This window comes from Amblyomma maculatum, chromosome 1 (assembly GCF_055883805.1).
Source record: "Amblyomma maculatum isolate TAMU_Amacu chromosome 1, ASM5588380v1, whole genome shotgun sequence".
NCBI lineage: Eukaryota > Metazoa > Arthropoda > Arachnida > Ixodida > Ixodidae > Amblyomma > Amblyomma maculatum.
Window position 1 is genome coordinate 436,742,458 of NC_139344.1, and position 60,948 is coordinate 436,803,405.

Here is a 60,948-nt window from a genome sequence, read left to right on the forward strand (position 1 = left end):
ACTGTCGACACACAGCACTGCCTCGCGTATACTATGCTGATCCACAGCAAAGACCGCTAGGTCCGCCGCGTAAGCGAGCAATTTGACTTCAGCTGCCTGCAACTTAAAACCTTTAACTGCCTCGTTTTGGATAATGTTCACACATAGTGTCTCTATGTAAATGGCAAACAAAAGTGGGCCGAGGGGGCAGCCCTGGCGTACCGAGCGTTGCACCTGAATGGGGGCCCCCAGACTCTTGTTAATGATTAATCTAGTAGTGCATCCACGGTACGCCATGGCCACGCCCTCTCTGATTACTGAACCTAGGTTCACGGAATCCAGAATACACAACAATATTTCGTGGGCCACACAGTCGAAAGCCTTTTCGAGGTCCAATTGGAGGATGGCTACACATTTATCCATTAGTTCACTACACTCGAGCACCGATCTTGCCGTGTGTATATTTGTCATAATTGACCTCCCCTTTATGCCACACGTTTGGTGAGGACCAACAATATTTGTAATAACTGACTGCAATCTTCTAGCTAACACTTTCATCAATATTTTGTAATCTACGTTTGTCAAAGCAATTGGCCTATATGCTGTGACTTGCTTCAGCTTTTCCTCGTCATTTGTCTTGGGAATAATAATAGTATGATATAGTCCGAAAGATTGCGGGAATCTATTTATTGCATAGGCTTCATGGAAGACCGCTGTCAATATTGGAACTACTTCGTTCTTAAATTCTTTATAAAAAGCCGCACTTAGGCCGTCTGGCCAAGGCGACTTTCCCATATTTAAACCATCGATCGCTTTTTCTACCTCGATTTCTGTGATCGGCATCTCCAATCTTTCCTTCTTATCCTCGTCTAGTCGCGGGATAGCTGCAAAAAAACTTTTGTTTGAAAGCTTTCATGTCGACCACATTTTTGCTGAATTGTTCCTGATAATACTGGAAGAAACCATGCCTGATATGATCGTCTTCCGACGATAGCACGCCGGCCCATTCGATCTTATCAATGCGGTTTTTCTCGGCATGTGCCGTTTCAATTCCCAGTGCCCTTTTCGATGGCGTCTCGCCCATGGCCCAATTTTCCGCTCTTGCACCCACTAACGCTCCTTGGTATCTGTCTTCTTCTATCAGGTTAATCTGTTCATTTATTTTTCGAATATCCTCTATCCATCTGCCGGGTGCCTTACATTCCTGTTCGTGTAGTTTTGCGAGCAAAGCCTTCAGCTGGGTTTCTGTAATTTTCTTCTCGTACAGCAGGCAACTGGATCTCTCAATGGCTTTAATTTTAATCTGTTCCTTGCACAACTCCCACTGTTTCGAGATTTCGAGCAAAGTCCCTGGCCTCACTTTAATCAATTCATTCAATAACACGCGTCTAGAGGCATCATCCTTAAGCAATTTATTGTTCAATTTCCATAACTCCCAGCTAAAAGCATTGCTTCGTTTTTTGGTGCCGAATAAGCACTGCGCGAAACAGTGATCCGTGAATGTCATAGGCACAACTCGGTATTCTTTGCATGAAGGAATCAAATCCAGCGACGCGTAAATTCTGTCCAGACGCGCGTGGCTAGAGCCTTGGAAGTGCGTGTACTGAACGGCACGCGGTCCTTCCAAGCTATCAGCCACATCCTCCATATTCCATTCGCTTGTTAACTGGCATAACATTTCCGTGCTCTTGTCTCTGAATCCGCGTGTGCTGGTTTTGTCTCGAGCATTCAGCACACAGTTAAAATCGCCCAGCAATACTACCTGCCTTTCCGTACTTAACTGCTGCATAACATTCTCGAAAAACACTGTTCTTTCCTCCACACAGTTAGGAGCGTACACACAAATAATACGCCACTCAACAGCGCTGTATCCACAATCAGCCACTACACACCGTCCAGAAGAGCATGAGGAGCAGCCCTTTACAACCAGACCAGGCAGCTTTTTGACAAACAATACACACCCGGCCGATGTCCCAACTGCGTGCTAACAATGGCGTAAAATCTAGCCGTGAAACGTCGCACCATGCTCCCGGTCTCTTCATCCCCATCAACCTTAGTTTCTTGCACGGCAAGCACGTCACTATCGTGATCAGTTAAGAGTCGGTGCACCTGGCTCTGCTTCTTTCTGCCTGCCAATCCCCTGACATTTAACGTGGCTGCTCTTAAGGTGGTTTCAGGAGCCATTTTCATCAAGGGTGAAGAGACCGAAAGCATGGTGCTTACCTTTCCCGTTATGATTACGTACGTACGCTCCCGTCAGGGCCGCGACGCGACGGTGTACGACGGCGAGACAGCTATGCAGCGGAGGACCGAGGCCATGCTGTACCTGGACAAGGCTGGCGCAGTCCCAGTGCCCCGCAGCACAAGAAAGCGCCGCAGAGAACCTGTGCTCGACCTCGGCGCCAAGCGCGCTCAAAAATATGCTCTCGACGCCGAAGGGAGAAACAGTACGACACAGTTTCGCGCCGAGGAGACAAACCAAGGAGGCCAGCAAGGCAAGCATGACCGCGGCCAAGCCTCTGGCGCCTCCTTAACGACTACTACCAAGAGTGACACCAATGGCAGAGGGACATACGTGGCAAGCACTGACCTATCGGTTGGAGCCGCAGGAACGAGGGCTAGAAAAACTCCTTGCAGCACTGAAGCACAGCATATACGGAAGTCAAGTCACGCGGACTATTCGAAGGCAGACAAAGTTAAACAAGGAGTATAAAGTGAATAAATTCAATAAGACTAGACTGCGGCCTGTACATGAGTCTTCAGTTCTTCAAACTAAATCTGCTCTTCACTGACAATTGAGATTTGTTTTTGAACTGACGAAAAACAGGTGGTATTCTTCGTATTATAAAACCATTTTCTGGCTTCTGGTTTAGCCTCTAAACACAAAGTTGTGGCCATCGAAAGGATTTTCAACTTTCGTCCAGTAATACTGAGGATTTTAGAATCAGCAGTGTAGTGTGGAAATAGGTACTGTTCTCGGTGCAGCGTTTGTACAAGTTTCCACTTTTCGTAATAGTGAAAGTGCACAAAAGAGAAAACCTGCTATGTTCTTCAGGGAACCCCATAGGGTTTATTTGTCTTTACATGAGAAGCAGTACTATCTGCAATTTCAGATTCTAAATCGGCGGCTCTGTGCCTGTTTCTAGCAATCAGTAAAAAAACGAAATCAAAATTTTAGAGGCTCAACTACCCTTTACTGAGTTTCACGAGCGTGTGCCATCGCCCACAGCCGCAGTTATTCCTCGTACTTCGACACTCGGGGTCGCTTCCGCGCTTTGTAAGATTCTCAGCAATGTGCAATCCTGGCTACCCGCTGCTGATCTCGGAAGTCTGTCTGACAGCGTTACAGTCTCTTTTCAAGGAAAGCTCCGCTATGCTAGGTAGAGCCGCCCGTCGCCTGACACTAAAAGACCGTCAAGTGACCGTGATTCAACTGACCTAACAAGGTGTGGGTGTCCACGACTTCGTGATGTCCACCTAAATGTATACTGCGCCTCCTTTTCCCAAAACCTAACTTAAACGCAGAGGAAGCGCTAGTGTACAAATAGCGCTGCGTAGTTAATTGTAGGCACATGTACCCTAGGACATGTTGTTGTTGTGGCTGTAGGAAGAAGGAAAAGAAAATGAACGGGCCTACTACTGGCTCTGTAGCTGAGCCACCTCCGCTGCCTCGTGCAGACAGAAGAGAAAATAGAGCAGAAAGAAAAGGAAGAGGGAAAGAAAGACGCTCGCCGCAACAACAGCCGTCGTCCACCACCGAAGTGGTGGCGGGTGCAATGACGGCCTGCAACAAATAAAAATTTGGTGGCAGGCTAGCCCCCGCCGCAAGCGATGGAGACCTACCTGTCCCAACCAGGACCTCTTTTACTCTTTCTGCTGTCACTCTAACTTTCCTTTCCTCAAGTCTGACAGATACTATGCCTTTCCTTTCTTATAATATACAATCCACCAGAAAACATGAATACATTGCCTTGATCTGGTTAGGTGTAGTTTCGCCATTCCGTGATAGTCATTCAAAAGTACAAGATGCTTGTCTTTCCTCAAAACCTAATTGTGGTAAGACACCCAGCCACTGTGCCGGAGTACTCGGGTTCGAACTCGACCGCGGCGGCTCTGTTTTGATGGAGACAAAACGGAGAGTCATCTCTGCTATGTCAGTGCACGTTAAAGATCCCCAGGTCGTTCAAATTACTCCATAGCCCTCCACTACGGCTCCTCTTTCTCTCTTCACACTATCTCTCCACAGCACAAGGTGTGCGTTGTTGTTGTTGTGGCTATAGGAACAAGGAGGAGGAGGGAAAACTTTATTTAGCCCTATATTATTTGGCGGTTTTTGGACGTCTTCAGAGATGTCTGCTTGTTGTATCCACAAGTCTTCTCCGTCGACTTCGTCCACTTTTTCACAATGGTCGGTTGCCCTCAGTCCAGGGCTCCGCTGTCCGCTGCCGCCCGTTGGGCTCGCTGTACCAGACCTTGATGGTCTTCGCAGCGGTCGCTGGACAGCAGAGTCTCCCATTGCTCCGCACTCGGGTTTCGAATTTTGGGGACCACATCTATGTTTTGACATGCCCATGTGATGTGATATAGTGTTGGTTTTTCATCGCACCACGGACATCTGTCAGCATATATGGTAGGGTGCATTTTTTTTAGTGTGTGTAGGTTTGGGTATGAACCCGTCTGTAATTGTCTCCATATGGCAGTTTCCTCTCTGGTGAGAGAACTGTGCGGTGGGGATATCGCATTCTTCTTCCTCTATAGTTTTCTAGTATGGCCGAGTATGCCTTGGGTGCTGGCAAACGTTCCGCGGACCCGTCGGATGCTCGGAAAGTAGTGTATGCTCGAACTATCCTGTCAGCCTCTTGGTTCCCTGCCACCCCCATGTGCCCCGGCACCCATATAATTGTGTGTCTGGTCTTGTTTTCTTCGTGGTTTTTAATTCTTTCTGTCGCTCGCTTTGAGGAGTATACGGAGCGCGTGACGACCAATCCGACCATTCATGAAATTTCGACAGGCTGTTTGAGAGTCCGTGATTATCGTTAGCGACCGCCCAGCTCTATAGCCCTCCGCCACCGCTAGAGAAATGGCTACTTCCTCGGCCTCTGCTACTGTGCAGTGTCGGATAGAGGCGCTGGTCACTTCGCGTAGAGACGAATTGACCACCGTGGCCACTGCAATTTTGTTGTGTCCTCCTCTCGAGGACGCGTGTGCATACACAGTCGTGTCTTGAGGAGCGTATGTTTTTTGAATAAAATCGGCCCTTGCTTCTCTTCTACCTTGGTGGAGGTTAGGGTCCATGTTTCTCGGGATTGGAGCTACCTTGAGGGACTTGCGAAGTTCGTCGGGGATCGTTACCGTCCTCGCTATTTCTCGCATCTGCTCACAGTATCCGAATCTCTGTAAGAGCGCTCTTCCATGCGTTGTCTGCAGCAGCCTGAGTTTTTGCGACTCAAGCTGCGCCTCGCGTAGTTCTTCGAATGCGTTTTGCAATCCAAGCGCCATGAGGTTTTCTGTGGACGTGTTGCGAAGGTAATCGGAGCGCCGTCTTATACGCTTTGCGTAGCAGGGCATCCGCTTGTATTTCACTCTTGTTGAGGCACTGGTAGGGCAGGCTGTACATAATTCGGCTCACTACCAGGTTTCTAACTAGTTTTAGTGTGTCCTCTTCGCGCATGCCATGCCGCCTGTTGGTGACGCGGGTGATCATGCGTGTCACTTGTAGCGTTGTTGTTTTGAGCATGGTAAAAGTGTGACTACTGCGTTGGTTCGATTGAACCCACATACCTAATATTCTTATTGTTGTCTTTTCAGGGATGGGCTTTCCTTCCAGGTAGATGTTGAGTTTCAGGTTCTCACTGGTTGGGACGGTCCGGTTTTGTTTGCCTCTCCACACTCGAAGCAGTTCCGATTTCTCGGTCGAGCATGCGAGTCCTCTTTCTCCGAGATATTTCTGTACACAGGAGGCCGCTTCCTGTAGTTATTCTTCCTTCTCCCCGAGGGAACCGGTGTTCGTCCAGACTGTTATGTCGTCTGCATACTAGGCGTGCCTGATGCCTTCGATCTTCTCTTGTTTTTGTGCGAGACCTATTATAGCTATATTGAAGAGGATAGGTCAGATGACTGATCCTTGTGGTGTTCCTTTGTTTGGAGCGTGAATTTTGTTCGATCGAAGGTCTCCCATGCCGATGGTGGCAGTTCTATCTGACAGGAAGGCTTTGACGTACCCGTGGATTCTGCGTCCGCAGTCCAGGTCGTCTAGGCCTCTAAGGATCACTTCGTGACTGACGTTATCAAATGCTCCCTTGATGTCAAGGGCCATTATGACATTTTCACCTGTTCCTGGTACATTGCGGAGCACATCTTCTTGTACTTGAAGCAGCACGTCCTGCGTCGAGACTTTTGCTCTGAAGCCGAACATGGTAGGGGGTACATGTTCATTATCTTCAATGAAATTTTGCAGTCTGAGCATCCCCACCCGCTCGTAAATCTTGCCGAGGCGCGACGTAAGCGAGATGGGCCTGAGATTTTCAATTTGGAGCTGTTTGCCAGGTTTAGGTATCATAATTCGGCGTGTTTCCAGTCTTTGGGAAAAGTCTCCGCCTCCCAGTGCTTGTTTAGAAAGCTTACGAGCTCTTGTATGAGGTCGTCACTCAGGTTTCGGATCAAGGCATTGTCGATTCTGTCGGCTCCTGCTGCCGTGTTTCTGGTCGTATTCCTTATGGCAGCATAAACTTCTTCCACAATTATTGGGCGGTAGAGTCTCTCGATTTCGGCTCCGCGATAGGTTCCTTGGTATCGTGAAGGGTTGCGATCTCCGAAACATTTTTTTCGTGCCTTCTCTAAAAGGTCGGTGTCCGAACCCTCGAAGGAGTGGATGAATCTGTGGATGCTTTTATTGTTTTCTGATTTTGGTTTGGTCGGATCGATTAGTGCTCTTAGGAGATTCCAGGCTCTGGCCGTACCTAAGGTTCCCTTAAGCTAGTCGCTGAATTGTTCCCAATTTTGTCTCGCGAGTTGCGCTGCGTATTCTTCAGCTTTTGCTGTAACATCTCCTATCTTTAGTTTTAGTTTCCTGTTGTGTTTTTGCTTCCGCCATATGTTGGTGAGACTGCATCTGGCTTCCCATAGTCGCAGATGGTGCCCGTCTATTTCGGGCGTTGTTGTTGTTCGTCTTACACTTTTTGTGCATTTGTCTCGAGTTTCTGTCAACATGCCGCTCCAGTCTTCTAGTGATTGAATGCCGCCTTGAGATTTTTTGCAAGCCGCGCGGAACGCGTTCCAGTCCGTGAGGTTTGCTTGTCCGATCCGGCATCTTACCCTTTCCGATGCTATTCGCGTCAAGAGGATAAAGTGATCGCTACCTAGGTTTTACATCATGTTTTCCCACTGTGATTCCTTGCTCTTCCTTACGAACGTGAGGTCCGAGCAAGTGTCCGTGCTCACACTATTACCGATTCTAGTGGGGGTCGCGGGATCTGTGATTAGCTTACAGCCAAAATATTCGGCTACGTCCGCTAATGTTCTTCCCTTGATATCCTGTTCCCGGTATCCCCTACTCGTGTCCATGGCGTTGAAATCTCCCACGATAATGAGAGCATTTTCTTTGGCCAGCTTGTGCGCTCCGTGGAAGAGTTCGAAAAATTTGGCTTTTCTTTGTCTTGGCGGGCTGTACACGTTCAGTACGAATGTGCTCCTTCCCTTTCTCTTTTTCGGAATGATCTCGACAAGCGCGTGCTCGATGTCCGTGTCGGCGATGGTATCGTGCCTGATTGCGGTGATGGCTTTGATGACTGGAACGGCTGCTTTACCTCCGTTTTGGCTCTCGTAAACGTCGTACCCCTGTAAAGAGGGCCTGGTTCCAGTCTCTTGGAGCGCAATCACATCGGGGGGTGTAAGCTGTGTGTTTGTGTATTGTTTTAGTAGGGCCTGTTTTTTGCGGTAGCCTCTGCAGTTCCATTGTCAAATTTGTAAGTTTTCTTGGTCTTGCTGACGCGTCTTGGTCATGTTTACGTGTTAGTGCTATTCCCTTGTTCGACAGCGAACGCCGTTAACGCTGGACGGTTGTACGCTCTTTCTCTAATGTTTTCGTTATGTCTTTGTTTTCGAAAAGCACTTTTGATTTCTGAGATCTGCCCCTGAAATTGTGCTTACATCTGTTGCATTTGAGATTCGATTTTCCGAATCATATCCTGCATCATCTGCTGCATCATCTGTTGCATTCGTGTTTCAAGTTCTCCATTGTTGGATGCTTGTGGCAGTTTTGGAAAGGCTCTAGTGATTTCAAGCTCCCACTGTTGTGCCTTTAGTGTTTTTGTTATTTCCTCGGCCTTGCGTTCGAGCTCATATTGTTTGAATGAATGAATGAAAAACTTTATTTAGACAAAGGGAATTCTCCCGGCGTTGGTGGGGCCCTCAGTCCAGGGCCCCAGTGGCCTTTGCCGTCTTGCGCGCTCTGTCAACCAGCTTGAGCTGGTCGTCAGGCGTCGAGCAGGACAGCGCAGCCTCCCACTGCTCCGGTGTTGGTGTGGTGTTTATTGGTGCTGTGTTTTTTGACAGGCCCATGTAACATGGTAGAGTGTAGGGGTTTCTCCGCATAGTGGGCATTTATTTTCATATGTAGTGGGGTGAATTTTACTGAGTAGACTCAGATTGGGGTATGTGTTAGTCTGTAGCTGTCTCCAGGCAACCGACTGCTCTCTATTGAGGTCTTTTGGGGAGGTGGATAGATCCTCTTTAAGGCTCTTTGATGTTCAAGCATGGCTCCATAGCGTCTAGTGACTGCGTCCGGTTCCCCGTCGTTGTGCGCCCCCCGGTTGGCGTATGCTCGGGCATTGGCGTCGGCACGTTGGTTACCTTTGACAGTCTCATGGCCTGGTGTCCACGTTATGAAGCATCTCGAAAAGCTGATTTTTCTTGCCTTGAGTGTGCTGATGGCCAAAGTGGATATGTGTCCGCTGCTATACCTTCTGCATGCTTCTTGCGAGTCCGTAATTTTTTTTTGTGGCAGCCTCCTCACCCTGGTGGGCGATAGCGAGAGCGATTGCCGCTTCCTCACCCTCGAGAATGTTGTTGCTCTTGATCGAGGCGCAGTTGACTTCTTTAAGCTGGTGATCAACCACACTGGCTACCGCTCCGTGTTGTTCTTTGTATGTGGTCGCGTCGACGTACAATATGTTTTTTTCCCTGCGAGGCTTCTTTCGTGTGCCTCGGATCTTGCCTCTCTTCTGGCGTTGTGTATTTTCGGATGCATGTTTTTCGGAATCGGGTTGACCTTAATGTTCTCTCTTATTTCTTTCGGCATGCTGCCCGTGCTGTTTATTTCTCTGCAAGCATCTCTCATGCCCAGTATATTTAGCGTGTTCCTTCCCGTTTGCGTCTGCATGAATCTTATTTTCTGCGCGAGAAGTTGGGCCTCGATGTGCTCTTGCACTGTGTTGTTTATGCCCAGTTTATTGCATTTTTCGGTCGAGGTGTTGACCGGTAGTACAAGAGCGCATTTGTAGGCTTTCCTCAGGATTACCTCCAGTTGATCTTTTTCCTGTTCGAGCGGAATTTGGTAGGGGACGCCATATATAATTCAGCTTACAACGAGGGCCTGTACTAGCCTACATGTGTCCTCCTCGGACATGCCTCGTCTTCTGTTGGAGATTCTTGCTATCATTCGCGTGATCTGCGCGGTGGTACTTGCTAGCTGCCTGATTATTTGATCTAAACGGCAATTGCTTTGTATCCGCATGCCTAAGATTTTTATTTGCGATACTTCCGGGATCTTTTCCCCTATGTAGATGTGTATGGAGTTGTGCAGATCGTACCCTCTTCTGTGGACTCTGAGGACCTCAGATTTCTCCGGAGAACATTCAAGGCCGCAATGTCGAGCGTATGCGTTGACAGCGTCTGCTGCTCTCTGCAGACAGTCTTGCTTTTCTCCTAAGGATCTCCTGGTCACCCAGATCGTGATGTCATCAGCATAGATAGCATGTCTTGCTCCTTCAATTTCTTCGAGTTTTTTTGCTAAGCCGATCATAACAATGTTAAAGAGCATAGGGGATAGCACTGAGCCTTGCGGTGTTCCCTTTTTGGGGGTCGGGAAGGTGTCTGTCCTGATGCCGACTATTCCAATGGTGGCGGTTCTGTTACTCAGGAAGGCTTTCATGTAGCTGTGTATTCTCTGCCCGCAATCTAAGTTGCAGAGCCCGTCTAGCACTGCCCTGTGACTGACATTGTCGAATCCCGCTTTGACGTCGAGCGCGAGCAAGATGTTTTCTCCGTATTTCGGGACCGTATTAAGCACCTCCTCCTTGATCTGCAGGAGGATGTCCTGTGTTGATAGATGTTTTCGGAATCCGAAAATAGTGTGCGGCATGAGGTCATTGTCCTCCAGGTGGCTCTGCAACCTCTGAAGCACAATTCTTTGGTATACCTTTCCCAAACATGACGTCAATGAAATGGGTCGTAGATTTTCTAGGCTGGGAGTTTTTCCGGATTTAGGAATCATTACAATTTCCGCATGAGACCAGTCTTTCGGGATGGCCCCTGCTCCCAGTGTGTTTTGATGAAATCAGTAAATCTAGCTGTGGATTGAATTCTCGTCCAAGTTCCTAATCATGGCGTTGGTAATGCCATCCTTGCCTGGGGTGGTGTTTTTGTGGCAGACATAACAGCGTGTCTGACTTCTTCTATAGTAATGGGTTCGTCAAGAGTGGGATTTGCTTCTCCCGTGTATGGCGAGCTGTAGTCGGCGCCCGTTTCGTCACCGATGTATCGCTGCTTGATGTTCTCTAGCAGTTCCCGGTCTGTACCTTGGAATTGGTGCGCGATCCTTTGGATTGTCTTATGGTTTTCACATTTTGTCTTAGTTGGGTCTATGAGAGCCCTTAGCAATGTCCAAATCTTGGCCAAACCTAGAGTTCCCTGTAGATCGTTGCATTTCTGGTTCCAGTCCCGTTTCGAGAGCTCCATCGCATATTCTTCGGCTTGTTTTGTGACCTCGGCGATCTTTAGCATGAGCTTTCTGTTGTGCTTCTGCCTTTTCCATCTCTTTAGCAACCCCCGTCTAGCATCCCAGAGGTATAAGAGATGTTTATTCACGTTGGGCGTTTTGTTGGTGAGAGTGACCTTCTTAGTGACTTTTTCCCAGTCGGATTTGATACCCTCTACCCAATCCTTAATGTCCTTGATCTCTGTATCCTCGGACTCCGCCCTGGTCTTTCTATAGGCTTCCCACTGTGTGAGTCTAGCTTGGCCATAATTTTTCCTGATCGGAAGAGTTTTTATCTGGATGCGCAAGATGCGGTGGTCCCTGCCTAGCGTCTCCCCGTCGTTTTCCCATCTTGCCTGCCTTATTCCTTTAACGAAACCTAAGTCTGGGCACGAATCGCGGTTGATGCTATTTCCCACTCGCGTTGGCTGGGTGTGACTTGTGATTAGGCTGAGGCTTCTGCGATCAGCTTCTCTGGCTAGATCCTTGCCTTTCGGAGTTTCTCTGACATAGCCCCAGCTTTTATGCCAGGCATTAAAGTCCCTAAGGATGAGAAGATCCCTCTTGCCTGCTGCCTGTTCTGCCTTGCCCAGCACGTAGCTGAAGCTAGCGTTCTTTTAGCTGGACGGGCTGTATACGTTAAGCAGGAAGATGCTTTTTTGGCTTCTCTTTTGGGTAATGACTTCGATAAGAACGTGGTCAATGTCCGTTCCGTCGATGTTGTGTCTGATTGCGGTGATAGTTTTTGCAACCAGCGTGGCGACCTTGCTTTCCCCCTGCCCCTCATATGCTGAGTAACCCGGGAGAGTAGGTGAGCAGCCGGTTTCCTGTAGTGCGATTATGTCTGGCGGTACTATACAATGTGTGATATGTTGTTTAAGAAGACCCCGCTTTTTGCTGATCCCGCGGCAGTTCCATTGCCATATTTCAAGGGTTTCCAACTTGACCGAGCTCTTACGGTGCCTCGCCATGCTCGGTCAATGGCCTATCATAGGGTTTGCCTCAGGATTTCATGCTCGTGAATTGTACTAGGCGTTCTCTATCTCTTTGCGCCTCTGCCTGGATGTTAGAACTGAGATTACTAAGATTAGCTAGTGAGTTGTTCATGGCTGCCATGGCAATTGCGAATTCTTGCTGCCCTATGGTGGCTGGCTGAGTTTCATCTGTTCGCGCGTTCGTGTCGGTCTGCCCTGTTCTCTGGGCTTTGAGCTCTTCTATAAGGTCGTTTAGTTTCTGTCTCAGTTCAGCATTTTCCGCCCTGAGGGTCTGAATGGTTTGTCTTAGTTCTTGCACGTTGTTAAGGCGCCCACAAGTGTTTTTACTGAATTGTGCCTGCGCGTTCGTGTTCTTTGGAATAGTGGGAGAAGTAGAGAAGCTGCGCTGGCCAGCTCAACTTACTCTGTTCCTCCTTTTTTATCTTCTTCTGCTGCTGCCCCTTTTTTGTTTCTGGTGGCTCCCTGGTCCTTCATCTCGAGCGCGACGCCGACCTGGACCTGGAGCGCGAAACCAACCTGGACCTGGAAGGCGAAGTAGCATCTGAGCTGAACCAGCGTTTCCGAGCCCGGTCGCGTCCGCCCGTGCCGCCATCGCACTTTGCTGCGCTGTCGGTTTCCACTTTCGTTCTGGTCCATGGACTCCTCGGTTTTCTTAGGCGTTGCTTGCACTCCTTTGCCCCTGTGGGATGCGCTTCCTTGCACAGCGCCATGACTGATAGTGATTATTACTATCACTGCTGCATTGCTGACACTGCTATTGTTACTACTGCTATAATGGAAAGAAATTTGTCTTTTTTTGTTGTTTTACTTTGCCTGATCATACTGCGATCTCGCTTTTCTTTTCTTTGTTACCGACTCTCTGTTTCATGTGCAATAAGGTGCTGGTTCTTGTCAATTTTTTTTTATGTGCTATCATTGAACGCGATGTCTCGTCGAATGTAATTCTATTTATTTTTAAGTTACTGTTTTTTGTGGACGTTACACTGCTCTGCCTATGTATTTTTTACTTTGTATTTTCTTCGGGGGGGGGGGGGGGGGGGGAGCTCGTCAAGCCGATTGCTCGGCTTTTTCTCCCTGCCTCCCCCATCACCTTGATGGAAAATAAGGGTATTATTAACCCATTCATTCTAATCTATCTCTGCAGTTCACTTCAACACTATTGAAGGTGAGATAAGTGCATAGGCAACGTTCTGACGCTGCTGGGTGCAGTGACAGTACAAAGTGATCATGCGAGTATAAAAGACAACGTGCATTAAAGTACGCATTGTGGAAATCCGATTTCAAGTCGAGCCCTACCGTACGCTTGCGTTACGTGCGCGATTTCTCGAGCTTTGCGTTCCTGATTCCTGCATACAATAAAATCGTGTTTCCAAAATGATGGCGCGTTTCGAAGTAGGACGACTAGCTTCTGAGGGGAACTGGGGATTTGACTACGTCTATTAGTAAATTGAGTATCGACCATTCGCTTCGCCTCAGCTGCAGCAAAATGAGCTGCGATTGCAAAATATCTTTTATTTTTCATTCTGTGTGATGGTTCCCTTACCTCTATGTCCAAATAGTAAAGTTGGTTAGTTGATTCAGTCCGAAAATCCTATTGGCGCCACTAGGCTGAAATTGTCGCCTCGGCTTCTTACACACACTAAACGGAAATCGCAGACGTCACAAACAGCATTCCTCACGCAAGTTACTGTTTCAAAACTTCCCAACTTTCTTTCGAAGGTTTGATGCGCATCACCGTCAATTTCCGCTTTTTTGCAAGCACATCTACATGTGTGACAACAATACCATGTGCCAACAAGGTTCTGCGGAGGAACTCATTTAATGCACTTTCGAGGTTGGCTGAAGATATCACGTAGCTTCCATAGGACTGAAAGCTAGTTATAGATAGAGTATATAGTCTTCCTTACACGCGTCAACGCAAACATCTTTCATGGCTTATGTGTTGCGTGCCCGCCTAGCGCATAGAGGCATGGGTTCGAAGCCTCGGGCCGACTAATTCATTTTAATAGCTTCTACTTTGCGGCCACCTCACTCACCGCCATTTCATTAGCACCGTCTTGTATGGAGAACGCCGTATGAATTTTCGTGCCATCGGACTAGTAGCACTTTTCCATATAAATAATGTTTAAGGCAGCAGTACAGGCTTGGTGACGAAATAGCACAATCTTGCAGGTTTTGCCAGGTCAAATCTCGAAGTGGTAAATTGACAGGCTACAGTAAATGCGCAGTTCCTCAAACGATGCATTTTGAGACTTCAGCTTCCAGAATGCAACCTGTCTAACCACCCGCGTTATCTGGCAATTTCTTCGCGCTCTAATATGTACGCTGTTTATATGTAGTTTTGGAGGTGTGGAGTATGAAATTGCTTAGTTCTTGCGTTTCACTCTGGGTCTATCATCTTCATGACCACCACCACCACTATCTTCTTGTTCCATTTTTTAACTTCTTGAAATTGATGCGTAAGGAAGCCAATGTATTGATGCGTAGGTGCTGTGCGGATGTCTTCGCAAACGAAGATAGATATTGTATAATTTGCCACAATATTTATGCAATCAAGTGCCACCGAACCACCTTCACAAAATGTTTTTCTCATGTCCACGAATAGGCCTAATATATATTTTGGACCGAAACCTCCACTTGACTAGGAGCTAATCTCAAATGTGATTTCTGCATTGTTTGTTATAAAAAGATTCTACTGGTACAGTGCAGGGTTGCTGTGCCCTCTCTGTGTAACCTGTGCAACAGTACCGGCATCCGGGAGTGATTTTTCACATCTAGTATGTCGGAGGCACCGCCAAATTTTCTTTATCTAGCACACCTGGGTGTTGACTGCCTGGGAATCTTGGCGCTCTCTCGTTTCTCGCTCTGCTGCCTTTTGGTCGGCAGATGTTGATTTACGCTTTCTACCCTGGGACGTCAACTGCTGACCAATATTATTCACAATATCTCTGACTTTCGCTCTACATTCTCTGATCTGATCGGCGTCTTGTAGTTTTCGATTATATCTTTAGGTTTAAGCAACACCGAAACGCTCACAGGTATTTACCACATTATAGAAAAACTTGTGGCCTCCGAAAATGTTTCCGAAAAGAATTGATCATGGGAATATTTAGTAATTTAGTAATTATGTTTCAGAGCGTCTAACTGAAGCGCGGTTAGCACATTTGCACATACTACATACGGCGCATACTGCTTCAACATGGGGACAACACATGCAGTTCTTGGTTTATTTGGGCACGTTAAGCCAGCTCAGAATACCTCCTCCACGACTGCTAAATGAATCTTTCTTGAGGACTTGCCTAGCCCGCAAAGGTGCAAGAATGCTGTACTCAAAGGCTTGTTTCTTCTTCCAGGTTCTAGCATTGTGCTCAGCAATACTGGCATTTCTCAAGGGAATTTACGTGCTGGAAGGAAAGTGGTCACTCGAGTTCCTCAACACTTCGACTCTGCGATTAGCTACGTCCGCCTTCGCCATGGCAACGACGTTTGTGAGTACCTTTCGTTCGGATCGCTGCAAAGAAACAACAGCATAGAAATGAAACATTTGGGTGAGCCTATCTCACAAAAATTTTCTTTCTCACCCAGTCACTCCTAGAGTGAAATGGTAATTGTGGCAAATAATGCTTGGTGATGTGACGAGACAAGGTAAACAAATTGTGGCTGTTATTTTTCTTTCATTTTGTCCTGTTAATATTATTCATAAGTGAATACAGATAGGCAAGGATATCGGCATAATTGATCTTTTCGCGTGCACTTCGAAATTTTTATAACTTCGACGTTTATATTGTGTCTATAGAAGACATTATCACCCATATTAGTGGTCTATTTATTGGCTCTCTTCAAATTTCTTTTCTCGCACTTCGTAATCTTTAGTATTTCGCGCTTAAAGAAACCGGACCCTGCTTTTCGTCACTTCGTTTCTCATGTGAGATGTTGAGAAGTTTATCTGGAAAGGTGTAACTACAGCCTAACATAAAAGGACGCACAAGAGAGACAACAGGACACTAGGCTAGCCACGTTACCTTTGTCTCTCTTGTGCATTTTTTATGTGTGTCTGAAGTTCCACCTTTATTATGCACCAACTAGCTCAGATTCAGATCGTCCTGCTCTATCTGGAAAGCTTTTAGCCTCGTACACATGACTCTATATTGTTGGAATTTGAAGTAGATAAATTTTGGCGCTCTATATATAATGTTTAAAGAGAGCTTTCAACTGAGAGTCGCCAAAAGCGGCGGACATTTCGCAGGACTGCGTGCATATTTGCTGCTATATATGCCGCATGATTCGTTCCTCGGGGATGCAAGTAAGCTTAAACGAGCCTCTTGTAAAAGCCTTCTACTGCCTTCCTCTCTACCAGACTGCCATTTCGAAGACGTGAGATGTTAACGCTTTCTTTTGCTAAAGGTGGGCCTCGCGTGAATTGTTTTACGTGAAAATCGATGTACTGCTTGTCGCAGGTAAAAGCGGCGCCATCATAAATGTCAGCAGCCTATGCATCGTGCGCGGCACAAAAAACAACAACGAGGAAACCTAAAGAACACAGAACAGCTCCGGGAAGGATCTTAATTGTGCCAGAATTAGTGAAGATATTCCTGTAGCATAGACGAACAGAATGTCGACAAATAGATTTGTTTTTATTTAGAGACCCTGGGGGTAGAGATGAGACACCTTAGTTGCGGGACAAACACGTCCCACTTAGGGTAAGAAGGCGGGATCACTCAAGCGTCTTGGAAGGCAACCAAGAAAATACAATGTTGTCTTTGTCTTACTGGCATGTGTTAGAGGCATATAATGTTGGTAAGTATAACAAAAAGTAGGGTAATTTAAGGTTTTTAATTTCGCACAAGGCAACATCGTCATCGAAAGATAATGACGTTGGCAATAAAACGGAAAGAAATAAATTGGATATCGACCACAGTAATCGCTCAATCGGAAAATAAGCAACTGGTAGTGAACGTCGAAAGGAAGAGGCAACACCAAGGTTCATTAAAGCCGTCGCTTTCCACAATCAAGTCCGGAGCAGCATCTGAGCTTTTTAATATTTAAGTAATGTCTTTGACCTCGGCCTGCTTAGAACGAGCCAGAAATATGGAACGTGCAATATATCTTTATTTTACTAACTTCAGGACGATACAAAAAACCTTTCTCCAGAAAATTCGGTGTTTAACTCTGTGCGACAAATCGCAGAAATGGCTCAGACCGGTGATACTTGGCGGTTTATATTGCTGAGCATATGAGCAGCCGTGAGGCAGTGAACAAAGTGCGTTTATTCACAAAAACGGGGCTTCTTTTATAAGGGTTGACATAAACAAGGGCATACACGCTGAGTACTACAAGGAAATGTGATAACATCTCAGTGAGTCTGCATACTTCTTCCTTTTGATGAAGAAAACAAAAACAAATGTACGGATAATGGACATCTCGTTTTACCGGCATGGATTAACACTGTGGTTGTCCACGCCAACGGTTGCTTTCACGAAGGCTGTCCTAAGGCTGTTGATCAGTCATCCAGTAACGCTGGTAATTGTTTTAAATTTTTATTTTTTTCGTTTGCCTTGCCACATGTAGTGCTGTTGATTTTTTTTATTATCTTCCACATGCACACAACGTTTCGGCACTGTGCGATTTACGTCGCATTAGAATACGAACCATTCCAGTACAGTTAGCTAGACATAGCGTAGAATATATGTTGCTTGTATTTTTTCTTTGCGCTGAAATATGTTATGCGCTGCTACACCGATGGCCAAAGTCGTTCAGTCTTTATCTGTCTATTGCTGAAGCCCACAGCAGAGCGCTAAAGTGTACAGGTATAAGATGCAAACTTGTGTTTAGTAGTTATTAGAACCCGAAGGCCTTGAAAGCAGCCCAACATATCTGTCTATAAGAACAGCTAGTACTGAGGCGTGGTATTATAGTCGGTGCTGATGCTGAATGCTGGAAACAGCTAGCGTAATGGCGAATCATGCAGTGAGTGTTTGATTGGCTAGCGCGATCGATCTCTCCCACCTCTGTTATCGCTTGAACATATGTAGGGTTTCTCCCTATTGCGTAAAACAGGGCGGAAATAATGATGCTACGCGTGCGTGTTTCCAATCATGGACAAACGTTTACAGGATGTGGATTCACCGGATATATCCGATCGTTTCTACGTTTACTATCCAAACGTAGCCACTGGTGTTTGTTCAAGCGACTCACACGTACTGTTGCGTTCTTTGCATTTGAGTATACCTTGCGTTTCTTGACTGCGCAGGTGGTTTTTCGCAGACACGCATCTATTAAACGCTTGCTTGTCAGATGTGTGCTCGAGCGCGCGCGTATGCTTGTGCACTCGTATGCGTATATATAGGCCCATGGAACAAAATCCCATGCTCGAGAGTTGTTGTCGAGATGTGTTCAGGATCTGTGCACTGATGCGTCTATCACTTTCAATCATCCTGGTTTGACGAGATCAGAGAAACAAATCGTCTCCACCGGGAATCGGACTCCTAGCCTAGCTAGCGCTTTAACCAACTGCGCTAAACCCTGGTTCGCGAAACTAGCACCATACGTAATTCTCCTTGTCTACCGTGATGATAGCGACGAGAATGACGCTGCAATTAGTCATAATGACAATGATGACAGTATCAATGGTAATGACGCTGCGTTTAGTTGATAACGACAATGATACGTGATGCACCGTCTACAGCAGCATTATTCTCGCCTTCGCAATTTGCTGCAGTGTAGATTCCACGTGCTGTCAGAATTTCTTCAACACTTGGCTAAAGTTTGGAACACTATCTGTGTCAGCTACGTCCACGCGTGATCGACATCCGGCCCTCGAGTCTGCTGGAATTGTCTCGAATATATTATATGCAGAATTTTACATAACAATTAATCGTCCTTAAAATCGTAAATAAGAGTACTCTACCAAAATTGTCAAATATAATCGCAGGCCATCCGCAGCAATTAGTGAATAAAGGAAATGATATTCAGAAAAATATATTCTACTTTTTCCGTGATGGGCGCTTCTGTGCATTTTGTGTGGTCAGCTCAGTCAAACAATTTTAAGACAATCTGTACATTAATCCCAAAAACCATTATATATATGGTGGCCCAAATTACGTATGGCGTATGAATATCTACAGTTGAACGTAAACTGATGTCCGGGCAAGCGAAAAATTTAGTTGGGACGGAATTAGTCCAGAACAGTTATATTGGGATATATGCACATTGAAAAATGTCTGTGTCGGTCAGAGCTGCTTCTACTGCCTTTTTAGCGCCGCCGCAGCTTGAGATGTGCAATGGTGACCAGCCATCAAAGCTCATTAGACAATATTGACTACTAGAAACCACGATATATACAATATTGGAATGCCACCAAATCTGATGGGACAATATTGACCAATCTATGTCAAGATATATTTCATGTTGACAAGCCATCCATATTGGCAGAGCATTATTGCCCAACCTATGCCATTAGGATGCAATGCTGGCTAGCCATCACAGTCCATCGAACAATATTGAACAACATAATGCAATATGTATACATTGTTGGCAGGCCGCCACGACAGGCGGGTCACTATTGACCAATATATGCCAAGATTTTATTATAGCTGACAAGACAACCTTAATGACCGGACAATATTAACCAATGTATGTCATTATATGTGCGATGCTGGCCAGCCATCAAAGCTCATTACACAATATTGACCACTATAACCCAAGATATATGCAATGTTGGGATGCCACCAAAGCTGGTGGGGCAATATTGACCAATGCATGCCAAGATATATTCAATGTTAACAAGACAACCATAATGGCTGGACAATATTAACCAAGCTGTGCCATGATATGTCCAATGCTAGTTAGCCATCACAGTCCATCAAACAATATTGACCACTAAAACCGATCTGTACACATTGTTGGCATGCCAGCATGACTGTCAGAACAATATTGACCAATTCATGCCAATATATATTCAATGTTGAAAAGACAGCCATATTGGCAGACCATTATTGCCCAACCTATGCCATGATATGTGCAATGCTGGCCAGCCATCAAGGCTCATTAGACAATATCGACCCGTAGAAACCAAGATATTACATTATTAGGAAGCCGCCAAAGTTGGTTGGACATTATTGACCACTGTATGCCTAGATAAATTCAATATTGAGAAGTCGTTGTTATTTACCGGACAATATTTACCAGGTTATACCATGGTGTGGAAGATATTGGCAAACCAGTGTAGCTGGTTGGCCAATAATGACCAGGTTGTCTCATTGTGTATACAATAATGGCAAGCTGTTCAATATGCATGGGCATTATTTACCACGTTTAGCCTTTTGAATGCCAATAACGGATATGCGTGAAGTTCACTGCGCCAATAATGATTATGTTATAGCACGGCTGCACATTATTGGTAGCTCATTGGCAACCATTGGGCCACTTGTGGGCCAGTAATCCCCAATCAATCCCCAATATTGGGCCGATGGCTCGTGCTGCCTGGGGCAGGGCGACAGTATGCAGCCTTGACTCACTCCTTTCTCAATGGGAAACCAATCAGTAAGACCATGCCCACTTCTGACTGTGGACTCTTGTCCTTCTTACAGGTTCCTGAGGAGACAAATGAGGTGAATTGGAACTCCCATCTCTTGGAGAGCTTGCCACAATCTGCTGTGATCTACGCAGTCAAACGCTTTCGCATAATCAATAAAGCAGAAGTAGATGGGTTTCTGGAACTCTCTTGCTTTGTCCATGATCCAGCGAAGGTTGGCAATTTGGTCTCTAGTCCCTCTGCCCTTGCGAAACCTATCTTGCACGTCCGGAAGCTCCCGATCCACATACTGCTGCAGCCTTCCTTGGAGGATTTTCAACATCACCTTGCTAGCATGCGAAATAAGCACGATCGTCCGATAGTTGGAACAATCTTTGGCACTGCCTTTCTTTGGAATGGGGATGTAAACTGACCTCCTCCAATCCTGTGGCCACTGCAGGGTTGTCCAAATCTTCTGACATAATGTATGCAGAATGTTAACAGCGTCATGGTTGAGGTTTTGCAGCAACTCAGCTGGAATGCCATCAATTCCGCTAGCTTTGTTCTTAGCAAGGCTGGCTAAGGCCCATTCAACTTCACTCTTCAGGATGCCCAGCTCGAGATCAGTAATCACAACCGTCTTATGTTGGGTCTGCACATTCGGGTGCTTCTTGTACAGTTCTTCTGTGTATTCCTGCCACCTCTTCTTTATCTCTGAGGCTTCAGTGAGGTCCTTGCCTCATTTGTCCTTTATCACGCCCAGCTTAGCACAGAAGCTTCCTTTGATATCTTTGATTGTCTTATACAGAACTCTTGTGTTCCTTAATTGGCTGTTGTCCTCAACTGCTTCGCAGTGTATGTTCAGGAAGGCATTCTTATCTCTCCTTGCTATTTTATGAAAATCTGCATTGAGAACCTTGTATCTTTCTCTTTCCCCCATAACTTTTGCCCTCCTCCTTTCCTTAGCTATTTGCAAAGCCTCTTCAGATAACCAGTTTGCTTTCTTGCATTTCTTTTGCTTTGAAACTACCTTAGTAGCAACTTCTTGTATTATATCACGAACATCAGACCACAGCACCCTTAATCAAACCCTGTACATTACTCATCCGATCACCACATATCAAAGCAGTCAAGGCAAAAAGCTCAGCTGGTTGATGTGTCATCATTAATAAAAAGACTGGCGCATATAACACAGACACAGATATAGGAGAAGACAGGACGAGTGCTAATATCTCACTATATTGCACGTCTGTTTCAAATTGCCCAGCCCCTATCTCGCATTGCAAATTTTATAGGTTCTTTTTTTCGCCACAGCAGTCAACCCTAATGATTTACCACACCAAAGTCGCCGCTATACCTTCCTCATCTTCATTGTCGTCTGCTGTAACAAATTTTATCTTAAAATAATATTACGTATATATTATTGTTGTACATATTAGCCTACACCTTATGTATTGCCACCCCCCGGGCATCTTGAATATAATGTAAAGTGAAGCGAAGAGAAGAGTGTCGTTGATGCTTATTCCGCTTGCTGCTATTACGGAAGAAAACCGCCAACGCTGTTATAAGATTTAGGGAATTATAATTCAATGAAGTGCAGCGATACGGGTGCAGGGCACATTTACACATATTTGTAAGACACTTCGTGGCTTAAACATGATATTGGGCAGGAACTCAAAACTGAGACCACAGCCATACCAAAGCACAAGTTGTACCAACATAGGTGAAATAGCGTGTGATACATTTGCGGCGAATCTGTCAACAATTCCCATTTCAAATGGCGTGGATATTGTATTTAGCTGAATTTCCCCAAGTTGAGGGGATTTGTGCTAGAGGAGTTATTAATCATCAAAATACACCGAAGCGTCCCATGCGGCCACAGAGGAAAGGTGGTGCCCATCTGCTAATACAGTTCCACTTCTGCTGATGTCTCTACCTCATACTAATACGTGCGACGTTAGTGGTTAGTTTACTTAGTGGAGCGACTGTCCCTGTATGGTGGTGGCCCCGGTTTATAATACCGGTGGAAAACAATTCTCGGGGATAAAAAGTCTAAATGGCTACCGATTTTCCCTAGGCCGTACAGCTTTCATCTTTGGATATGAAACTTTACTTCAACAAATGGGAATAGTAATCACTCCCTTATTACAAATATTTTACACATTATATCATTTTCCAAGGCGTTAGCCCAACTGATGTTTTCATTTCGTGTTTTGCCCAGCTTTCCATAAGGGCTATTCAGTTAACTTGATATATTAGCGGTAGTTTGCTGGCACATTTGATTTTATGGTAACATGCTTTTACGCAGCGTATTTTCTAGGTATGCATGTTCACAGTGACAGAGCACAATATGCTGCAGCTTGTTATCGAGATTGCTTGTATTCAGCAAAAACTATACCATATATCTGGCACTGTCAAATCGCAATGAAATAGAGGGACTTCACAGAATGGGAGTAGGATTGCAAAAAGGGAGTTAGTACTCTCTAGCACCTACCTAATTTTTATCTCTCTGTTGAAAGCAAGTCGCTTTATGTCGTGCCTTTTTACAGAATCCTGGTCATGGAGGAGGGCAAGATTCGAGAGTTTGGAGCGGTGTCGACGCTGCTAGAAGACCCAGGATCCGCTTTCTACGCTATGGCCACAACGCAGGCGTCGTGTCTGGCAATGAGGCTACCACAAATACAACTACACTGTGAATATAAAGTCACTTATATTCGCAGTGAACAGCAGCTGTAGCCTCTTTAATAAAAATAGCTTTGTATGCGTTGTAATTTAAATTTCTCTTTTTTAATTTTTGACACTGCCTCATAATTAACACCAGTGCCCATTTCCTGCCAAACAAAGACCATTGATCACGGCTTCTACATATTCATCAAAATGCGCTCGTAAGAATTGACGGGCCAAACATCAAAACACTAAGACTCGCCACGCTGTGTACATGATATGCCTGGGTAGGTATATTTGCCTCACAGTAGTCGGAGCAATAAAGATATTGTTACTTAGCGGTATTCGTTGATCGTGCTGAGGGTAAAGAAGTGCGACAGACTCCCAGAAAAAGACGACGCCGACGGGTGCTGAGATCTGCGTTGTGATCGTCGTTAGTGGTGCGGACAGCTGTCGGACTAAAAATCTTCACCGCAACATCTTTTGGTGGAGGTGGATCCTTCGGTCCCCTCTGAGGAGCTGTATCTCCGAAGTGGCTGCCACGAGGGTACCTCCACAATGACTACAGACGCCGCACCTGTTGTCATCCTCGGAGATCCCCGTGACTCTATGTTACATTGTGTCGTAGTTACTCTATGTTAGTTGCTCTATGTCGTACTTGCTATGCCACCGCTGCTGCCATGGAGATGGGTAGATGTAGAGCAACGAACCGAGTGCACAAAGGTTTCTTCAGTTACAGCCTTCTTTGGTCATTTGCGTATACACTGGATCACAACTTTGAACAGCCCGCTTGCATTCCAGTATAATTAATGTATCTGCGTACACGGAGGCAGCAAGCACTCCCTTCTAAAAAAAGATTGAGCATTCAGTAGCAGAAACCTTTCACGCTTTCATTAACTTTAATATCGATAACAGAGCAGAGTATGACTCCACTGTACAAACACTTCACATTTAGCTATAAGGAGAGTGAACATACCACTGTGAGCCGGTAACCCATGGTTGGCAACGTCGTCAATTTTTTTTTTTTATCAAAGTTCGCCATAAGATTGTTTTTTTTCCTTCTAGTCACTGCTTCCCCACAAAATGCAGTGAGACATCCAGCTTGCAGTTTTTGTCAAAATAAGGAACTAAGAGAGTGTTTAGCAGGCGAACAACACAGACAAAACAAAAGTGACTATACAAAAGCTTCGTAGCTAATCGACGAAGAAGAAACTGACCGGCGCTCCTGGTTCGGCCAGGTCAATACACTTCAGAGGTTCAAGATTACGTTGGTTAGCTGATCTCTAAGTCCATTTGCAAGCGCCGTATTAGGGCACCGCTACGAGCAGAAGGCGTGAATCGGCTAAGTATTGGGCGGCTAGTCCTCTTTTTTCTGTTTTCCCCTGCGCATTTGCGCTTTTCACCGTGTTGATAACGCTCGCAGAGAGATTGTAACTGTAAAGTGATGTCTACGCAGTCTCCCGGCCAGGGGCGCTCCCCCTGGTCGGCTTTCATTACTCCTCACGATCTACCACTGGAAACGTTCCAACGATCTGGCGTTCCAAACATTCCTGTGGCGCTGGTGCCCAAGGATGGCGGATTTATTAAAATGAATAACCCTGGGACTGGTCGAGCTGCTCTCCAGGCAGCCTCTACCCTGTATGACTCGATCACAGAAGTGAGGCAGTTTGGGCGTGGCGGGATACTGTGCCGATCTCCAGACCTCAATTGCGTGAAGGATCTGCTTAAATGCAATTCATTTGGATCACTTCAGGTGAGCAGCTTTATCCCTACTCATCTTGCATGCACAAAGGGATTAGTCCGAGGAGTAGACTCTTCTTTAACTCCAGCTGAGACCCTCGACCTTCTTCGGCGGCTGGTGTGGTAGCGGTGTACCGTTGCAGCCGGGAGGTTAATAATACGCGGGTACAACAGAGTCGGTGATTGCCACATTTGCGGGAACTTCATGCCCGTCAGAGATAAAAGCATGGCCATTGATCTTCCGTGTGGATCCTCTTGATTCTAAGCCACTGCAGTGCACTAATTGCTGGCGATATGGTCACAGTGCTCGTGGTTGTAAGTCCTCCGTGCGGTGTTCCAAATGTGGCGATGGTCATCATTCGTCATCATGTTCACAACAACACGACAAATGCTGCCTTTGCGGTGGAGCCCACGCTGCAAACTCCTTGGAGTGTCCACCTCGAAAACAGGAGCTGCAAATTCTAGAGGTAATAGATAGAAAACGCTGTTCGCGTCGTGACGCTGTAATAGAAGTTAAGGACCGATTACACGGTTATGCAGGTGTGTCAGCCCGATAAGGTGTGCCTCTGGATGCATCAATCTCAAAGGCGATAATGACTGCAGTGGAAGCATCAATGAATAAAATGGTCGACCGAATAGTTGCTACTGTCACAGAGTGTTTTTCTAACGTTCTGGCAGTTCAGCTAACGCAAGTCCTGCAATCAGGAACAGCCCCTTTCATAGCAAATATGCCCTCTGAAAGCTCTCAACTGCTTGAAAACACTACTGTTGCTTCGCCTAACAGGGCTGCTCTCCCAGATGACGATGAAAACATTGATGACGCAGAGATGGTAGAATCAGATGTAAGAATTCTAAAACGGTGTGGGTCTCCCATGTCCAATCATTCGTCTCCGCGGTCCCAACCAAAATCAAAGAAACATCAGCATACATTAAAGCCAAAGGATAATATTTTGGGGCAGGCAGTTGCGGCTGCCAAGATTTCACAATCATAGGGGCACTAAGAGTTATCCAGTGGAACAGTCGTTCAATTCTAACAGCTTCAACAGATTTAGTTTACATTTCTTCTCAATATAATCCACACATAATTATTTTGCAAGAAACTTGGCTAACAGCCGAATATTTACAAAATTATCATTCATTCCGACAAGATCGTCAATCAAAAGGAGGAGGTTTAATTATATTTGTCTGTACAAACTTCTGTCACAGGGCTGATTTCTTTCCAGTTATCTTCTATAGATTGTGAGTTATTGGCCCTAGACTTTGAAATTCCAGGGCACTGTCCGTTTTCCTTAGTGAATGCTTTTTTCCCTAGCGGTGTACAAGATACAAAACCTCTAGATCTGCTATTAGTTAATTGTCGAAACTCAGTTCTTCTGGCTGGTGATTTTAATTCGCATCATGTGTCATGGGGCTACAAGACAGATAGTTGTGGCAAGCGTCTTTGGGATTGGATAACAAATAATAACTTTTCCTGTAGAAATTCGGGTTCGGCCACATTTATAAGAAAACACAGTCAATCTGTGTTAGATTTAACTTTTACCTCTCCCAGTCTCTTCGTTAATAATTGGTCGACACTTGATTGTGGCACCTCTAGTGACCACATACCGATTGCGTTTGAGGTTAATCACCCTGTAACTCCAGCGACTTCTCAGTTGAAGTCATTTATCAACTATAATAACTTTCAGTCAACGTTACGCTCTAATCTTGAGTCATTGACTAACACGGATGAAGAAGAAAAATCAAAACGCTTATGCTCGGTGATTGAGGATTGCCGTAAGAAGTTTGAGATCTTGGTACGGAGCTCAAAGGGGAATACTTCAGCTGTTTGGTGGAATGCTGATTGTTCCCGAGATTACAGACGTAGAAAGGCGGCATGGAAAAAGCTTCTCCACAACCAGTGCCCGAAAAACTGGCAGGATTACAAGTTCATTGCAGCTACTTTTAAACGTACAGTTGCAAAAGCGAAGGACGAGTATGATGCTAAGCATTTTGATTTCCTCTCTAAATCTAGAAATCTAACTGCTCTTTTTGGTTTTTTACGCTCGCGGAAAAAGATTCCGCAAGCACAAAATCTACATTCCTTTATTTTGACTCCACATGAAGCAATAGACACAATTGAAACAATTGCCAAAGGACTGGAGAAGCGTTTCTCGTCTGCACTTCCTTCGGGCTCGATACCTGTAATGCCAATGGAACCAGTTAATTATGATCCCCAAATTTCCGTTTCTGAGCTTTCTCCTATAGTTATGAGATTACCAGCCGCTGCTCCCGGTCCTGATAAAGTAACTTCAAAAATGTTAAAATTTCTTTTTGACGAGTCACCTCAGACGTTATTAGAGCTAGTAAATTATTCCATCAAACATGCTTGGATACACCCAGAATAGAAACTTGCCAAAATAATCCCTTTACTTAAGAATAAAGGCGGTGCCTTGTCCATTGATAATATTAGACCAATTGCATTAACATCAAACATTGTAAAATTAATTGAAAGAGTCATACTTATACGTGTTTCGGAATTCATGAATAAAGAAAATATCCTCAGCCCTTGCCAAATTGGTTTCCGTCAAAAGTGTTCCATCTGGAATGCGCATGCTGATCTCGAAAGTCGAGTTCTTTTAGCGCGGCGCCAAAAAATGTACGCTGCCTTGATAACGCTAGATATAGCCAAGGCCTATGATAGCGTTGAGCATAGCATTCTATTGCAAAAATTGAAATCTCTTCAGTTTCCACAATATTTAGTAGCCTGGATATCTGAATTCCTCCAAAACCGAGAGTTTTACTGTGCACTAAATGGCGTCCATTCTGGCAGATATAAGCAAGCCAGGGGAGTGCCGCAAGGAGCAGTCCTTTCACCAGTCCTTTTCAACATACTACTCAGCTCAATACCAGTTAATCATGACGCTCGCACTTACGTATATGCGGATGATATTGCGTTTTTTGCAACTGCATCGGATATTCAATCCCTTTATCTCCACTTGCAAACGTACCTAAACTCTATTGAGAATTGGTTGTGTGGCTTGCGTCTCACATTAAATGTCAACAAAAGCGCAGTCCTCGTATTTAACATAAAAGATTCTGTAAGTCTGTCTGTAATGTATCAGCAGCAAATAATACCACAGGTTAAATCATTAAAGTATTTAGGGGTCACTTATGATGATAATCTTTCATGGCAGCCCCACATTAACCATATTGCTACGAAAGGGGCTCGGGCCGTGGGCATGTTGCGCCGAATTAGTCGTCCCAGGTCTGGAATGCGGAGAGATGTCCTTTTAATGATTTATATTATGTATGTGCGTCCAATTTTAGAGTTTGGTTCAGTCTTGTTTTCTGGATCAGCAACTTATAAAATTCGACTGCTTGTTCTGTTGGAGCGAGAAGCACTTCGGTTGTGTCTGGGACTTCCAAAATTTGTTGCCAACAATGTGCTCTACCTTGAAGCCCGGATTCCACCCTTGATATATAGATTACAAATTCTAACCGTTCAGACGTACTTAAGGATATATGAGTCAGAGTTTCACCGATATATGTCTATTTTTTGCTGTCAACCGACCTCCTTTTTCGGTGTCCATTGGTCTAAATTTCACACCCCGCAGGTTGTTATGGTCAAAAATTTGCTGGACCCTTTAAATGTTTCCCTTCCTAGTATTCTACCCATACAAACCATCGGTTCATCTATTAAAATTGTCTTTGACGACATATTCCCGAATAATGCTAAAAACTTATCATCTGTTTTTCTAAACGGATTATTAGAAGACCATTTAAGAAGTCTTTCTGCTAGTTTAGTTGTATCTACTGACGCATCTCAAAGTAATGAAAAGGCGGGTGTGGGTATATATTGTCCACATTTAGACTGGTCTTTTTCTGTCCGGCTTCCGGACTTCACCACAATTTTTGAGGCAGAGTTTCTGGCGGTGGTACTCGCTTTACGAAAATTAGACTCCTCTTTTTCTAAAGTGGCAGTAATTTCCGACTCTCTACCCTTGTGTTCATCTCTCTCTTCGTCGGTGGATTCTGCAATAGTAAAAACCTTTGTCTCCCTGATCCCTAGACATTTGAAAATTGTGCATATGGTATGGGTTCCAGGCCACAGCAATGTGACTTTAAATGAATATGCTGACAATTTGGCAAAAGAGTCCCTTAATGGCCCCGTATTATCTATCCTTCCGGCGACCGCGTACATCACCGCAGTGAGGTTTCGAAGAAACGTCCTATTAAATACGAAAAATGGACATCTTTTAAGATCTGATGACTACCTGCATCTAAATAATTCTTGGAATAGAAAATTATGTCATTCACGGCAACTTGAGATTTCACTAACAAGGCTGCGATGCCGTATCCCACCTTTAAATTTCTATCTTTACAGGTCTGGTTTGGCACTGTCTCCCGTCTGCGCATTTTTCGGTGAACAAGAAACATTAGATCACTTTTTATTGTTTTGCCGCCGCTTTACTACTCTGAGAAAGCAGTTGATGGAAAGGCCATTGCAACAGCTTGGCCTTAGTTTAAGCAGCCCGACATTGTTATCATTTGGCGCCACAATCCTTGGGCACAGTCACAGGTCTGTGTTTACCACCATGCAAAATTTTTTACTGGACTCAAATCGTTTGCCTTGCTAAATATTTAAACATCACTTGTACTAAAATTGTAGTGTAAATCTCCCGTGAGTGTTACCACTTTTCATTTTATATTTCACTTATTTCCCGTTTTGTTTCCTTTGCTCTACCCCTCAAATCTTTTTTTTTTTTATGCAAGTATATTAAAAAAAAATTCTTTGCTACCCAATTCTTGGCCGATCCCCCTCTGTGGGTAAGTGCCATAAGTTATTTGAACAACAACAACAACAACAACAACAACAACAACACGTCAACACCAAACAGCTCGGCTTTCCGTAGTTCAGTCCCCGCGATGGCGTCGCGCGGCCAGCTGCTTCCCTTACACCCGCGAAGTCCCAGGTTTGCGTGGCCTGCCTGGCGATTACCGGCACCGCGAGTGGTTCTGTCTCCTTGGCGCCATCGCTTCAGCATGGACGAGCGCTGGCTGTCGCTCATGTCAGGCATTAACACCAGAGGAATGGGAAGGAACAGGGCGCGTCGAAGCCTGACCATGCTCTTGCTTTTGGCCGCCATCTTCCTGTGCACCGGGTGCTCATTCGCCGTTATGATTACGTACGTACGCTCCCGTCAGGGCCGCGACGCGACGGTGTACGACGGCGAGACAGCCATGCAGCGGAGGACCAAGGCCATGCTGCACGTGGACAAGGCTGGCGCGGTCCCAGTGCCCCGCAGCACAAGAAAGCGCCGCAGAGAACCTGTGTTCGACCTCGGCGCCAAGCGCGCTCAAAAATATGCTCTCGACGCCGAAGGGAGAAACAGTACGGCACAGTTTCGCGCCGAGGAGACAAACCAAGGAGGCCAGCAAGGCAAGCATGACCGCGGCCAAGCCTCTGGCGCCTCCTTAACGACTACGACCAAGAGTGACACCAATGGCAGAGGGACATACGTGGCAAGCACTGACCTATCGGTTGGAGCCGCAGGAACGAGGGCTAGAAAAACTCCTTGCAGCACTGAAGCACAGCATATACGGAAGTCAAGTCACGCGGACTATTCGAAGGCAGACAAAGTTAAACAAGGAGTATAAAGTGAATAAATTCAATAAGACTAGACTGCGGCCTGTACATGAGTCTTCAGTTCTTCAAACTAAATCTGCTCTTCACTGACAATTGAGATTTGTTTTTGAACTGACGGAAAACAGGTGGTATTCTTCGTATTATAAAACCATTTTCTGGCTTCTGGTTTAGCCTCTAAACACAAATTTGTGGCCATCGAAAGGATTTTCAACTTTCGTCCAGTAACACTGAGGATTTTAGAATCAGCAGTGTAGTGTGGAAATTGGTACTGTTCTCGGTGCAGCGTTTGTACAAGTTTCTACTTTTCGTATTAGTGAAAGTGCACAAAAGAGAAAACCTGCTATGTTCTTCAGGGAACCCCATAGGGTTTATTTTGTCTTTACATGAGAGGCAGTACTATCTGTAATTTCAGATTCTAGATCGGTGGCTCTGTGCCTGTTTCTAGCAATCAGTAAAAAAACGAAATCAAAATTTTAGAGGCTCAACTACCCTTTACTGAGTTTCACGAGCGTGTGCATATCACCCTCAGCCGCAGTTATTCTTCCTACCTCGACACTCGGGGTCGCTTCCGCGCTTTGTAAGAATCTCAGCAATGTGCAATCCTGGCTACCCGCTGTTGATCTCGGAAGTCTGTCTGGCAACATTACAGTCTCTTTTCAAGGAAAGCTCCGCTATGCTAGGTAGAGCCGCCCGTCGCCTGACACTAAAAGACCGTCAAGTGACCGTGATTCAACTGACCTAACAAGGTGTGGGTGTCCACGACTTCGTGATGTCCACCTAAATGTACACCGCGCCTCCTTTTCCCAAAACCTAACTTAAACGCAGAGGAAGCGCTAGTGTACAAATAGCGCTGCGTAGTTAATTGTAGGCACATGTACCCTAGGACATGTTGTTGTTGTGGCTGTAGGAAGAAGGAAAAGAAACTGCACGGGCCTACTACTGGCTCTGTAGCTGAGCCACCTCCGCTGCCTCGTGCAGACAGAAGAGAAAATAGAGCAGAAAGAAAAGGAAGAGGGAAAGAAAGACGCTCGCCGCAACAACAGCCGTCGTCCACCACCGAAGTGGTGGCGGGTACAATGACGGCCTACAACAAATAAAAATTTGGTGGCAGGCTAGCCCCCGCCGCAAGCGATGGAGACCTACCTGTCCCAACCGGGACCTCTTTTACTCTTTCTGCTGTCACTCTAACCTTCCTTTCCTCAAGTCTGACAGATACTATGCCTTTCCTTTCTTATAACATACAATCCACCAGAAAACATGAAAACATTGCCTTGATCTGGTTAGGTGTAGTTCCACCATTCCGTGATAGTCATTCAAAAGTACAAGATGCCTGTCTTTCCACAAAACCTAATTGTGGTAAGACACCCAGCTACTGTGCCGGAGTACTCGGGTTCGAACTCGACCGCGGCGGCTCTGTTTTGATGGAGACAAAACGGAGAGTCATCTCTGCTATGTCAGTGCACGTTAAAGATCCCCAGGTGGTTCAAATTACTCCATAGCCCTCCACTACGGCTCCTCTTTCTCTCTTCACACTATCTCTCAACAGCACAAGGTGTGCGTTGTTGTTGTTGTGGCTATAGGAACAAGGAGGAGGAGGAGGAGGGAAAACTTTATTTAGCCCTATATTATTTGGCGTTTTTTGGACGTCTTCAGAGATGTCTGCTTGTTGTATCCACAAGAGTCTTCTCCGTCGACTTCGTCCACTTTTTCACAATGGTCGGTTGCCCTCAGTCCAGGGCTCCGCTGGCTGCTGCCGCCCGTTGGGCTCGCTGTACCAGACCTTGATGGTCTTCGCAGCGGTCGCTGGACAGCAGAGTCTTCCATTGCTCCGCACTCGGGTTTCGAATTTTGGGGACCACATCTATGTTTTGACATGCCCATGTGATGTGATATAGTGTTGGTTTTTCATCGCACCACGGACATCTGTCAGCATATATGGTAGGGTGCGTTTTGTTTAGTGTGTGTAGGTTTGGGTATGAACCCGTCTGTAATTGTCTCCATATGACAGTTTCCTCTCTGGCGAGAGAACTGTGCGGTGGGGGATATCGCATTCTTCCTCTATAGTTTTCTAGTATGGCCGAGTATGCCTTGGGTGCTGGCAAAAGTTCCGCGGACCCGTCGGATGCTCGGAAAGTAGTGTATGCTCGAACTATCCTGTCAGCCCATTGGTTCCCTGCCACCCCCATGTGCCCCGGCACCCATATAATTGTGTGTCTGGTCTTGTTTTCTTCGTGGTTTTTAATTCTGTCGCTCGCTTTGAGGAGTATACGGAGCGCGTGACGACCAATCCGACCATTCATGAAATTTCGACAGGCTGTTTGAGAGTCCGTGAGTATCATCAGCGACCGCCCAGCTCTATAGCCCTCCGCCACCGCTACAGAAATGGCTACTTCCTCGGCCTCTGCTACTGTGCAGTGTCGGATAGAGACGCTGGTCACTTCGCGTAGAGACGAATTGACCACCGTGGCCACTGCAATTTTGTTGTGTCCTCCTCTCGAGGACGCGTCTGCATACACAGTCGTGTCTTGAGGAGCGTATGTTTTTTGAATAAAATCGGCCCTTGCTTCTCTTCTACCTTGGTGGAGGTTAGGGTCCATGTTTCTCGGGATTGGAGCTACCTTGAGGGACTTGCGAAGTTCGTCGGGGATCGTTACCGTCCTCGCTATTTCTCGCATCTGCTCAAAGTATCCGAATCTCTGTAAGAGCGCTCTTCCATGCGTTGTCTGCAGCAGCCTGAGTTTTTGCGACTCAAGCTGCGCCTCGCGTAGTTCTTCAAATGTGTTTTGCAATCCAAGCGCCATGAGGTTTTCTGTAGACGTGTTGCCAAGGTAATCGGAGCGCCGTCTTATACGCTTTGCGTAGCAGGGCATCCGCTTGTATTTAACTCTTGTTGAGGCACTAGTAGGGCAGGCTGTACATAATTCGGCTCACTACCAGGTTTCTAACTAGTTTTAGTGTGTCCTCTTCGCGCATGCCATGCCGCCTGTTGGTGACGCGGGTGATCATGCGTGTCACTTGTAGCGTTGTTTTGAGCATGGTAAAAGTGTGACTACTGCGTTGGTTCGATTGAACCCACATACCTAATATTCTTATTGTTGTCTTTTCAGGGATGAGCTTTCCTTCCAGGTAGATGTTGAGTTTCAGGTTCTCACTGGTTGGGACGGTCCGGTTTTGTTTGCCTCTCCACACTCGAAGCAGTTCCGATTCCTCGGTCGAGCATGCGAGTCCTCTTTCTCCGAGATATTTCTGTACACAGGAGGCCGCTTCCTGTAGTTATTCTTCCTTCTCCCCAAGGGAACCGGTGTTCGTCCAGACTGTTATGTCGTCTGCATACATGGCGTGCCTGATGCCTTCGATCTTCTCTTGTTTTTGTGCTAGACCTATCATAGCTATATTGAAGAGGATAGGTCAGATGACTGATCCTTGTGGTGTTCCTTTGTTTGGAGCGTGAATTTTGTTCGATCGAAGGTCTCCCATGCCGATGGTGGCAGTTCTATCTGACAGGAAGGCTTTGACGTGCCCGTGGATTCTGCGTCCGCAGTCCAGGTCGTCTAGGCCTCTAAGGATCGCTTCGTGACTGACGTTATCAAATGCGCCCTTGATGTCAAGGGCCATTATGACATTTTCACCTGTTCGGGGTACATCGCGGAGCACATCTTCTTGTACTTGAAGCAGCACGTCCTGCGTCGAGATTTTTGCTCTGAAGCCGAACATGGTAGGGGGTACATGTTCATTATCTTCAATGAAATTTTGCAGTCTGAGCATCACCACCCGCTCGTAAAGCTTGCCGAGGCGCGACGTAAGCGAGATGGGCCTGAGATTTTCAATTTGGAGCTGTTTGCCAGGTTTAGGTATCATAATTCGGCGTGTTTCCAGTCTTTGGGAACCGTCTCCGCCTCACAGTGTTTGTTTAGAAAGCTTACGAGCTCTTGTATGAGGTCGTCACTCAGGTTTCGGATCAGGGCATTGTCGATTCTGTCGGCTCCTGCTGCCGTGTTTCTGGTCGTATTCCTTATGGCCGCATAAACTTCTACAATTATTGGGCGGTCGAGTCTCTCGTTTTCGGCTCCGCGATAGGTTCCTTGGTATCGTGAAGGGTTGCGATCACCGAAACATTTTTTTCGTGCCTTCTCTAAAAGGTCGGTGTCCGAACCCTCGAAGGAGTGGATGAATCTGTGGATGCTTTTATTGTTTTCTGATTTTGTTTTGGTCGGATCGATTAGTGCTCTTAGGAGATTCCAGGCTCTGGCCGTACCTAAGGTTCCCTTAAGCTAGTCGCTGAATTGTTCCCAATTTTGTCTCGCGAGTTGCGCTGCGTATTCTTCAGCTTTTGCTGTAACATCTCCTATCTTTAGTTTTAGTTTCCTGTTGTGTTTTTGCTTCCGCCATCTGTTGGTGAGACTGCGCCTGGCTTCCCACAGTCGCAGGTGGTGCCCGTCTATTTCGAGCGTTGTTGTTGTTCGTCTTACACTTTTTGTGCATTTGTCTCGAGTTTCTGTCAACATGCCGCTCCAGTCTTCTAGTGATTGAATGCCGCCTTCAGATTTTTTGCAAGCCGCGCGGAACGCGTTCCAGTCCGTGATGTTTGCTTGTCCGATCCGGCATCTTACCCTTTCCGATGCTATTCGCGTCCGGAGGATAAAGTGATCGCTACCTAGGTTTTCCATCATGTTTTCCCACTGTGATTCCTTGCTCTTCCTTACGAACGTGAGGTCCGGGCAAGTGTCCGTGCTCACACTATTACCGATTCTCGTGGGGGTCGCGGGATCTGTGATTAGCTTACAGCCAAAATATTCGGCTACGTCCGCTAATGTTCTTCCCTTGATATCCTGTTCCCGGTATCCCCTACTCGTGTCCATGGCGTTGAAATCTCCCACGATAATGAGAGCATTTTCTTTGGCCAGCTTGTGCGCTCCGTGGAAGAGTTCGAAAAATTTGGCTTTTCTTTGTCTTGGCGGGCTGTACACGTTCAGTACGAATGTGCTCCTTCCCTTTCGCTTTTTCGGAATGATCTCGACAAGCGCGTGCTCGATGTCCGTGTCGGCGATGGTATCGTGCCTGATTGCGGTGATGGCTTTGATGACTGGAACGGCTGCTTTACCTCCGTTTTGGCTCTCGTAAACGTCGTACCCCTGTAAAGAGGGCCTGGTTCCAGTCTCTTGGAGCGCAATCACATCGGGGGGTGTAAGCTGTGTGTTTGTGTATTGTTTTAGTAGGGCCTGTTTTTTGCGGTAGCCTCTGCAGTTCCATTGCCAAATTTCTAAGTTTTCTTGGTCTTGCTGACGCGTCTTGGTCATGTTTACGTGTTAGTGCTGTTCCCTTATTCGACAGCGAACGCCGTTAACGCTGGACGGTTGTACGCTCTTTCCCTAATGTTTTCGTTATGTCTTTGTTTTCGAAAAGCACTTTTGATTTCTGAGATCTGCCCCTGCAATTGTGCTTACATCTGTTGCATTTGAGATTCGATTTTCCGAATCATATCCTGCATCATCTGCTGCATCATCTGTTGCATTCGTGTTTCAAGTTCTCCATTGTTGGATGCTTGTGGCAGTTTTGGAAAGGCTCTAGTGATTTCAAGCTCCCACTGTTGTGCCTTTAGTGTTTTTGTTATTTCCTCGGCCTTGCGTTCGAGCTCATTTTGTTTGAATGAATGAATGAAAAACTTTATTTACACAAAGGGAATTCTCCCGGCGTTGGTGGGGCCCTCAGTCCAGGGCCCCAGTGGCGTTTGCCGTCTTGCGCGCTCTGTCAAATCAGCTTGAGCTGGTCGTCAGGCGTCGAGCAGGACAGCGCAGCCTCCCACTGCTCCGGTGTTGGTGTGGTGTTTATTGGTGCTGTGTTTTTTGACAGGCCCATGTAACATGGTAGAGTTTTTTTTATATGTTTTTTTTCCCTGCGAGACTTCTTTCGTGTGCCTCGGATCTTGCCTCTCTTCTGGCCTTGTGTATTTTCGGATGCATGTTTTTCGGAATCGGGTTGACCTTAATGATCTCTCTTATTTCTTTCGGCATGCTGCCCGTGCTGTTTATTTCTCTGCAAGCATCTCTCATGCCCAGTATATTTAGCGTGTTCCTTCCCGTTTGCGTCTGCATGAATCTTATTTTCTGCGCGAGAAGTTGGGCCTCGATGTGCTCTTGCGCTGTGTTGTTTATGCCCAGTTTATTGCATTTTTCGGTCGAGGTGTTGACCGGTAGTCCAAGAGCGCATTTGTAGGCTTTCCTCAGGATTACCTCCAGTTGATCTTTTTCCTGTTCGAACGGAATTTGGTAGGGGACGTCATATATAATTCGGCTTACAGCGAGGGCCTGTACTAGCCTATATGTGTCCTCCTCGGACATGCCTCGTCTTCTGTTGGAGATTCTTGCTATTATTCGCGTGATCTGCGCGGTGGTACTTGCTAGCTGCCTGATTGTTTGATCTAAACGGCAATTGCTTTGTATCCGCATGCCTAGGATTTTTATTTGCGATACTTCCGGGATCTTTTCCCCTATGTAGATGTGTATGGAGTTGTGCAGATCGTACCCTCTTCTGTGGACCTCAGATTTCTCCGGAGAACATTCAAGGCCGCAATGTCGAGCGTATGCGTTGACAGCGTCTGCTGCTCTCTGCAGGCAGTCTTGCTTTTCTCCTAAGGATCCCCTGGTCACCCAGATCGTGATGTCATCAGCATAGATAGCATGTCTGACTCCTTCAATTTCTTCGAGTTTTTTTGCTAAGCCGATCATAACAATGTTAAAGAGCATAGGGGTTATCACTGAGCCTTGCGGTGTTCCCTTTTTGGGGGTCGGGAAGGTGTCTGTCCTGATGCCGCCTATTCCAATGGTGGCGGTTCCGTTACTCAGGAAGGCTTTCACGTAGCTGTGTATTCTCTGCCCGCAATCTAAGTTGCAGAGCCCGTCTAGCACTGCCCTGTGACTGACATTGTCGAATGCCGCTTTGACGTCGAGCGCGAGCAAGATGTTTTCTCAGTATTTCGGGACCGTATTAAGCACCTCCTTCTTGATCTGCAGGAGGGTGTCCTTTGTTGATAGATGTTTTCGGAATCCAAAAATAGTATGCGGCATGAGGTCATTGTCCTCCAGGTGGGTCTGCAACCTCTGAAGCACAATTCTTTGGTATACCTTTCCCAAACATGACGTCAATGAAATGGGTCGTAGATTTTCTAGGCTGGGAGTTTTTCCGGATTTAGGAATCATTACAATTTCCGCATGAGACCAGTCTTTCGGGATGGTCCCCTGCTCCCAGTGTGTGTTGACGAAATCAGTCAATCTAGCTGTGGATTGAATTCTCGTCCAAGTTCCTAATCATGGCGTTGGTAATGCCATCCTTGCCTGGGGTGGTGTTTTTGTGGCAGACATAACAGCGTGTCTGACTTCTTCTATAGTAATGGGTTCGTCAAGAGTGGGATTTGCTTCTCCCGTGTATGGCGAGCTGTAGTCGGCGCCCGTTTCGTCACCGATGTATCGCTGCTTGATGTTCTCTAGCAGTTCCCGGTCTGTACCTTGGAATTGGTGCGCGATCCTTTGGATTGTCTTATGGTTTTCACATTTGGTCTTAGTTGGGTCTATGAGAGCCCTTAGCAATGTCCAAGTCTTGGCCAAACCTAGAGTTGCCTGTAGATCGTTGCATTTCTGGTCCCAGTCCCGTTTCGAGAGCTCCATCGCATATTCTTCGGCTTGTTTTGTGACCTCGGCGATCTTTAGCTTGAGCTTTCTGTTGTGCTTCTGCCTCTTCCATCTCTTTAGCAACCCCCTCTAGCATCCCAGAAGTATAAGAGATGTTTATCCACGTTGGGCGTTTTGTTGGTGAGAGTGACCTTCTTAGTGACTTTTTCCGAGTCGGATTTGATACCCTCTACCCAATCCTTAATGCCCTTGATCTCTGTATCCACGGACTCCGCCCTGGTCTTTCTATAGGCTTCCCACTGTGTGAGTCTAGCTTGGCCATAATTTTTCCTGATCGGAAGAGTTTCTATCTGGATGCGGTGGTCACTGCCTAGAGTCTCCCCGTCGTTTTCCCATCTTGCCTGCCTTATTCCTTTAACGAAAGCTAAGTCTGGGCACGAATCGCGGTTGATGCTATTACTCGCGTTGGCTGGGTGTGACTTGTGATTAGGCTGAGGCTTCTGCGATCAGCTTCTCTGGCTAGATCCTTGCCTTTCGGAGTTTCTCTGACATAGCTACAGCTTTTATGCCAGGCATTAAAGTCCCCAAGGATGAGAAGATCCCTCTTGCCTGCTGCTTGTTCTGCCTTGCCCAGCACGTAGCTGAAGCTAGCGTTCTTTTAGCTGGGCGGGCTGTATGCGTTAAGCAGGAAGGTGCTTTCTTGGCTTCTCTTTTGGGTAATGACTTCGATAAGAACGTGGTCAATGTCTGTTCCGTCGATGTCGTGTCTAGATTGCGGTGATAGTTTTTGCAACAAGTGTGGCGACCTTGCTTTCCCCCTGCCCCTCATATGTTGAGTAACCCGGGAGAGTAGGTGAGCAGCCGGTTTCCTGTAGTGCGATTATGTCTGGCGGTACTGTACAATGTGTGATATGTTGTTTAAGAAGACCCCGCTTTTTGCTGATCCCGCGGCAGTTCCATTGCCATATTTCAAGGGTTTCCAACTTGACCGAGCTCTTACGGTGCCTCGCCATGCTCGGTCAATGGCCTATCATAGGGTTTGCCGCAGGATTTCTTGCTCGTGAATTGTACTAGGCGTTCTCTATCTCTTTGCGCCTCTGCCTGGATGTTAGAACTGAGATTACTAAGATTAGCTAGTGAGTTGTTCATGGCTGCCATGGCAGTTGCGAATTCTTGCCGCCCTATGGTGGCTGGCTGAGTTTCATCTGTTCGCGCGTTCGTGTCGGTCTGCCCTGTTCTCTCGGCTTTGAGCTCTTCTATAAGGTCGTTTAGTTTCTGTCTCAGTTCAGCATTTTCCGCCCTGATGGTCTGAATGGTTTGTCTTAGTTCTTGCACGTTGTTAAGGCGTCCACTAGTGTTTTTACTGAATTGTGCCTGCGCGTTCGTGTTCTTTGGAATAGTGGGAGAAGTAGAGAAGCTGCGCTGCCCAGCTCAACTTACTCTGTTTCTCCTTTTTTATCTTCTTCTGCTGCTGCCCCTTTTTTGTTTCTGGTGGCTCCCTGGTCCTTCATCTCGAGCGCGACGCCGACCTGGACCTGGAGCGCGAAACCAACCTGGACATGGAAGGCGAGGTAGCGTCTGAGCTGAACCAGCGTTTCGAAGCCCGGTCGCGTCCGCCCGTGCCGCCATCGCCTTTGCTGCGCTGTCGGTTTCCACTTTCGTTCTGGTCCGTGGACTCCTCGGTTTTCTTAGGCGTTGCTTGCACTCCTTTGCCCCTGTGGGATGCGCTTCCTGCACAGCGCACTCCTGGGCTCTCACGAATGACCGTCCTCGATGACTGGTTCACCGCAGTTCGAGCACACAACGGTGTCAGGTGTCGGGCATACGTCCGCCCTATGCCCAGGCTTGAAGCACATATAGCAAACTTGGCGCGATGATCGGTAGAGGTAGCAACGCGTCTCACACCCGTAGTAATAAACGTGACGGGGAACGATCTTGCCTTCGAATGTTATGACGGCGCTTTGAGATTTTCCAAGCATTCGTGCATAAAGGATTTTCCCTCATTGGGTGCGTATCCTAAGATGGGACAGCAATTCAGTAGGTGTTGTACCGACATCCAGTCCGTGGATCACTCCTTTGCATGAATTGTCCGGCGTGGCAACGTAAGCCGTCACAGCGTAGTCTTTTGCACCGAAGCGTAGTCTCGGAATGTTCTGTACAACGTTGGCAGTCTCCTTGCTTGGCGTGCTGATTATGGCGATGTTAGATCCGTTGTGCAGCCGTATAAGTAGGCTGCCTTTGTTGCAGATGTCTGGGTTTCCACTTGCTTTAGTTATAGCCCGGGCCATCTGATGCGTGCTCAGCTGGCTGATGTCGAGCCCATTCTTTGGTTTAATAATGATTTTGAAGTCTGCTTTCGGCAGTGGAGGTAGTTTGCCCTTGCGAATAAGATTTTCCTTTTGTTTGGGCTGGCTCGGTGGTGGTTTGCCTGCCGCTTCGGTCCCGGTCTCCGGAACGGCAGTCAGCCTAGATTTGTGGTATTTTGCGAAGAACCATCCTCCTTTGTCGAGTGTCTTCTGTGTGTCGTTGGTAGCGTTCTCTTCGTGTTTTGTCTCTTGAGTCGGTGTCGTGGCTCCGGTCGATGCCGCTGCGTTGTCAGCAGCCATCCTTGGAGGCTCCCGCGTGAGCTTGAGCAGCGTTTCGTCGGGCCGATGGCCTGAAGCTGCTAGGCTTAGCGCGGCGTTCTCCGTTTTGGATCTGCGAACGGTCAGAAGATGGTGAAATCTGGACTTACTGATGAAAATCTGTTATCAGCAGATTCAGCTTGATTAGTGGAAGCCGATGGAGTATCCCACTTTCTGTAACGTTGATGTTTTCCGGGTAAAATACAGCGTCGAAGCAGGAGGTCATGTGGAGCGCGTCCGCTCCATCTGGCCCCCTAGCGGTGTCTCATTTTGTTTGAGTCGAGCGAGTTCAAGCTCGCTTCTGACTGCATCACTGCTCTCGTCTTTAGCTTCTTTGACAGGAATATTTTTGTTGTTTGTATTGTTTGTGTTACGACTATTTTCTACCGAGTGCGGTTCAATAGTAGATGCCCAGCTTACCTTGCTGCCGCCTTTCTGGGAAAGCTTCTTTTTCTGCTTTTCTTGTTTGTTCCCCTCCTGTGAACCGGCCGGCGACAGAGGTGGGAAGGAATTGGACCTTGATCGACTCCTCGAGGTCTCTTCTTCTGAGCTGAACCATCGCTTGCGTGGTCGCCCGCAATGGCCACTGCGCCCTCTTTCCCCGCTGGGTTTTGGTCGCTTTTTTCAGTGTCTCGGGGTACTCTTTGGATCCGGTGCGATGTGCCTCACCGCATATTAGGCACTTGAGCTCGCACACATGGTCTTTCGTCGGATTTTTAGCTCCGCACAGTCCGCACACAATAATGTCTGGTGTGGGGCACACGTCGGAGCGGTGTCCTTCCTGGAAACATACGTAGGCCACTTGCCTCGTGGGGCGGTACTGATAGCACGGTAGTTCACCTCCGTAGTATATACGAATTTCGGCAAGATCGGGCCGTCGAACGTGATCACTGCGGAAAAGAAAACGCACGGGCCTGCTACAGGCTCTGTAGCTGAGTCACCTCCGCTGCATTGATTGATTTACAGGAAGGGAAAGGCATGGTAGCTGTCTCACTTTGTTTCTGTGGACGCCTCAACCGTGCCGGAAGGAAAGGGAGGAAGGTGGGAGTGAAAGTGGAAAGAGAGAAAGAGGAGCCTAGTGGAGGGCTACGGAGCAATTTCGACAACCTGGGGATCTTTAACTTACTCCATAGCCCTCCACTACGGCTACTCTTTCTCTCTTTCTACTTTCACTCCCAACTTCCTCCCTTCCCTTACTGCGCGGTTGAAGTGTACACAAAAAATATCTTGCGGACAGAAGAGGCAAATTAGAAAAAAAAAGAAAAAGAAGAGGGAGAGAAAGACGAGTGCTTCAAAAACCGTCATTCACCACATAAGCGGTGGAGGGTGCAATGACGGCCTACAGCAATAAATATTTGATGGAAAGCTAGCCCCCGCCACAAGCGGCGTTGGCCTACCAGCCCCAGCCAAGTAGGGCCAGAAACAATCACCCTTCACCACCTCCCTCTCTTCTGTGCGCACGAGGAAGCGGAGGTGGCCCAGCTGGATTACCCGGGTTCGACTACCCCGGCGGGGCAGCTGAGCCACTGATTTATCTATTTATTTATAGGAAGGGAAAGACACAGTGTCTCACTTGTTTTCTGTGGACACCGCAAACGCGCCGTAACGGAAGGGAGGAAGGTGGGAGTGAAAGTGGAAAGAGATAAAGAGGAGCCGTAGTGGAGGGCTACGGAGTAATTTCGACCACCTGGGGATCTTTAACGTGCGAAAATATCTTGCGGACAGAAGAGGGAAAGTAGAACAGAAATAAAAAGAAAAGGGAGAGAAAGACGAGCGCTTCAAAAGCCGTCATTCACCACATAAGCGGTGGCGGGTGCAATGACGGCCTACAGCAATAAATATATGATGGAAAGCTAGCCCCCACCACAAGCGGCGGTGGCCTACCAGCCCCAGCCAAGTAGGGCCAGGAACAATCACCCTTCACCACCTCCTCTTCTGTCCGCACGAGGAAGCGGAGGTGCACCACCTCCCCCTCTTCTGTCCGCACGAGGAAGCGGAGGTGGCTCAGCTGTGTCCGGAGTTCCCGGGTTCGAACCCAACCTCGGCGGCTGCATTTCGATGGAGGCGAAACGAAGAGGCGTCCGTGTGCTGTTCGATGTCAGCGCACGTAAAGATCCCCAGGTGGTCGAAATTACTCCGTAGCCCTCCACTACCGCTCCTCTTTCTCTCTTTCCACTTTCACTCCCAACTTCCTCCTTTCCCTTACGGCGCGGTTGCGGTGTCCACAGAAAACAAGTGAGACAGTTACCGCGCCTTTCCCTTCCTATAAATAATAAATCAGGTGGCTCAGCTGAAGTAGTCGGGTTCGACTACTCTGCCGGAGTACCCGGGTTCGAACCCGACCTCAGCGGCTGCGTTTCGATGGAGGCGAAACGAAGAGGCGTCCGTGTGCTGTGCGATGTCAGCGCACGTTAAAGATCCCCAGGTGGTCGAACTCCGTAGCCCTCCACTACGGCTCCTCTTTATCTCTTTCCACTTTCACTCCCACCTTACTCCCTTCCCTTACGGCGCGGTTGCGGTGTCCACAGAAAACAAGTGAGACCGTTACCGAGCCTTTCCCTTCCTATAAATAAATAAATAAACAGTGGCTCAGCTGCCCCGCCGGGGTAGTGCAGTGGTAAGGCACCCGACTAGTGTGCCAGAGTACCCGGGTTCGAGGCCGACCTCGGCGGCTGCGTCTCAATGGAGGCAAAACGAAGAGGCGTCTGTATGCTGTGCGATGATCAGCGTACGTTAAAGATCCCCAGGTGGTCGAAATAGCTCCGTAGCCCTTCACTATGGCTCCTCTTTCTCTTTTTCTACTTTCACTCCCCCCTTCCTCCCTTCCCTTACGCCGTGGTTCCGGTCTCCACAGAAAACAAGTGAGACAGTTACCGCGCCTTTCCCTTCCTATAAATCAATGAATCAGGTGACTCAGCTGGGGCGTCCGTATGCTTTGCGATGTCAGCACACATTAACAGCAATCGCATGTACAGTATGCATTGCACATGTGGGTTGCGATGCGAGCATAATTATTTACATTATATTACAGGTACCAAGGGGGGTTAAAAACCATCCGGACACGTCCGTCCGACACGGCAACTAAAGGGCAAGACCATTGACGAATGAACTCTCGCTCTTAAAAGATCCCCAGGTGGTCGAAATACTCCGTAGCCCTCCACTCCGGCTCCTCTTTCTTTCTTTCCACTTTCACTCCCCCTTCCTGCCTTCCCTTACGGCGCGGTTCAGGTGTCCACAGACACAAGTGCGACAGATGCTGCGCATTTCCCTTGCTGTGAACCATATATTATTACTATTATTGAAAAGCTTTAAAGATTGAAGTTGCTATACAGTGCCGGTTCAGGTGTCCACAGGAAAAGTGTAACAGATACTGTGACGTTCCTTTCCTATCAACCAATTACAAGAAAAATTATGCAAAAACCGTGGATTGAAAAGGTAGTGCGACAGAGTCTATCGCGGCAACACTCCCAGCCTTCGCTCATTCACTAGGTTGAAGGCATGTTTAAACCACCACAATTTTGTAGCGATAGATTCACTAAGCGAAGTAGATCAAATGTCATTGTGTGCTCTTCCACCTGGTGGCTGGGGCGGCGGATAATTAATGCATCTTCACCAGTTTAATTTTGGAGGTCCGGGCCCCCATTCCAAAAAATAATAATAATAATAATATTAATTGGTTCAAGGCAGGGAAAGGCGCAGCATTTGTCACACTTGCTTTGTGGATACCTGAACCATGCCTTAAGGGAAAAGGAAGGTGGGAGTGAAAATGAAAAGAGAGTAAGGGGAGCCGCAGTGGAAGTCTACGGAATAATTTCGACCATGTGGGGATCTTTAACATGCGCTGACATCGCACAGCCACGGCCGCACTGGGTGCGCTTCCATCGAGCGGCCGTGGCACAGCACACGGACGCCTCTTCGTTCCGCCTCTATCGAAACCCAGCCGCCGCGGTCAAGATGGAACCCGGGAACACCGGCACAGTAGTGGGGCGTCTTACCCCGGCACCACCGCGGCGGGGCGCCCCCGTTCTTCAGGCTTGCCTTTCAAGATCGGGAGGAAGGTGGAGTCCTAAATGAACGGAAAATATAAAGCTTTATTTAATCAATCGCCATCTTGGATTTGGGGTTCAAACCTATGCCATCATTTCGGCCGGTGACGTCATAGAGACCTGCTTCACTTCGAATCGCCATATTGGACTATGATATCGTCATCGGCATTCACATTTTTCTACCATCTTGAATTTCTCGTGATTTGAGAATATTACGCGATGCGACTCACTCTGCGCACGGACATCAATTCGAGAAACATGAGAAGTAAAGCTAGCACTCCTTAGAGGAACACTTGTATGACAAGATAGTGTTTCACAAAGAGGCGATGTTTCCTTTTTTATTTTTCTCTTATATCCTGTCGAGCGATTACATCCCCGGTAAGCTTGCATGCAGCGTCTTGGAGTGTGATATGCCGGGTGCGCGTTCAGCAATTTTTAATTGGAGGTTTGCCATCCGGCATACGAAGCACCCATAATGCGTTCGGCTGAGCGCGCTCGTGTTCGATGCAATGTCAGGCACGCCGCGAAATCTAGCAGCACGAGGCCAACGGGAACTGAAGAGCAGACGACAAGGCTCGATTGGAAATGTCCGCACAAGTCACGTGTGGCGCTGCTGATGAACTGCATCCGTACCACAGAACTGCAAAAGGCTGGAAGCTGGTCGGGTGGAACACTCAAAATTGTTGCGGAGAACCAGTTCTGAATCAAACAAGGCTACAGTGTATTTACCCAAGAGCACAAATGAAGCGATGCAGTAGCTATTGTTGCAATGACATTACTAATGCATCTGTGAACACGTCCGATGACGTCAAAGTGGTGTTGATGGTAAAATGTCTGATAAGTGTACGAAAGACGCCAAAGTGAGCGGGCCGCTGTCGGTGACAGCGAGCGAGGCCGCACGGCCGAAAGAAGTTACGAATCTCACAAACCCCCCGAACAGCACATCGGTTTAACGAACGCGCTTGTGGAGCAACCACCACGGTTTCAACCGTCGCAGAAGAGGTGGGGGCGCTGAGGTCGACAGATCAAAGGGCATAGAGAAAGAGGTATTCCCCTCTCATAACGTTGTCGGCGTTCCTCGTATTCGCCAGTACGGAAGCAGCTTGCACTTTCTTTCGTTACTCCTGGCCGGACCTCATCCTTTCAGGCACACTAAAACCGCGAAGGATGCCTCTGGATTTCTGCAAGCTAGGACTAGGACATTGCAGACGATGAGCGACGACACTTCAGGTGAGGCTTTACTCAAAGCGTGAACGCATTCTTCCTGTGCCTGCTGCACCGGGCTAACAGAACGCTGCGATGCCGCTCGGTCAACCATCCACCGCCTATATCTTCTTCAGTTATCTCCTTCCATATAACATCAATCCTTGCCATGAATCTACTCGCTTGCGAGCTGTGGAGTAAAACACGCGCCTCACGTTTTTTTCAGAGGCGATTCGTTTGGAGAGCGGTGTCTACTTCGACAGCGAGAGCGGGTGTCAGGATACGATGCATCGCAGTACCGGCGCAGCATAAGGCTTCCAAAGCACCGTCGAGCGGCGCTGCTGCTCCTGACAGGGAGCGCCATCTCTGACAGGAAAATAGAAACTGGGGATAAACGCGGCGGCACCACCTAGGCATCCCGCGCAAGTTTTCTCCTTTCGCTCGCTCGCTTCTGCGCACGTGCCGACGTCTTGCGCTGCTTTGTCGCGCGGGCACTCACTGGACCAACACCTACTGGACGCCGCCGACTCGCTCGCTGCCTTCACGGCGTGCGCCGTGCGCTTTCTCACGCAAGAGCACGCGCATTGACGCGCCCCCGCAGGCGCACCGCGACATGCAAACCGCATTCCTTCTTGATTGGGCAACCTGATGCGTACTTCCATGAAGGATAGTTTAATATAAGCGGGAAACTTTTTATTCACGTCTGCACTGTAGAGCAGACGACAGACGGGGATGAGTAAATATTGATTGTGAATGTGTCCCACGTTAGCAAAAGGGTAGGAATACATCTCGAGGTAAGTCCGCTATGTAATTATATTGTCGTACATAATATCTTTAAAAACTGCTAAAGTATCATCAGTACTGTGGAATAAAGTGGCCCGCTCGTTGACCATCGTTTTGCCTGTAGCATGCGATCTATATACGGATTTGTTTTTTTATTATTACGACGTTAGCAAAGGAAATTTCGCAGTAGAAGAATAACTATATAGTTCGAAGGAGGTGTTTCATCAAATACAAGAACGCTAGCAATCTCATAAGCACATGCGTGCTCCGTGCGCTACACGCGATATAACCGGCTTGCTGGCTCGGAAGGCAGGTGAAATCCAAGCTTGTACTACTCAGTGTTTTATTTCGGTTCTTATTAAATGGTTGCGCTTCATTTATGATAATATTTGGTTTGCACTCACGAACTTTGTGACGCGAATGGGATGCTCCGTGCGAGTAGTGTTAGTCGAGCCATAGCTAGGATCACTTTTGTACTGCACTTCCGACATATCTTCGTTAATAATAATAATAATAATAACTGGTTCACTTATTGGCCAATTTGCGAAAATCTGTAAAAGCGTCTCAGCAAGGCATGTTTTCTAACGCCGCCCCCACCCCCGAAAAAAAAAAAAGGCCTCGTTCCTAGATATTTTCTTGGTCAATCTAAAAATGAAAAGGCAGCTGTGGACACTTAGGGCACATTCACACATCAGTCTCGATTGTGGACGTCACATCTGTTGATTTGCTTGCTCTCAGAGCACTCACAAAGCAGGGAGAGAGCACAAAAAATCGGCAAAACTAGACACGCGGGGAGCGACGAGCAGGATAATCTTCCATCCTCTTCACTTTTTATGCATGGTGTTTAACCACTGTACTTTTTTGATGGCTCTCCAAGCCGTCTTTGTCAACTGTCAACATTTTTGAGTTTACGAAGAAAGGGGAAATTGGCTCTTTTCGTTTCCACAAAGAACGCGAGACTTCTCAGAACGCTGTCATGGTGTTGGAAAAGAGGTCTTGCGGACACGCTTCCACAGGAATCTGCAAAGTTTCACACGTGAGCCTCGAATTTTGGTGCTTCGCCTACTATTGTGGCTTCCCATGACACAATGCTAGTTAGTACATCCGTTCCGCATCAGCGGAAGCGTTTTTGTATCGCCAAATAACCGCCAGACGCAACGCGATCGCCGCGCGTGCACAGGAATCTAGCGGAGCGTCTGCTCCGGCGAAGCCCCATCATTTCACATTTCGCCACCATGCCAGGAATGCGGCGCTGCCGTCGCGCGGCGAAACTTGAGCTTGGGCTCCCTATAGGATGAGGAGATGATGCAGCTACTCGCAATGTAATAACAATAATTCGTTCATAGGAAGTGAAAGGCGCCGTATCTTTAACACGTGGTTTCTGTGGACACCAGTACAGGGTCGTTAGGAACGGGAGAAGGTTGGAGTGAAAGTATAAAGAGAGAAATAGGAGCCATATTGGAGGTCGCAGGAGTAATGTTGGCCCCCCCGCGAATTTTTAAACACCGCACAGCACACGGACGTGTTCGTTTCGCCTCCATATAAAAGCAGCAACCGTTGGTCGGGATCAAACTCGGGTACTCCGGTACAGTAGCTGGGCATCTTACCACTTCACCAACGTGACGGGACCGATTCGTACTGTATGACTCCGTTTTGTATAAGGCACATCCTAATGCAGCCTTGGCGTCGCGATTGCGTGATCCTTGATTTCGCGTGAAACCACGTAAACCTACCTCCTCACCAGCACTGCCCTCATCCTCGTAGCCCTCCACTACGGCTCCTCTTTCTCTCTCTCTCCACTTTCGCTCCCACCTTCCTCCCTTCCCTTACGGCGCGGTTGAGGTGTCCACAGAAAACAAGTGAGACAGTTATCGCGCCTTTCCCTTCCTATAAATCAATCAGGTTCTAAACACAGGAGCTGCGTACGCGCAACAAAATAGGGCTGTAAATCCAGTCTGTAAATCTTATGTTGTTGTTGTGGCTGTAGGAAGAAGGAAAAGAAAATGCACTGGCCTAATACTGGCTCTGCAGCTGTCCGTGTGCTGTGCAATGTCAGCGCACGTTAAAGATCCCCAGGTGGTCGAACGCACTTCGTAGCCCTCCACTACAACTCCCCTTTCTCGCTTTCCACTTTTAACTCCCATCTCCTACCTTCTTTTACGGCGCGGTTCAGGTGTCCACAGAGCAAGTGTGACAGATACTGCACATTTCTCTTCTTCTGAACCAATTACAAACGTACATACAACGTTTCCTCAACTGTTGACACTGCGTAAGGTGGTGTTGTGGCTGTTGGAGGAAGGAAAAGAAAATGCACGGGCCTGCCACTGGCTCTGTAGCTGAGCCCCCTCAGCTGCCTCGTGCAGACAGAAGAGAAAATAGAGAAGAAAATGAAGAGGGAGAGAAAGGCGCGCGCCGCAACAACAGCCGTCGTCCACCACCGAAACGGTGGCGGGTGCAATGACGGCCGACAACACAAAAATTCTGTGGCAGGCTAGCACCCGCCGCAAGCGGCGGTGACCTACCTGACTCAGCCCCATCAGGGGAGTACCACTCCCTTCCACTGATTTATTTATTTATAGGAAGGGAAAGGCGCGGTAACTGTCTCACTTGTTTTGCTGTGGACACCACAACCGCGCCCTAAGGCAACACCACCTAGACGAACTTAAGGCCTCTGCGCTAAGAGCTGACGTCACAGCAACGTCACAAGGATGAGGCCGGTGTCGCGATGCGGCTCTGCTCGACCAACACCGCCTAGAATAGTAGTCTAGGTGGTGTTGGCTCAACCAACACCACCGCGCGCCAAAGAACGCCACGCGACTGGAGCGTTCCTGCCATCTGCAATTACACACTGGAACAGTCGCCAAGGAACGCCACGCGACAGGAGCGTTCCTGCCATCTGCAATTACACACTGAACGCTCTCCAAGGAACGCCACGCGACAGGAGCGTTCCTGCCACCTGCAATTACACACTGAACGCTCTCCAAGGAACGCCACGCGACTGGAGCGATGTTACGTCCAAACGCCAATGCTGTTGGGAGAACAGGACAACTAGCGTGACGTAGACGGCTGGGAGAAGTTCGTCTAGGTGGTGTTGGAGCAGGCCTTGTAAAAGTCGAGAAGGTGTTGCTCTGCTCCTCTGCCCTGGATGTCGCGACAGGGTGCGAGAAACCGGTCTGCTCCAAGCATGCCTTCCTTGAATTCCTAGAGGGGAATCCGGGAAGCCACTGCACGTGGCTCCGGCAGGAGCGGTTAGTCGCCTTTCGTGTCCGATGGTGTGCTCACGGCTTATTTGGCTGCCGTCTATTTCTTCTGTGCGCGAGTGCTGTGATGACACTTCGACGTTAACGCAAAAATGCCGAACAAATGTTGTGTGCCTCAGTGCCGAGGTAACTATAAAACGGGACCAAAGGTTCATGTGTTTAAGTTCCCGCAAGATAAAGTGCTGCAGCAATCGTGAATACGTGCCATTCCACGGAAAAAATTCGTCCCTTCTGAGCATTCCAGGGTAAGAGATGAAAATTTTTCCATTCGTTCTCTTTTGTAGCTTGAAACTGTAGCACCACCAAACTTTCAAAACGTTTTGGGTACCTTCTAAATGTGTATTTAATATTTGATCACGTGTTCTTATTTGTAGCAGGCTGTTACTTATATTAGACAAATATTTCTTTTTAGGTCTGTGAGCATCACTTCACAGACGAGGACATCGTACGAGAGGCGTCACATGTCGATGATGCTATAGGTCGAGTGACGACAGCAGAGTTGTCGCATCTGCGCCTTCGGTCAAGTGCAATTCCATCATTATTTCCAGGCTGCCCTAGTTACCTATCAAGCACAAATACTGCAAGAGAGGAGCCAGAGGCGAAGCGAACACGCCTGGAACCTGCTTCAATGCAAAGAGCAATTTCTGAGTCAATTCAGACATTTCGCAATGCCGAGGAAGCGGACAAAATCAACTCTTAAGGGATCTTGCTAGCGAAGTCAGAAGCCATGAGTCACAGTTCTGGCATATAATTGAGGCCAGTGAGCGTCTCATGTTGGTGCACATCTTAGAGGACGAAGCTCCGTGGATTAAATATTCAGTTGTAATAAAATCAGACCTCAGTATCACACTGTTCTTTGTGAAGAAGCCGCTCACAAGACTGGGCCCTGACTTGCCCATTCCGAGTGCAGCCAGAAGCAAAAGAGAAATAATAGAACTCCTCCAAAACGTTGAGAATTGGGACAAGAGTTTAAATTCAAATTCTGCCGATGCAAACGAAGACATTGGGCACACTATTCGTCTGCTGCTGAACAAGTTTTCCACGACACCAGCCGACGACAAAGCCAAAGCGCTAGAATTCCTGAGTGAGCAGCTGAACCTGCTTTTTTTGAAGAAGGACCGGAGACTATACTCCGTTGAATTCATGGTTTATTGCTGCATTTTTTTACGGTATCACCGCACGCATATCAGTACATCCGCAGCTATGGATATGTCACCCTGCCCCACCCTATGACCATTCGGTCGATATGTTCGTCATTCGGTATGAACCCAAGGCTGGAACATCATGGTCCTACATTCCTGAATTATGTTACAAAGAGGATCTCGGAACTCGATGATCGCCAGCGCTTCATTGCCTTGATGGTCGATGAAGTCCATATTAAACAATATTTTGATTACAAAGGGGGCAATATAACTGGTGCAGCACTGAATTCATCGGAAGTCGCTACCAGTGCTTTCGTCTTCATGGTACAGAGCATCGCATGCCCTTTCAAGGAAGTGGCCCACATCGTCCCAGTGCACAAAGCCGATGGGGAGTTTCTGCACAATTTACTGAAAGATGTGATATGTGGGCTAGAAAACATTGGCTACAGAGTTTTATGTGTAGTCAGTGACAATCATTCAGTGAACAGAAAGGCAATGTCTCAGTTTGCAACGCCAGCAACAAATGCAATTTTATATCCGCACCCCTCTGACCCATCAAGGCCTCTCTTTTTTGTAATTGATCCAGTGCATATACTCAAATGCGTCCGATATAATTGGCTCAACCAAAATAACGACCAACTATGCTTTCATTTTCCTGACTTCAATGAAAATTCCAACCAGCCTCCACGCATGCGCACAGCATAGTTTGCTACAATCAGAGAAGCTTACAAGCTAGAGAGTGATCAGCTTTTGAGGTACGGTTACTCGCTCTCTAGAAAAGCCTTGTACCCGTCTAGCCTTGAGCGGCAGAATGTAAAGTTCGCCTTGCAGATTTTTAATGACTCTCTGCCACCAGCGCTTCGTGCTCTTGGAGAAAGACACAACTTACTCTTTCCTGAAGATACAGCGAGTTTCATTGAAGTTATAGCGAAATGGTGGAAGGTTGTAAATGTTAAAGCCTCATGGAAAGGAAAACGACTGAATGACCGATTTCAAGAGCCAGTTTTTCCTTCGGAGGATGACATAAAGGTGGCTTTTCTCTACAAAATTTTGGACTGGCTTGATTCTTGGAAAGAGAAGAATCTGGACAGCGGGGTGCTCACAAAGGAGACTCATGCTTCTCTGCATCAAACAACCCATGCACTGGTGGAAGTGAGCAGGTATTGCTTCGATGAACTGCAGTTTTCATACGTCCTGCTCGGCAAATTCTAGACGGACAGCTTAGAAGACCGCTTCGGGAAATACAGGCAACTTGCTGGCTCCAAATATCATGTTTCTATTAGGCAAGTTTATGAGAGCGAAACTAAATTACTGCTGCAAAATACTTTGCCCACAATCGCAAGTGCTTGCGGAACGAATAGCTCCTTCGATGAGCAATGGGAAGATCTGCGAAAGCAGATAGAAAGACCGCATCCTAACTGCAGCGATGTAGTTACGAGAGATGCCTTGTCAAAAATAGAAGACATTATCCCCGTCCTGGTATACGTGGCAGGATATGCAGTCTACACGACTCTCAAGAAATTAAACTGCACGAAATGTCGGGCAGCATTGACAGTTGACAAGACTATCACTGTCTCTGCAGCTCAAAAATACTATCACTTGGTGAAAGATATAGACCGAGGTGGCCTCATTTTCCCAGCGTAGTTTGCTGTAAATCCTGTTACCCACACCTATGTTGTTGTTGAACAAGTGTCCGAGAAAGCGGAGTTCTTGAGGAGCCCGAACCAGCGCCGTCTAGTCACACTCACATTACAGCTGCTTGCAGATCAAGAGTCATCAGATTTTGACACCTGCGAAGATCGGCACACAGTTGAGCTTCTGTTGAAGCATGTGTTGTGGAGCAGTACAAACATTCTGCTCAAAAACTTCTGCCGAAAGCTCAACGATGATGTAGCCGATGCAAATGCGAAGGCTAAGGAAAGAAAAGCTGCAACGCTTTCAAGGAAGTGAAAAGTTGTTTGTTTGTTGCTGGTGACTTTTAAATGTATTGTAAGCACTGTGAGTGACCTTCATCTTCATCTCAGCGTAATCATCATCGGTCATCGGGTCGTGCGAAGAAGACGAAGTGTTGCTAAGCTGTGGCTTGTCGGCAGCTGCTGCTTCGGCCTACCTGAAGTAAAAAGGTGAATTTGCTGGTGCGTTCTTCTGCCTCACAAGTGGTGGAAGTGACTCCTGATCCCAGCGTCCTCAACGCGGCACCCCCTGGAGCTCCGTTCCGGTCGTGTTCTTGGCGGCACATCAACCGCCATGGCGCAGTCACATCCCCCTGCTCTCACCGTTCCGGCGCCTGTAGCTACCGATGGGCATCCCACGGCTGCCCATGCCACCTCTGCACCACTGACGTCCCAAGGTGCACTTGCTCAGCACCATTTGACCCACCCAACTTGGTCAGTTACCTCACGTCAGCGCGACCCTCCGGTTTTCGCCGGTCTCCGCGGTGACGACGTCGAAGACTGGCTACAGCAGTACGATCGGGTGAGCGCTTTTAACGGTTGGGACGCTTCTATGAAGCTACTCAACGTCTCATTCTACCTGAGTGACGTGGCTAAGACGTGGTTCCTCAACCATGAGGACGCCATTCCTGACTGGCCTCAATTCACGACACAGATCCGCCAGATATTTGGAACTGTTGGTGCTGGTCCGGCCTCTTTTCAAAAGAAGCTAGAGACCCGTGTGCAGCTTCCAGGAGAGACATACACATCCTACATTGAGGACGTACTCGCTCTTTGCCGGCGAGTTAACAATGGCATGGTCGAGGCTGAACGTGTCGGACATATTTTAAAAGGAATTGGCTCTTTTGCCTACGCAGCTCTAGCTGCCCAAAATCCCGTCACGGTGGCAGACATTCGTGCCACTTGCCAGCGACTTGACTATCTACAGTCGCGCCGCCTCAACAACACCTGGGATCCGAGCCACATTCCCGAAACTGATCTGCGCACCATCATACGATCTATAATACGGGAAGAGCTCCACAATGATATTTCGTCGGTTCCTGCCTTCTCACGCCCACCTGCTCAATCTACTGGGTTGCGTGGCATTATCAAGGAGGAGCTTACTTCACTCAATCGTCCCATGGCTACAGAACCACCAGCCCCTCCCTACGTTCCGACGTATGCTGAAGTCACTGCGGCTCCTCCTCCTTGTCCTCCTGTCCATCACGCGCCTGTCCCACCCAGCCTCGCCGCCCTGTCCCCGCGACCACCGGTGTATGGTAATTGGCGGCCTCTCCCACCTCGTCCAGTATGTTTCTACTGCGGAATCCGCGGCCATGTAACACGCGTTTGTCGCCGACGACTGCGAGATGAGCGTGCGAGCTATGGGTACGTTCGACGTGACGACGCCTACCAGCTTCCTCCTCGCCAGTACTACACCGATAATGACCTCCGTCCCTCTTCCTCCCCGTCGACTTCTCCTGACCGGTCTAGGACAGCACGGCCATCGCGTCGTCGCTCCCCGTCACCCTTTCGCCGGACTTCGTCGCCCCTTCGCCCTCCATCTTCAGCTTCTGCCCGCCAAACGGAAAACTAGCCTGTGCAGTTTCCGGAGGTAAAACTGCACCGCCTGTCGTCGCTCCAATTCCTCCTCTGCTCCCATCAAACATGTTGACTGTATTCCTTGAGGGACATGAACTGGAAGCTTTAATTGATACCGGCGCCGCTATTTCTATTATGAAACTTGACTTGTGTTTAAAACTGCGAAAAGTGCGCACACCTTATACCGGTCCTCCTTTACGTGCTGCAAATGGACAGAATATTAACCCTTGTGGAGCGTGTACAGCCCGAGTCACCATTGATGGCATCTTGCACTTCATTGAGTTTGCTGTCCTATCCTCCTGTGTCCATCAACTCATCTTCGGCTGGGATTTCCTCCAAAACGCCTCAGCAGTCATTACGTGTTCCCCTCCCACTATTGAAGTCACTGAATGCAACATTCTTGCCGATAGAGAACCACTTTCTTCCCGTGTAGTTATGCTTGCCGATCACGTCCTCTATCCGGGCAACGAAGATATTCTATCTGTGACTTCTGACGCCGTCACCGATGGCGACGTCCTGATTACACCCAGCCCTCGTCTCCTGTCAAGAGGTATTATCATCATCGTGTCCCTTCTTCGCTTCTCCAGCGGTTCTTCTCTTCTCGCCGCATTCAACACCACATCAGAGCCCATTCTTCTGCGACGCGACTCTACTGTTGCATCAATTGCTTCCGCCCAGCCTGTCACACTTCTTCCCATTTCCACCTCCGATCGCTCTGATTCATCCCCTGCCTCGCTCAGTGCAGCACTTCGCCACACGATCAGCACCGACCTGACAACAGACCAGACAGACGCATTGCTCGCTGTATTGAACAAGCACGCAGACTCGTTCGACGTCAATTCCGGCACACTGGGTCAAACCGCTGCAGCAACGCATCGCATACTCACCGACGGATCAAGCATAGTTAGACGCCGGCCTTATCGTGTTTCTCCAACCGAGCGCAAAGTTATTCAGGAAAATGTTGCTGACATGCTTGCACGCAACATCATACGCCCATCGTCTAGTTCCTGGTCATCGCCTGTTGTGCTAGTGCAAAAAAAAGACGGTTCGGTTCGTTTTTGTGTAGATTACCGTGCTCTAAACAGAATAACTCGTAAGGATGTGTATCCCCTCCCTCGAATTGACGACGCCCTCGATTGTTTGCAAGGTGCCCAATTTTTCTCCAGCCTTGACTTAAGATCAGGCTACTGGCAGATCCCCATGAATGAAGATGATAAAGAGAAGACCGCCTTTGCAACACCGGACGGTTTATACGAATTCAATGTAATGCCTTTTGGACTCTGCAACGCTCCTGCTACATTCGAGCGTATGATTGACACAGTTCTCCGCGGCCTCAAATGGAAAACATGTCTCTGTTACTTAGATGACATCGTCATTTTTTCTTCGTCATTTCCTGATCACCTTACTCGTCTCGATGAAGTTTTGACAGCACTTTCCAGCGCTGGCCTACAGCTAAACACGAAGAAATGCCGTTTTGCATCAAAATCCATTAAAGTTCTTGGCCATCTCGTAAGCAGCGAAGGAATTAAGCCTGACCCTGAAAAAATCGCTGCTGCGCTGCACTTTCCCCGTCCAACTCGGGTCAAAGATCTCCGCAGTTTCCTCGGCTTGGCATCATACTTCCGCAGATTCATCCGCAATTTCGCCTCTATTGCCTCACCTTTACATGCGCTTCTTCACAACGACACGCCTTTCATCTGGTCTCCTGCTTGCGAAGAAGCATTTGAAACTCTGAAGCGTGCTCTGACTTCGGGTCCCGTCCTCTGCCATTTTGATGATAAAGCACCGACAATTTTGCACACCGACGCCAGTAGCCATGGCATTGGCGCTGTCCTTCTGCAACGCCAAAACACCTCTACAGAAAATGTTGTTGCCTATGCGAGCCGAACTCTGACTTCTGCGGAACAAAACTACACTATTACCGAACAAGAATGTCTCGCCGTCGTCTGGGCTGTTCAGAAGTTTCGTCCTTACCTGTACGGCCGTCACTTCACAGTCGTCACTGACCACCACGCCCTATGCTGGTTATCCACTTTGAAAAATCTGTCCGGTCGTCTCGGGCGGTGGATCCTCCGCCTTCAAGAGTACGACTTTACTGTCACTTACAAATCGGGCAAGAAGCACAAGGACGCCGACGCTCTCTCTCGTTGCCCTATTGCTTTGCCGTCGCAACCCATGTCCTCGCATTCCTCTCCTGTTCCAACGGAGTCAAGCCATTTAAACCCTACAGTTATGCAGTCTTTGAGCGCCGCCTCTATTGCTCCCATGCCAGATATACACTGCAATCTTGCTCACCACCAGAGTGCTGACCCTTACTGTCAAAAGCTGATTGATAGTCTCAGCGGTGTTATTAGACCTCCAAATGCCCGTCTCCGTCGTCGGCTCAAAAATTTCAAGTTACAGGATGGCACATTATTTTGGCACAACTACAGCCCACTGGGCCACACATGGGTTCCCGTAATTCCTTCTTCCCTGCGTCCTCAAGTTCTACAAGCCTTTCACGACGACCCCACCGCAGGTCACCTTGGGTACCACAAAACCTACGACCGCATCAAACGTCGTTTCTTCTGGCCTGGCCTTTCAACCTCAGTATTAAAATACGTAGCGTCTTGCATCCCTTGTCAACGACGCAAGCGGTCTACGTCGCCTCCTGCCGGTCTCTTGCAACCTCTCCCATGTCCTTCCACACCTTTCGAAGTCGTCGGAATCGACTTGTATGGACCCCTGCCCTTGACTCCAGCTGGCAACCGCTGGGTCGTTACTGCCGTTGACCACCTCACCCGATACGCTGAAACCGCAGCACTTCCTTCCGGCTCCGCTTCCGAAATCGCCAACTTCTTCCTCCACACCATACTTCTTCGCCACGGCGCCCCTCGCCTCCTCCTTAGCGATCGTGGCAAGTCGTTCCTCTCCACCGTCCTCGCCGCAGTGCTTCATGCTTCAGGCACGGTGCATAAAACTACATCTCCTTACCACCCTCAGACCAATGGCCTCACAGAACGCTTTCATCGCACCCTTTCTGATATGCTATCCACCTACATTCACCCTCAGCACAACAACTGGGACTCTTTACTCCCCTTTGTAACCTTCGCCTACAACACTGCCGTTCAACGAACCACCACCTACTCTCCGTTTTTTCTTGTTTATGCCCGCCATCCTACCTTCTCCCTCGAAGCATCTTTCTTCACAGCTTCTACTCCTTCTGCCGCGCCTTCCCACGAACAGTTCGTGTCTCGTATCGCCCACTGCCGTGATCGTGCCCGCCTTCAAACTGAAGCCACTCAAGCTTCCAGGAAAAGCACGTATGATGCGACTCATCGCTCAGTGTCTTTCCGCCCTGGAGACGAAGTGCTACTCTGGACACCTACTCGCATCCCCGGCCTGTGTGAAAAGTTTCTGAGCCGTTTTATTGGCCCGTACACGGTTCTGGAACAAACTTCCCCTGTAAACTATCTCATCACACCTGCATCGCCTGTTCGCGATCGTCGGTGTCGCGGCACCGAGATTGTGCACGTGTCGCGCTTGAAACCCTTTAACCGCCGACCTTAAGATTTAATTTGCGACCAGGATGGTCGCTTTCGTTCGGGAGGGGGAATGTTGTAAGCACTGTGAGTGACCTTCATCTTCATCTCAGCGTAATCATCATCGGTCATCGGGTCGTGCGAAGAAGACGAAGTGTTGCTAAGCTGTGGCTAGTCGGCAGCTGCTGCTTCGGCCTACCTGAAGTAAAAAGGTGAATTTGCTGGTGCGTTCTTCTGCCTCACAGTATATATTATTCCGCGTTAAGAACAGTGCTACAATAATCGAAATGTAAACAAATGTTTTGTACGTGTGAATCTCTCCACTGATGTCTCAACTTGAGTAAAAACAATCTTTTGCAGCCAACTGTGCTCCTGCCTCATATCCTCGCGCAAGTAAAGAAGAAACATGCATGCTCCTCGGAAAAACGGTGAGGCCCCATCCCTGTGAGGTCACTGAAGAGCACTGAGGCCTTAAAGGCCCGCTGTTCACCCTCCGGTCGAAAATACTTGCTTCCCCGGTGACTGTGAGACTTCGCCCCTAGAACGCAAGGCCGCAAAATGTTTTTGAAAAGAGTAACTAATCACGCAGTTACAGCCACCGCAATCACCCGATTCTGTCATGCCTCTCTCCTTCCGTTCCCTCGCAAAGGTTTTTCACTCTCCTGCCCGAGGTCGTCTAGCCTTCGCAATACAAAATCCCCTTCCTCCTCCGCGTTTGGCGGGAGGTGGGGCGTGGCTCTCCGCGAGCTCAAAAAAAAAACAAAAAAGAAACGGTCGAGGGAGCGCGCGCCGCTGGATTCAGCCTGGCCGTGGCGAGGGAAAAGCGCGCTGCGAGCGGTAGACACCCATCCTTCTCCCGTCAGTCAGCGAGACGGACCAATTGACGTCGTTCCCGGTACGTACGTCATTATCGTGGCCCGTCGAGCCAGCGCAGGAAACCGGGAATCTGGCTTCCCGGAGGAAAGCATGAGGTAGCTTTGAATTGTATTTTCGATGCTTTGCGGCGCGCGTGTCACTGTAGCATTTTGCACAGACTATCTCCGGTACCTGATCGAAACACTGGGCTCCTTTGCTTAAAAGGGCCTTCCCTGGACAGTGGCCCTTTAAGTTCGTCTAGGTGGTGTTCCTTAAGGGGAGGGAGGAAGATGGGAGTGAAAGTGGAAAGAGAGAAAGAAGAGCCGTAGTGGAGGGCTACGGAGTAATTTCAACCACCTGGGGATCTTTAACGTGCGCTGACATCGCACAGCACACGACGCCTCTTCGTTTCGCCTCCATCGAAACGCAGCCGCCGAGGTCGGGTTCGAACCCGGGTACTCCGGCACAGTAGTCGGGCGTCTTACCACTGCAGCACCCCGGCGGGGCTCCTTTCCGCCTCCGCTGCCTCGTGCGGAAGGGAGCCCCGCCAGGGTGGTGCAGTGGTAAGACGCCCGCTGCCTGTAGCTGAGCCCCCTCAGCTGCCTCGTGCAGACAGAAGAGACAAAGAGAAGAAAGAAAAAGAAGAGGGAGAGAAAGACGCGCGCCGCAACAGCCGTCGTCCACCACCGAAGCGGTGGCGGGTGCAATGACCGCCTACAAAACATACCCTTACAAAAATGGTCGTCAACAGTCTTTAGAATTTGTATTAACACCTTATTGACTCTATCAATATTGTACGTACTTTTAATCTCTATGGAGATGTGTAAATACAAAGTTCATACACGGTTACTTTTGTGTATTTAGATCAGTTCATATAAAGTTAGTACATAGCAAGTTGTTAGGCGAATATACTTCTCTGTATATACGCCTGTCAATATACAGCAGGGGCGTAACCAGGGCTATGTTTCGAGGTCAAAACACCTTCCTAAAGTTTTCGAACTCCTTTTTTTTGGCCTTTTTTGCAATTTGTTTTTATCGATGCCGTATAACGCCCTCGACAATTATGTCTGGTTATACCACTCATACACAGCTATTGCAATATATTGAAGCAACTTGGCATGTCAGAAAAAATGTTCAGATCGAAAGTATATAGTCCCAATTAACTGACCGAGTGCATGCTGTTCATTGCAAATCATATTTGAATTACTTTTTTTATTTTTATTATGAGTAATATCTGTTAAAAAAAGAAATGGAAAAAGACAATTGATACGACCAATTTGCAAGAATCATTGATAAAAACGTATAAGTTTATATTTTGAAAAATTTAACTGGTTACAATTTCACTCTTCATCGCGCATTTCTACGTCAAGCGTCCGCTCTCGTTGAGGACGCACTGAGTCCTGTTATCGAGCTCGCTCGCACGATTGAAGACTAAAACATCACAAATGGAAGGTAAACGCGGACAGCACGGCGTCAGCCACCGCACCGCCAACTTTACGATGGCGAATGTGCGCTGTGTGGTGTTGGGTTACATCGCGCGATGCTCTCCAAGAGGCGCACGCCCTGGACGCTCGGATCCACGTAGCCCAGAAGCTGTATGGGCGGGACTTTAGCATTATTTGATGGTATACACACAACTATTGAGTATGCACATGTTCATTAAAATACCGAACGAGCTCCCCCCACCCTCCGCCCTCTTCCCTTTTCACGCGCCGAAATTACTGGAAAATGGAGAGTGCTTTTCCCTGACGAGGACAAAACTTTCACCAGGAAGAAAAAATGAACTTCTTTTTTTTTCTTTTATAAGACACGATCGGGATTAGAACTGTGCTCCCAGACGCCGTCGAGCCACCCCACTGTTCACG

General features: G+C 47.7%; 1 pseudogene; it reads left to right on the top strand.

The window, feature by feature from the left end:
• Positions 1–29,887: 29,887 nt before the first annotated feature.
• On the top strand, positions 29,888–53,124 carry LOC146209480 (uncharacterized; annotated as a pseudogene).
• The last annotated feature ends 7,824 nt before the right edge of the window (positions 53,125–60,948 follow it).